The following is a 71565-nucleotide window of genomic DNA, read 5'->3' on the forward strand; positions in this document are numbered from 1 at the left end:
TTGTGAGATCAATAAACTTATCTTATCTCTGTTTGCCAAATTCCCTTTGCTAAAAAAAAAACTGAATTACAATAGAGTAATTACAGCATGAATGGTTCAAGGATTGAAATGCAGTTTAAGCAGCAACATCTAAGGAAAACATGGGTCAAAATGTGTAATATTGAGGGTAAGTATGAAGCACGTACGAGTGTGATTCCCAGCCATGTGACCCTCCCCACCAGGGTGCAAGCATTTACTGTCAAGCTGATGAGAGTATTTTATGACATGTGGACTTTGCTCATTCAAATGAAATCCCCCCAAAACACAGTGAACGTCTAAAAAGGCTAAAAATAGAAGTGGTACGGTGCTATTCAGTTCCCCGTACAGCTGTACTGTAAAGATGCCCATAATTGGACCTCCCATTGCGGTCATAATGGGAAGAGAAGTGATCAAATGGACCACATGACTTCCTGCTAACCGGCATCAGTAGGAGTGGGCCTGTATGCAAGCAAGACACTGAGGGGGAGGAGAGAGCAGGAAGCAGGGCTAGCCGGCAACGGAGGAGGAAACTCGCCATATATGGGCTCCAGAAACACAGGATGCAGCACCGGGATCTCCCCTGGGCACGTCAATAATGTAGAAAAAATGAGTAAACCACCACCACCACCTCCTACAGAAACAAACAGCCACACGCCCCGACTCTCCGAATGTGTTTGAGTAAGAATGTTCTGGTAAACGCACCTGAAACTGCCTTGTGCAAGAAGCCTATTATGAAGACAAGCGGAGGGGAATAGAGTTGCAAGAAATTTGGCAGGGCACTAGCGGTCAGTGGCGTTGTACAATGTGGATATCAGTGACAGGCAGACAAAGCCGCGAGGAGAGGCTGTGACTGTAAACAGGGAGAGCTGCACAAGGGTTTGCTAAAGCTGTGGATGTAATGGCATGCAATGTCTACAGTGACAGGTGTGTGCCATGAGTCAATGCACATGTATATACAGCATTAACAGAAACGTGTACATGCCGCAGTCAGGCTTGCTGCCATTGTCCAAAGATAAGTCAATGAATGGATGCTTTGGTTCTTAGAGTGATTAAATGAGAAAGCAAGGAGATGTCTGCTACTCTCAACACGTCTGTCGGGCCCATCGTGCAGCATCCCACCCAAGACCCAAAGAAGCAGAAGCCATCTAAACAAAATAGATTTGAATTTGTGATGCAACTTAGCTTGGATTGTATTTATTCCCCGCTGCAGTCAGAAATTAATGCACAGAAACACATGGGATAAAGGTTTTCATACTTCGGAGGGTGAAAGCAGAAATGCAATATGATAAAAATCAACAAGTACAATGGAATATATTGCAAACTAAATCGTTGTTGTGAGTAGGCAGAGCAATATCTTTTGCAAAGTGCCTTGTCTGGGTGTTACACTGGTAAAAACCTGCTAACCCTGTTGTTTAGGCAAACAGAAATCTATCACAGAACCACGTTTGATCAACAATCTTTTTCTTGTAAAGCAGCCTTTGAAACACTTTTTCAAATGAGATTAATTCATGCACAAACTATAGCACATTTACACGCCTGACTGTGATGTGAATGATACGGGGAGTGACTGATAGTTTCCTGAAGTGGGAAGCGTTTTTATGATGTGAGGGAAATAATGATGCTTCTCCGTGTATTACTCTGCATAAATTTCGTGAACTTTTGTAAGTGTAACATCATCCTGGACTGTGGGTGGAAATCTGCATTTTTATTTTGTATATTTGTATATTTTTTTTCAGTTTATCTGATTCCTACTTACTTTGGTTTTAATTTTGCAGTTTGTTTTTCAATCTTCTCACAAACAGGATATACAGTGGGGGAAAAAAAGTATTTGGTCAGTTCCCCGTAGACTTTCTATTGGATTTTGGCCCCTGTATTAAATTGTAAATACATCTCATCAAAATTGAAGCTGTTCAACTATTAAAATGTTAAGTCTAAGATGCATTATGATTGTATGCAGCATGGGGATAACTTCTTAAAGGAACAAGCCACCATTTTTACACACTCAGATATGTTCTTACCTGAGCTTAGACGAGTTGATGAGGACCTGTCTGGTCTTTATGAGTGCCCTCAGTCAAAACGACCAAAGATGTTGTTAGTATTTGGCCTCTCCCACTGTATTCCTATAGCTCCAAAGGGGAGTGAAGTTAGAAGCGACCAAGCTCTTGCCCGGGCACAAAGACCAGGTACGTATCAACTCGGCTAAGCTCAGGTAAGAACATATCTCAGTGTGGAAAACGGTGGCCTGTTCCTTTAAACAACATCTATAACTGAGGAAAGCTGTCACTCCTTTCACCTTTCATTCACTGTAATCGAGCATGAACAGCCTGTGATTATCGAACCGTGACCCTGCACGAGCTGTGGGGATCTTTAACGAGCAGCAGTTTGACTCGGTGCCAGATCTCACACTTCAGCCGCCCGCGCCCCATTAAACATTTAAACAAAGACTTTCTATTCAACACCTGGGACATTCTGCACTGGTATTACTGACATGTGGATTTGTTTCCGCCTTTGTCCAGCAACGTGTCTCCAAAGCACAGGACAATGCTGCTAATTATAAGTGAGAGGGGAAATTACTTCGAGCATGTGACGTCAAACACAGAAAGGCGCCAAAAATACCGCAGGCCTCGTGGTCAGACACAGATCCGTGCCTTGCGTGATTTCCACTTCAATAATAAATGGTGCATGACAAAGATTTGGGAATATGATCATTGTGTGACACGTAACAAAAAGCACCTGCAGAGGCTGAGGGGGATGAGGAAATAGACTGGAGGATGGGGCCATCTACTGGTGGAAGTTAGAACTGTCACTGACGTAAATCATACTCTCATACTCTAGTAGATCGGGAGCCAGACCCGCTCCTCAGGCACCTTTTTGCTACCTTTTCCAAACTAGTATCTTTCAATAGAGTTTATCTTGGGTCATTACCAGTGGGGACCCCCCATTGCAACTCGGCCCCATTCGGCTGTGGGACCCCAAAAACCCCTTTAACGGGACAGGCTTCAGACGGAAATTTGTGATTCTATCCAAAGTAGTGCTGTGGTCACATACAGAGTCACAGATTAATGAAATTCAGAACAAAGAAAGCTGACATGATGAGGAAGAAAGTAATATGACTTGTTTTGGGCTGTAGCTTTTTCTTTTTCCATATATTAAACAATATATCTACAACAATGCTAAATAAATGTCAGAAAAGCGCTTCACAAATGAGTGCATTATTGTCTTTTGTGTTTATCTTTACCTTTTCAAATGTAAATAGAAAACTGCCCCAACTCATTAGCTTCACATTAAGCCCAAGATGAGCTCAGTACCTCTAACGGATCACCCGCTATAAGAGAAAATGTGTTCCATGTTCCCTCTCAGAGCTGTGGAATTCTCATGCATTTGTCCATATAGGCCTGTGAGAACATTCCATGGAAAAGTTACAGCTTTTAGGACGACAGCTCAACTTCACCTTTTTGGATTTGCTTCAAACTTGGCACAGTTGATATTGATATACTAAATATTCTGTGAATACAATTTGAGCTGCATATCTTTTTTAATGTATGAGTTTTAGGGGATTTCAAAAGGGGGTAGGGTTAAAATCAGGCCTTAATATAGAATAATAATGATTTATCCTTTATCCTATAGAAAAAAACTTCGTACAATCATACTTTGATTTGCCTCATTGGCAAAAGAGACCTGCTACACTTCAGAGTGGCTATTCTAACACAGGCTAAAATTACTAGGCATTGTATGAAGTGTTCATAAAATTAACATTAACAGCAAAGCACAACCATGAAGCTACAACCTCAGTCTCGATTCGTGAGCGATGTCTCGTACAAACAAGTAGCAAAGGCGATCCTAATTCCTTTCAGATGGTCACCAAAGCCAAACATAGTTAACATTACTATAGATTTAAATAGGTTAGGTTTTCACCCACTGTATTTTCTGTGTTGAGCTGGTCATTAGAAGCATGTTTTGTGCTGATGGCAACAGTATAGTCCAAAATGTTACGCAGTGTACCTTTAAGTAAAAGTAAAAGTATCTGATTAAATGTTAACTTCAGTAAAAGTAATACATTGTAAAATGCTTCAGTAAACCAGGTCCACAAAATGAGTAAACCACTAAATTAGGTCAAAAACAGGAACTAAACTAAACCGCAGATTAAACTAGGTCTAAACCAGATCTAAACAAGGTCTAAAGGAGTAAACCAGTTCATCGTAGAGGTCACTTTGGGTTAAAAGTATTTTATTTTCAATTTAAAAATGTAGTGGAATAGAATGTACAGATACAGGCTCTAGAATTTGGTGAAGTTAAAATAAAAAGTATTCATCATAAAGTAAAGTAAAAGTACCTATAATTTGCACTTTTTACTTGTACTTTTTACTTTGTAACTTTCCACTGGTCATAAGTGAACATTATCACAGGCATTCATAAACTCAAATACTCTGCATTATATGTTTGTTTTTTAATCTTTGTAGCTATATATTGCATATTCAAAATGTAAACGTGTGCTTATAACCACATTTTGTATATGCATGAGCCTATTCAGCTTCACTATTTTGTTCTTTCTTTTCTAATTTTTGTTTCTTACAATGCAATTTCCCTTGTGGATGAATAAACTCCGTCCAAGTCTAAGTCTAAGCAACAATGGTTGAGTCCAGGGGCTTTGGGCCAGTGGTTCCAGAGATTTAAGACCTCAACCTCCTGCCTGGAGTGTGCGAATTCAAAAAGTCACTTAAAGTGCAACTCAACGGGCGTGGCAGAGCCTTTCCCCACCCACAAACTAAAGTCAAAAATTGCTGAGAAAGGGGTGGTCTCGGAGGCTTTGGGGGAGACGAGGGGGGTGAGTGTGTAGGCGGGGTCTGCTCTGTTGACAGTCTCAGACCAAGCCCCTCGATCTGACAGACTGACAGACTGCTGTTACCGCTGTTACCGCTGCCACCACTGTGTGCAAGGTTTATTTTTTCGTAGGAGAGTTGGTGCAGTCTCATGACTTGTGATTGCTTGATGTAGCAACTAGTGATGCGCGGGTCAGGGTTTTTTTCAACCCGCGGGTCCCGCATTTGGGGCAGGTTCTAACCCGACCCAGCCCGCCCCGCAACGTTGTTCTATTTTTACAACCCGCCCCGCCCCGCACCCGCAACCATTAAATATTACTCGTTACAAATATGATCCGTATGAACAGCACCGGCGTGTCATCGCGCGCGCTCTCTCTCTCTCCCTCTGAAGAGCGCTGGGCAAGAGGGAGAGAGGAAGAGAGCACAGGTCAGCCTAACGCGAAGTCACACACAGTCACACATACGGTGGAAAATAGGAGACATGAGCTCCACAAAAGCGTTCTCTGGATCACAAGCTGCAAAACGCTGCTTGTTTTATGAAAATCCGACGTGTATTTACGCCAAAAACCTGCTGTAAAGACGACGGTGGAACCCGCAACCCGCGCATCACTAGTAGCAACTATCCTACGAAAAAAATAAAAAAGATCGCCGCTGGTAGATACTCGCTCGCTGTCAGTGACTGCGAACAGAGAGAGAGCATCGCACAGTAGCTTTTCTAAGGGATTTATTCCTCTACACCACCTCAGCCGAAGTGTGAGCATCGCAGGGGCGCCATCTACTGGTTTGACTGCGCGACGCGTGTCCTGGTTGCTCCGTGACGGAGGCGGAGGCGTGTGTGGGCGGGGCCACAGAGGCATAGAGGCAGAACCACGGGCAGAACTGATGACGTTTTGTGGACGCCGTGGACACACTCTCCTCCAACCACAAAATATCAAATGTAGTTGCTGCGTGAAACCAGTAGGGGGCGCGAACCATGCGGTTTTAGACACTAAAGTGAGATTTTGAACAAGTTTGCCCCAAATGTCAACATATTGACTGGGACATGTAGCTAACTCTATTCAACAACTATTTAGACCGTTTATCAGCAAAAAAAAGTGGATTTGGTGTTTAGTTACTCTTTAAATAATTAGGTGCCAGATCATGAAGAGCATAATTTAAGCACACATTAGCAAACTATTTGGATGGCACAGTTGTGTTTGAGTCCCAGGCCGGTGCAATCTTTCTCTAAAACATGAAAAATGAAATCAAAACCTCTGAGAAGACACTCTGAATCTCAGTGACTTCAAATAATAATACAACCGTGTCTGTTTTGTTGCTGTATTTGAGAATATTTGGCCTCCAATCAGGGGCGGACTGGCCATATGTCTATTCTGGAAGAGCACAGAGGGGCCACTGGCTCTAGGGCCGCCGGTCCCGCCTCAACTGAGCTTTACCCAAATCTAAAAGCTAAAAAGAAAAGCATCAAAATAGCGAGAAAAAGAGGATGAAAACAAAACAAAAATGTGCTGGAAAAGCAACAAAAAAGTGACAGAAAATGTAATGAAAAGGCAACAAAAAACACAAAAACGTGAGGAAAAACACAACAAAAAATACAATAATGAAAAAATAAAATAAAAAATATGACAAAAATGACGTGACAAAAAGTTTCCATCACTTTTGTAGGTCTTAGCTTTCAAATGAGGCGTTACATTGTTGCTCTCCAGTCGAGAAGCTTTTAGATTTGGGTAAAGCACAGTATTAAAAAAATATGAATCCAAAAGGAATTCCGTGGAGTATGGTGTACCACAAGGTTCAATTTTGGGACCATTATTATTTATTATTTATATTAATGATTTTGCTTCTGTTTCTATGACCACCTTTCCCGTTCTTTTTGCTGATGATAAAAATTAAAAAATTAAAAATAATAAAAAGCCGAACTGGGGAAAATGCACTCGGTTAAGGCGGGTGGTTAGAGGTTAAAATAAGTATTTGTGGAAGTGCACAATTACGCTAATTTGGGCCAGGCTGGTCAGAGTCCAGGGCTGTTTTTCAGACCCCGTCCGCCCCTTCTTCCAATCCTAAACAACAGGTCCCAACTTTCTTACCCTCCGATATCAGGAAATCTCAAGTTCCTATTGGCTGAAGTCCCTATGATTTACTCTGTCAACACTGAATTAAAACATCCAAACAATAACATCATCAAAACAAACATATTTCTCCTATCGTTAATGGGGGTTTTGAGGTGCAGTAACTCCATCCCTCCAGCAGATGGAGACTCTCAGCCTGAGTAATCTCTTGCATGACTTTTTATGTTGTTCCTGTGTTGAATAATGAATTGGTTGTGGAAGCTGTCAGTGGAACCTGATCCATGTCTCAATTATAGTGACAGCTGTTCTCACACACACTATGACAACAGAAGCCGAGGCGAGCGTTTGGTTACAGGAAGAACAGTTTACAATCATTAATGCACTGTCAATATTTCGGCTATTGCTGCAGTAAAACCAGCTCGATGGACTTTTAACCTCAGTTTGTTTATATTTCCTTCAGCGGCAGTAAAGCAAAGGTGTGTGCGGTGGAGTTGTTGTTGATACAGGGCAGTAACAAAGACTTAATAAGAAATAAAAAATAAAACTAGTCAAATGAAAGCCTCTAGATGATCATTGAAAAGTGACCTCATACACTCTATTGAGCCCATAGTTTGAAACTGAGGTGGAAGATTTGTCTTTTAAAATGAAAAGGTCTCTCCCTGTCTCCCTGAGCTGTTCCAATGCTAATACTGGATTGGATTTCATGCAGATTCCACAGATTTTCAAGCATCTGAACCAGAACCAATCCAATACCATACTGTGTTTTTGTAAAAGGACCCAGTGCAGATGCAAGCCTGGCTGACACTCTTCAGCCTAAATGCTGCTTAATCTGTAAAGATTATAATAATCATAATACCATTTGCTGCCTTCCTTTAGTCCTTAAGAGTGGAAGCAGAACATGGGCAGAATTCAGCAGCGAGCATCTTTTTACAAGCTTTGCTATTGTTTTCATTCACTCCTCCGGGGTTTCGAACTGATACAGGGCGACTATTCTGAGCCCAAGTATCGGATCGGATTGAAAAATATGTATACATCGGAACAACACCAGTTCAAGTTTTTACTATTATGATTGCTACAAATAATGATCAGGTTCAACATTTGAACATTTTCTGCTTGGGTCAATTCAAAAATGGCAAAATGTCCATAATGTGACACTTGCCCTTCATATCCTAAAACCTATAATATCAACATAACCTGGTGGACTGAATAAGCACGGTCTGAACACTGTTTTTGTGATATTGAGCTTTACAAAATTGATTGATTATTTATTACATGTTCCCCTCTGGGACTCACACTGCTAAAAGTATTTAACTAGATCAGTATAAACATCTCAATATGAGCACAATAATCCAAATCTTAGTTGTTTTGACTAGTTAAGTAGTTCTTGGGCATTTGTCCTAGATTATTTCACTTGTTCTGAGATGTTTCTGACTCGTTTCGATACATTTCGTCCTTATTTCAGGTAATTTTCTTTGCCAATGGGGTAAAAAAATTGGTCTTCGAGATTTACCCTAGAACTGGTCTGAAATGTCCTCAAACAAGCAAAGTAAACTCGGTCCGATCAGGAAAAGTGTCTAAATGAGTGAAAACAAGATACATTTCCTCAGTTCAAGTCATTTAAGCCAATGCTTGATATTTACTTTTTGTAGTGCAGGACTCCCCTACATGAGATGCCGAATAACTGTGGGACTTTCCTGGTTAAATAAACATCTGCTTTGTCCGTGTCTGGTGAGAAATAGCAGAACAACGTCTGCTATGTTCAATAAGTTGGCGACTGAGAGCTTTTCAAATAAAGGTAATACATGAAACAGTAGTCGGGATGCAACTTGCGAGAGAAATCACAACTAGGGCTGGGTTACCGTTAACAAAAATTCCGATACCTGAACGAACTAATATTAAAATATTTAGCATATACTGTATAATATATGTAGGTGCAAAACATTTAAAATCTGGTTTAATTATGTTAGTTTGACATTTGGCTTAAGTTCACTAGAATATGCTGTTTTCAATCAAAAATACATTAAACTCAATGTCATAAATATAAAAAATATTGTCTCAAAATCATCTTGCGACCCCCACTTCAGTGTCCAGTGACATTTATAATATGTATTATAATCATATTTGATCTTGTTGCTTGTAATAATACCAGGAGTAGTTCGAAATCCGCGCAGTAATCTTCACTTTACTGTGCGGATGCCAAATTACTCCTGGTATTATTACGCCTTACAATATAGTTCCCCCTTTTATCCGTTTAGAAAATCCACATTGTTTAATTTTGTGTAATTATACTTTGTAGTGGAAAACTTCACGTAACCATATTTAAATAGGGAAAACGTGGAAGAGCTTGGTAGCTTCTATCTTGACCTGTTTTAGAGCTATAGTGGAGAGAGGGAGAGGCTAAATGCTAACGCCGTCTGCGCTGTGTTTACGTGACTGAAGGCACGGGTGAAGATCAGACAGGTCCTAAAGAACTCGTCAAAGCTAAGGTAAGAACATATCTCAGTATGTAAAAACGGTGGCCTATTCCTTTAAAGAGACTATACAGAGTTTAAAAATGTTAAAAGTATGTATTTTCCTCCCCCTACATGTTCCAGCAATGTCCTAAGGCAGTGGTTCTCAACCTTTTGGAGCGACGACCCCCATTAAAACAGTTAAAGGGGTTTGTGACCCCCCGCCCGGGTGACACCGTGAGAAATCGGAACATTAGCCTACATAATTCTTCAAAAACTAAGAAAAAAACAAATGGCTAAAACAAAATTAATCAAATTACGAACATATAATGGCACTCTGGTAAAATAGTACACACATGTGACAATAAAATATTATAATATAAAAAAGCAAAAACAAGTATCTACATGATCTGGCGACCCCCCCAAATTTGTCCCGACCCCCAGGTTGAGAACCACTGTCCTAAGGTGTAGAATGAGCCCAGACCTGTTCACCACGACTGCCTCTAAAATCTGTCACTCAAAAAGGTGTTAATTCGGGTCCGAAGTGCCGTCATGCACGAGCTTAATATAGAAGGTGCAGTTACGCGTAAGACCTGAGGTGGCAGTAGTGAGTATAAAATGACGAACTTGCATCTAGCCCCTTTAGGATACAATATAATCTTTTTTCCTTTTATTTTTTAGATACCAGCGCCTAAACCTTTATTCCACACCACACTGGTTAAACTGCACCCATGCCTATTCACAACCAAACAATAAGAACAATCAGAATTTGAACCATCCCAGCCTTGTATAAAAGCTACAGTAAATGTAAATAACTGAAATACATTTGGATCCACACACTGCACCGCACACACAACACACTGCCCTCTAATCGTGGGTACTAAAGGTCCAGCGAGTTTGTTGTGAGTATTTTCTTTGGCCCTTTTGTGGTCTGGACAGTGACGCATTCAGCTCCCTGGAGGACGAGTGTGGAATTTGAGTCGATGGAGAGAGGGAGAGGGGTGACACTCATAAGATTAAGCAGCACAGGTCTGGGACAGTCTCCAGGCAACAGGGACCGGACCACATGACCCGAGACCCACTGAGACAATAACAGCGGCGCGGCCATCTGGACGTACACCGGGAAGTTTTAGGAGTAAATCAAGTACAATCTGGACTGGCCCCAGCTTTAAAGCAAGCGACATGGGGCCCACTTATATCACAAAGTAAAAGCCGAGGCCCGTGAGGAGGCGCTCGCGACCCTGCCATGGGCCCCGGCCTCATGGCTAAGGATCAGGGGATAACGGAGCATCAGCACAGGATTCTTCAACCTATCCTTTAATCATCTCTTCTGTAATTTTAGGCTTCACCTCTTGCCCCCCTCCTGAACTTAGGGATGGGACGATAATGAAATTTGGGGTCACGATTTTCTTGGTCAAAATAATTGCGATTAACAACAATATCACGATATTTGCCTATGGTTTAAAAAGTCACTAAAACTGCAGAAATGATGGGATTGGGCAATTATTAAATATTCCCCTTCATTGTCTGCTGTAAATGTCATACTGAGTGAGGCACGAAGTAAGGATGAAGCAGGTGTCCATCTGACTTGTGCATTACAAGCAGTCTCATAATGGCTCATAATGTCACATCTCACATTGAATGCTCAAAAAACAGTATAGATTTGTTTTACTATGTGCAACAGGATAAATAGTGATTTCCAGGTGACTGTTTCTGGTGAGAACTTTCACCAAGTCAACGATATCAAGTATCTTGGTATAATTCTTGATCAAAATCCTAAATTCAATTCTCACGCAAAATATTTGGTAAAAAAAATCAAAACTAATTTGAATTGCTTTTGTTTCATTCGTAGAGATATAACTCACCATACAGCCAAATTATATATGAATGCAATGATTTTTTCACACTTCTCATACTGCTACACCACTTGGTCCCAAGTCTCTTCAACTACATTGAAACCCTTATGGTCTCTATACAAAACAACTCTTAAGGTCTTTGACAAGAAACCCCGACACTGGCATCACTGTGAAATTATACAGAAGTATAAATTCTTAAATTTGGGGAATTTTATTAATTTTAACACTCTTAAACTATTTTTTAAGTGTCTGAATTCTGACTCACTCCCACTTTTAGAATTAGCCGTGCATATAAACTGTACCAACAGAGATACAACCAGAGGTGTAACCAATGGTAATTGTATTGTTCCAATGTTCAGATCGAGCTTTGGTCTGTCTGCCTTCTCAGCTGTCGGAGCCAGGCTCTGGAATAATTTACCAACAGACATAAAACTAAAAACAAACAATACCACATTTAAGATGAAATTAAAACACTACTTAAAATCCACTCAACATTGTTCTCATAAATAACAAAAATGATTAACATGTATGATTTCTTCTGTTGTCATGACTTGCGTGTCATGCATGTCATGTTTTAATACTGTTGTTGCTTTAATGGACACTGACAGGTGCTGTAAATTAGCACTTGTGCTAACGCACTAAAATCATTGCATCTGGTTTGCCCAATGTACATGTGATGTCCGTAATAAACGAATAAAGAAAGAAAGAAAGCATTTAAAGGCACACTGTGCAACATTTTGGACTATACTGTGCCATCAATACAAATTACAGTATGCAGCTAATGAGCAGCTCGACACAGAAAATGCTCTTTCTGCAGTGGGTAATCAAAGAATGGATTTGGATGAAGAACGAACCTACTGAAATCTTAAATACTGCTGACTTTAGTCACATCTCCATTAGGGCTGAAAGATATATCGTTATCGTATTTATATCAAGATATGAGCATTCAAAACATTAAAATAGAAAAAGCAAGATATAAACGATATAGATTTTCATCTTTTTCTGAATAATGCTTAGTTTTCACCGAACACGTTATATCGTATAAAATTAATATCGAGATATAAAGTTTTGTCCATATCGTTCAGCCCTAATCTCCATGGAGACGTACCCACTCCCGGTAAAGTTACTTGCCTCATTTTCTTCATCGCATTAACAATATTACTGTTTATTGTCCTGTCCCTGCCTGAACTGAGCACATTTTACCTAAATCTGAAGGTTTCTTTAAAAAAGTGTCAAAACAGCGACAAGAAGGAAATGGAAAAAGGGACAAAAATTTTACAAAAAAAGTGATGACAACACGGCGAGGAAAAAGATCAGTTTAGATGATTTTGTAGGTCTTAGCTTTCAAATAAGGATGGACTTGTCTGTATCAAAAGGCAATGTAATCTAGACCTTATAAGTCATTGTTATGTAAATGTATATTGAATTGAATATGTGGTAGGCACTTATAAGCTTATTCCTTCAGCCAACTCCATTTTGAGCATCCAAACTGCATGATTTTTTGGAAGATAAACTAAATGTAAAATTTCTCAAAAATAAAATAAAAAAACATCACTTTTTTTGTTGTTTTCTGTTGCCTTTTTTTGGCTTTTTTTTGGTTGCGTTTTCGTCACTTTTTGTAACTTTTTCATCGCTTTTTTGTAATTTTTCTGTCACTCTTCTGTGGCTTTATTGCTGTATTTTCATCACTTTCTTGGGACTTTATCCGTCACGCTTTAGTTGCATTTTCATCCTTGTTATCATTACATTTTTGTCACCATTTTGACACTTTTTCAAGAAGCCTTCACATTTGGGTAAAGCCAACCAGGAGAAAATGAGCCAGGTAAGAGGCTAATCCAAATTTTGTCTTTATCTGGTCCTACTGACATCTTTATGGTACTTGATGCGGAAAGTTCCTCCAAAACTACAAAACAAAAATAGCCAACTCTTTTTTTCATCCATCTTTAATGTGGTGTAATAATAATAACAACTGTGCAAAATGACTCAGGTATCATCAAGGCAGAGGGAACCCAGGGTGCTGAGGGGGCTGCAGCACCCCCTGGTGGATAGTTTGGGAACAGCAAGCAATATTAACCTCTTACCTTCCACCTGAACAGAGCACTTTCTCTCCAGTTTGGGTTTACCCAAATGTAAAAGCTTATTGGAAAAAGTGTAAAAAAAAAAAAAAAGTAAGCGACAAAAATGTGACAAAAAACAATAAAAAATGTGACAAAAAATTATAAAAAATGGACAAAAAATAAATGAAAAATGGACAAAAAAAATAATGCGAATGTGACAAAAAAAACAAAGAAATGTGACAAAAAACAATAAAAATGTGACAAAAATATAAATAAAAAATGTGACAAAAAAAACAATAAAAAATGTGACAAAAAATTATAAAAATGGACAAAAAATAAATGAAAATTGACAAAAAAATAATGCAAATGTGACAAAAAAAACAAAAAAAGTGAAAAAAAAACCATAAAAATGTGACAAAAATATAAATAAAAAAGTGACAAAAAATAAATAAAAATGTGACAAAAAACAACAAAAATGTGTCAAACTCTGGCAAATATGAGATGAAAAAGAATGTGAAAAAGTGACAACAACGAGGCAGCAATGTGAGGAAAGGGATCTGTTTTGTATGTCTTGACTATGAGGCGTTACTCTGGCCAATATGCTGTAAGCACCAGGTGAGAACTTGTTAGATTTGGGTAAAGCCGAACTGGAGAAACTGCGCTCGGTTAAGGCGGAGGGTAAGAGGTTAAAAAATAGCTATATAAGTTGAGACCATTTACCATAAGTCAACCCTCCAGTTTCAAACACAGCAGCAAAATGCCCCTTTCTCACTGGGAGACTTTACGACACCTGCCCCGTGTTTACAGCAGTCTGGAGCTCAGGCAAACACCCACATTAGTCCACAGTAAATCCAAGTTTTCTCCACAAAATATGAAAAGAGTTACATGTCATTGCACAAACATGGCGCGCACAAGTAGGATGTTTTTGAGCACTCACCTGTCGTTTTGTGGAAATGAAAGGTTTTGCAGCAGTTCACGGTGACGCACGTCCACGCCGAGGCTCGTGCAGGAGCAGGAGGCACCGACAAGTGTCCAGAGGAAAGACAGGACTTTTCAGTTTTCTGCCGATGCTGTGGCGACTGCAGGCTGTTCAACTTTACAGGAGGGTTTGGTTACTGTTCGGTTTGAGCGCCCTCTGGTGGTTTGATCAGTGCTACTACAACAGCATAGATGGGTTATAGTTATCAGAGCGCCACCTTTAGGCCGGTTTGTAGACAGAGGAGTTTATATGCGTTTATCTCCAGGCACCCGAGACCTTTTCACCTCTTAACTCCCGCCTGAACCGAGAGCATTTTCTCCAGTTCAGCAGTTTTGTCAAATTTTCGTGGCTTTTTTATCACTTTTTCAATTATTTTTTTTGTCCATTTTTTTTGTCACTTTTTCGTCCAATTATTCGCATTTTTTCGTCAAATTCTAATCACTTTTTTGTCAAATTTTTGTCCATTTTTTGTCACTTTTTTGTCAAATTTATCGATTATTTTTTTTGTCCATTTTTTCTCCATTTTTGGTCAAATTTTTCTAACTTTTTTGTCAAATTTTTTTCTATTTTTTGTCACTTTTTCGGCAGTTTTTTCTCACTTTTTTCCACATTTTCATCCTTGTTTTCGTCTCAGTTTTGTTGCTAATTTATATGCGTTTATCTCCAGGCGCCCAAGACCTTTTAACCTCTTAACTCCCGCCTGAACCGAGAGCATTTTCTCCAGTTCAGCTTTACCCAAATCCTGTAACACCTCATTTGAAAGCTAAGACCTACAAAGCTAAATTGATCTTTTTCCTCATATTATCAGATTTTTTTTCCTCACTTTTTTTGTTGGGCCGTCATCTCATTTTTGTCAAATGTTTGTGTCTTTTTTGTCACTTTTTCGTAAATATTTCGATTTTTTTTTGTCTTTTTTTGTCTTTTTTTGTCACTTTTTCGTCAAATTCTTATCACTTTTTCGTCCATTTTTTCTCCATTTTTCGTCAAATTTTTCTCACTTTTTTGTCAATTTTTTGTTGCTTTTTTGTCAGTTTTTTGTCACTTTTTTCACATTTTCATCCTTGTTTTCATCTCAGTTTTGTTGCTATTTTCACACCTTTTTTCCAGAAGCTTTTAGATTGGGGTGAAGCTGGAGAAAAAGTGCTCGGTTCAGATGGGAGTTAAGGGGTCAACCTCTTAACCCCGTCTGAGCACAGTTTCTGCAGCCTGGCTTTACCCGAATGTAAAAGCTTCTTGAAGAAAGTGTCACAATAGCGACAAAAAGGAGATAAAAACGAGGATGAGAATGCAACAAAAGAGCGACAAAAATATGAGAAACAAAAAATAAAAAAAAGTGACAAAAATACGACAAAAAAGCAACAAAGGAGCAACGGAAATGAGATGAAAATGCAACAAAAAAACAACCATGACAAACATGAAAAAGTGACAAAAACGTAACAAAAAAGTGAGAATAACGTGTGACAAAAAGCAATGAAGGGAAAAAAAAGTCAAAAGGTGACAACAATGTGACGAAAAAGATTTGTTTTGATGAGTTTTGTCAGTCTTGGCTTTCAAATGAGGCGTGACACTGGCCTATAGGCTGTACGCTGCAGTCGTGAAGCTTTTAGATTTGGGTAAAGCCAAACTGGAGAAAATACACTTGGTTAAGTCAGGGGGGTAAGAGGTTAAATATTTGTCGTTTTGAACTTTTATGCATAGACTACACTTTCATTTTCAAGATTAAGGGCAGATATGTTCTTACCTGAGCTTAGACGAGTTGATGCGTACCTGTCTGGTCTTTGTGCCTGTAGAAGAGCGTGGTAGCTTCCAACTCCACCCCCGTTTGGAGCTATAGGAATATGCTGGGAGAGGCCAAATGCTGACATCAGACTTAGGGCAACTCGTCTAAGCTCAGATAAGAACATATCTCAGAGTATGGAAAAACGGTGGCCTGGTCCTTTGATGGAAGAAAAGCTGGAAAACAACCCAATTTCACTGTCACACACACTTCGCTTATACTATTCAATCAAAGCTCAACATTAACCAGTTACCTGCCATCCACCACCTGTGAGTTGTGTTTTACTCACACAATCAATCAATCAACCTTTTGCCACTTTTTGCGTTGTCTCGGCACCTCGTTTTCCAGACACTTCCGCTCGAGCGCGAAGCCCATTCATTTTACCGGAGAACGAGGGAAAATATTCTCCGCTCAAATCTGATGTTTAGTCGATTGATTTGTGTAAAATGTCCGATGTTCATTTGCACCAACATGTCGTCACTGCAGCGTTTCTCTGCAGTCTGAAAACGGCTTTGTTTTCGTGTAGTGACTGATTTTATGTGGACTTCTCCAGCCCCATGTTAACACATAGGAGAAAAGAGGCGGGCACAATTCATGGCGGCGCCCACGCGAACTTCCGGAATAAGGTGAATAAAATTCCTCTCTCAAAATGGCTGTAGTGAATGTCTTGAAATAGGCCTCTGTCTCTTTAAGAACCTCTGACCCTTTCCGACACGCCCCCTCCACACGCTGTCTGTGGCATCAGTGGGGAGGGGGTTCTGCTGAGGAGCAGTGGTTGGTTACTCGGAGGCGTCTCCAGGAGGTGGGGGCGTTCCTAGGAGGACTCAGGCAAACCTATCCCTAAAATGAGTTTTTACAGATTACTCAAAAATACATGAATGCGCCAAGGCAACACTTCAGCCATGTTTTTAATGAGGGAATGACAAAATAACATGATGTAAAGCTTGAAAAAGTCGATTTTGCACTATACCCCCCCTTGAAGAAAAAAACCCTACATTACACATGTGCAATTAGCAGTCAAAAACGGCTTTAAACAATGTCAGGTCAGTGATGGCTCGTAACAACAGGCAGAGACTTCCAGAGCCTCGGACCAGCCACTGCAAAGGAACGATCACCCCACTGCTCTGGACCGCAGCCTCTACTGGGCTGATGTGCAACGAGCAGTTCACATAAATAAGGTGCAAATCCATGAATTGATTTAAAAACAAACATTAAGAGTTCAAAATAAACCCTGGCATGTAACTGGGAGCCAGTGTAAGGAGTGCAGCACTGGAGTGATGCGACTGCGCCGGCGAGTGCTTGTGAGTAGCCTAGAAAGCCTTTTAAAAACTACAAGGTCTTAGCTTTCAAATGAGGCATTGCACTGGCCCAGGGGTGGCCAACCCGCGGCTCTCGAGCCGCATGCGGCTCTTGGCCAATCAGAGTGCGGCTCTTTGCATGATTGGATATGTTTAATACAATGCGGCTCTTTGCAAAATAATTGGTAAATATTTCCCATAAACTGTAACAGTCTTTGACCAAAAATCCAATCATCGTCCTACAGACCCTGTTTCCATCTCTATACACATGAATGAGAGTCTGTATCTCTCTCCTTTTCGAGGCGGCGTGTGAAAGGTGCCCGTGCAGCCTCAGTCAAAGCGGGATGTAGGTTAAACAACAGGCAGGCAGATCGTGGCACTAGGATTAGCTTCTGTGCTTTTCAGATTTCTGATCAGCCTACTCTTTATTTGATGCAATTTGGCATCATATCCACAGAAAAAGATCAAAATTAGGAAATGGAAAAAAGCGGAGCTCTTATGTAGCAAATGATGCGAAGCGCGACATCGTAACGCGGAAATACGCAAAGTCATTAACTTTTCTTTCACACGTGCTATAACTGTAACAGAAGCAACTTAAAACAGACTCTCAGATCCTCCAGAGGCTCCTGGTTAAAGTTCATGAACTTTGTGCGGCCGACAGTGCGTTCTCTGCACAGTCCAGTCAGGACCGAGCTGCAGGCACTGAGCGCACAGGCCACGGGCGAATCAGACAAGGGGGCTCAGTGGGCAGGGCCCCACATACAAACACACCCCAGCATTAAAAAAAATTAAATAATAATAATAATCTAATTCTGTCTCAGTCAGAACAGGAAACACAAAATGTCATTTAATATACATGTATTTCAATCTTGTTGAGGAGTAAAACCATTCAATCTAATACAATTATTTAAAAAGAAAAGAAAAAGGCATAAAGTTATAGTTTATTGTGATTAAATAAAACGGTCACATTCTATTTAATCACAATAAAGTACCGCCCCGGGATCTCGCTAATGGTCGGTGCCTTTGTGGCTCTTCACAGGATCAAGGTTGAAAATTTCGGCTCTTGGTCTCTGACTGGTTGGCCACCCCTGCACTGGCCTATAGGCTGTAAAGAAAAACGTGGCACAAAAAAGCAACGAGAAAGGAATGAAAACATGACCCCGAATAAAGTGGCAAAAACGTGAGAAAAACGTGGCTTTCAAATGAGGCCTATACGCTGTGAGCTCCAGTCAGGAAGCTTTTAGATTTGAGGAAAGCCGACCTGGTGAAAATGTTTTTTTCTTTTTTATTTCATGATTCTGGCTTTAAATTGTCATCAAAATTGTGCAACTTGACCAGACACTTTAAAAAGACCAACGAGGAGAATGTTTATGGCTCGATAACAGATAAACAGATGCAACACTTGCTTATAAAACAGGATTCCTTTATTGCTTAAAGAATACATTTCTGTTGCCGAGTCAAAGTTTATCACAACAAGAGTTACTCGTCTTTACACTGAGGACTGACCAGTCACAATGCAAATATCAGATACTGCGCCAAAAGAGGAAAAATCTATCCATTTTTATAAAGTCAGAAGTCCGACAATCCAAAATAACGATTAACACTGTCCCGAAATCCACGTTGCACCGTAACGAACACCAAACGGTGGCTCTTTACCCTTCTTTGGTTCTATCTGACAAAAAGTAATCCTGAATAGAGTAGAAGCAATACTGTGGGTGGTTTTAAGCAAAGGCTCAGCTTAGAAACATCGGAAAGAGGAAAAGGTTTTTTGACAAAAGAGCGATTTATTTCACTATTTAACAAAACTTCACAAGCCCTCAAACAATTCTCCGTATAAACAAACAAAACTGGAAAGCAAAGTCGAGAAATAATGACCACAAAAGAACGGTATCGGCTCTGAGCGTTATCTAGAGAGCAATTGTCCTACACCAAATACAACAGATCAAAAGCAATTGAATTTTTTTAGTTTTTTTTTTGTACATATCACCCATACTTTCACCCATTTCATTGTGTCCAATTCACAACCACAAATCACCACTCATGGCAAAATAATTAACAAAAGCGACGGGTCGAGAGGATGTTTTTCCAATGTCAAAAATGCCACGCTCTTTCTGAAGCGTTTATGCAAAATCCCCTTTTTGAATTCATATCACGAGTTTGTCCCATTTGCGACGTCGAGCGGCTCATTTTCGAAGCTTCGCTCTGGATGTGTCCAAATCACGGCCATAAATCTACAAATTACTCATTGCAAACTCAACAAAAGCAACAAGGAGGAAAAGAGGATGGCTGCCACGCTCTTTCTGCAGGGTCTGTTCAGAGTCCCCCGTTGTTGTTGTTGTTGTTATTTCACTTGGTCCCATGTGCAGAGTTCAGCAGCTCATGTTTTCAAGTCTCTGGACAGCACTGGGAGAGTTCGTCGTCCGGACCGGAGGCAGACATGTTTGAGGTGCCAGGTTTGGGTGATCACATGTCGTCTTCGTCGTCTTCGTCCTGGGAGGAGCCCGCCTGCTGAGCTGCGCTGGCGGAGGCTGCGGCCATCTGCGCCTGCGAGCAGTCACAACACCGCTCAGTTAGATCCATTATACTACAGGCCTTTCTTTGCATTCACACGGGTCATCAGATTATTCAAGAGTTAAATGCAAATAATAAAATATAAGCCTTTTTAAAGAATTTCAGCAATATGCACAGACTGTGACTCCATAAACGCACCTGTTGCGCCGCCTGCTGCATCTGAAGCCACTCCTGCTGAGCCAGCTCTGCCTGCTGCTGTCGGGCCTGGTCACAAGAGAAAGATAAGAAGAGATTAAAATTTATTTGTTATTTGTTATGGAAAGTACAAAAAACTTCCCCTGTTGCTGTGAGTACTCTTGACAATAAAACTGTATTTCTTAGTGTAATTTCTGTATCAGTAAAGACATCAGTAGCATTAGAAACAGGACAGTACAAACAGGTTCTACAAACAATGGCGTCACAGAAAAGTGCACCTTAGTCTTTCTGCTTCTGTGTTACTTTTTGCGGATGTTTTAGAAACGCTTTCACAACCAATAAGTTGTGCAATTTAACTGTTTTGTAAACAGCCGTTTCCAGCTCCAAGCGCATGATCATACCAGGCCATCTGACCCGCGCCATGAGTCATGACATAATCAAAACATAAAACACACGTAGTATTATTATTACAAATGACTCATCGTCAGATGGACTGGTCTTAAAAATTCACGCTTTTCAGACCTAAACCCAGATTTTCAGCTAATTTGACTTTTTGAAAGGAGCTATACCAGATTGTACAAAGAAACAGGGTCACTCAAATTTAAAATGGCTATTTTCTGGTCCAAACACATCTCAAACTTTCCTAATGCATTTACAACATCACAATTCATCACATGGACTGAGTTTAAACTTTCAGGGAGGAAAACTGTCACTTCACTGTAAAATATGCCTGTTTAAAAGGCTTTAAAGCCAGTGTTTTTTTTTAAATAAATGTCTGTGTTTACCATATACTAAAGGACAAAACAAATTTTATTCCAATACAGAAAATAAAAAAAATCAAGGCTCCTTTAAGGCCGTATATTTACAAAATCTAGTTTAAGACTTGACAGTAAAGTAAAAGGCAGTAAAGTCAGAGATGTCCGGCGAGGTCGTTAATGCAGATGAATAACTTGCTTATTACTTGAACCTCACCTTAGCAAAAAGCTCCTGCTGCTGCCTGAGGAGTTCCTCCTCTGGTATCCCTAGATTCTCCAGGCGAGAGCTGGCCTTCCTCCTCTTCAGAGCCACGGTTTTACACTCCTGCAGCACGTCTTTCACCTCAGTGATGTAGGAACCGAAACCAAGACTTTCGAGGGCTGTGGTTTCAAAGGGCGAGAAAAGAAAGTGCCAGTGTCATTGAAGCATATCAGCTTCCCTTTCATGTAACCATTGGTCCAATAGTTTTTCTCAACACTTCCATGAAAGCTCACATTTCAGCATGTTAACACATCTATTAATAAACTCCACTGAATCATGACAGAGTCTTACACACTACAGCTTAACTATGGCATGAGTCAAAGTGGGATTCTTCTACAATGCAAGAGGAAAACGGACTTTATTTTGGTTAAATCCCGTGTATAAGAAAAGAAGACACCAGATAGCATCTCACGCCATCATTTGATTGCTGTACACTCATGACTGTTTGCTTCACCATTTCATTAAGCTGTACAAAAGGTATTTACAAATCAAAACATGCAACAGCATGTTTACCATTGATGACGTGCTCTGGAGATATGGTCTTCTTGTCAGACTTGTTGCATATTTCATTGGCCTCTGAGGAGATGAGGTGGATAAACTCCGTGCAGCAGTTGACCACCAGCTCCCGGGCATCGTTGGCCACTCGCACATTTGGAAGCACTTCTTTGATCATTTTGTTGATAGCGGCTCTTGGGATAGTCAGATCATCATCATTGCCCGAGGAAGAAGCCATCGTTACGGGAGTAAAAGTCCCCAAAAAAGAAATGCAGTTGTTTTTCTGCAAGCGTTAGCACTTGGTTTTGTGACGATGGACAAGGTGTATGCAAAGTAATAAACAAATCAGCCAATGCGTCGCTTCCTTCCTTGTGCAGCTGAGGGACGCTAGTTAGCTTAGCAACGAAGGCGTCTAACATTAAGTTTCTAGTTTTAGTAACGCGGTTTTTTCCTGAGATGAGCAAAATGAACAAAACGTCAACAATATTTCAAAAGGAAGAGGGTTATCAAACCAGGCTAAGGCGAGAAGTGGATCCAGCCCGAAGCTAAAGTGAAAGCGGAGCCAGAAAGCATGGCTAAAGTCCGCCGCCTAACAATGAGCGGCTTCTGCCATTTCTGTTTTCATCAAAACACTTCACGCCCAGGACGAGGAGACGGAAAAGATTGATTTCACCGTGGCAGAAAAGTCACGGACCCACGGGCCAAACAAAAAGGTTGATCATGTCGGGTTTTAATGAGCAGATTTTAACTCATTAATAAAATAGTTGCAGATCAGGCAGCGTTAGCTTTAGCCATTAGCCTAGATTTGGCAGGAAGTTGCGTCAACTAAAACCGGAAACTGGGCCGGTTATCAAATAACCGCTGTCGCCCCCTAGTGTTTCTATGTGGGAATTTAATTTCTAATATTCTTTTAGCCTTTCATTGTAAATGTGCATTAATACTCAAGAAAAAAAAAAATACAAATTAATAATTATAACAAAATTAAATAGGCCTCAGAATTTGCATTACTGATTTTTGTCAAATGGCTGTTATATAGACTAATTAAATAACATTGTAACAAAAATATTTGGCGAGCTGCATGCTTCAAGTTAACAATTCATGTTTTAAAACCAAAATTAATTTCACCGTGCATGATTTTGTACTAATCTAATCTGCATTAACATAGTGAATTTCTCCATTGTGAGATCAATAAAGATCTTATTTGACTGAATTACAAACTCCTTAAAGAATAGAAGAAGACAGATGATAATAGAGCTCCACAGTCCCACCCACTCCCTGTCACGTGTCGGGGTCCGACATAAAAAATTCCATGCTAACTCATGGACATAAAATATACAAGGTAAAATCGACGATTTGTCTAAAACGTTGTAAACTGCAAAATTATAAAAGTAATTTTGTCGTATTTTCAAGTATTGTTTGTTTCTTTCTTGTAAAACACCCGCGCAATTGTCGGTAGCTAGCACATAGTTGTTTAGCGTCGTGCCTTTAAACTCTTAATAGTTAACTTTTTAGAAAAGTCAATGCAAAAAATACATGGGATTTTTTTTTTATGTCGAACACGTGACCAGGAGTGGTTGGAACTGTGGAGCTACAAATGTTTCAACATAACCCAGTGGAGAGACGGGATACTTTGGTGTTTGCAAAATAAATTGTAGTGTAAACAGATACCAAAATAATATTGTATGTTGTTGTTGTGTTGTTTTCCATTTGCTAATTGCAACCATCCGCAACTTCAACTTGACTGTGGTTAACTGCAGCCCAACCCCGAGTATTAAGGCTTGGCCGTGGTTTCCAGGCTGCTTAAATATTATGTAATATAATCCTAAAGGATAAAGGGTGTGGTTTACCAAGTGTTTACTCATGTGCAAAAGGAGTAGCACGAGCAAAAGTGGAGCGGGAGCAAAGTCAATGTGCATATTTAGTCACGCAGCGTTCTCTCATTTACAGATCAGACTTGTGTACTTTATATTGTAAAGTCAGTCACGAAAAAGCATTATTTTACAGTTTGCACCTAAATAACCCCTTTAGACAATTATGGCAGGAGTGGCTGGACTCAAACACACATAGTACAATTTATTTTTCATTATGTAGTTATATCATTTTTTTTGTTTAGTAGTTTATTTGACCAGACTATGATACCAAAAATGTGTCACACAGTCACTTCTCACATGTAGCATATACATTTACATACTTTACTAAATGTTATTGTAAATATTTTATAACAAACAGCTCGTCTTGAGTGTACAAACAATGCTGCAGGCGGCCGACATTTAACTGGCCTTATCCTTGTCTAGTGTGAAGCTCTTGCGGCTCCTCCAGCGCAGCATCTTCAGGAAGTTGAGGCTCGCGTTGAAAACCTTGTCATGTTCGAACACCATTTTGTAGAAGGTGTCGATGGGCAGGTCTCCGTTGGGGTCGGCGTATTTCAGAGTGGTCATGGGCGTGTACAGCGTGTTCGTCTGGTGACGGAACGGAGGGTTGTCCATCGTGATGATCTTATGAGTGTGCTGAACGACAGAGTAGACAGTTATATTTACAACCTACAGCGCAAGGAGCAAACACTAAGTTGGTTTTCTGTTTCTTTTTAAGTGATAGTAAAGCAGCTAATTGGATTAAATCAAATTACTTTGTAAAAGGCTCAAGGAAATCTCAAATCTGCCATATCAGATCATTGTAAGAGGGAAAACCACATCAATGCCAGGGTCATCTGTGCTGAAAGTAACAAGTACCACCGCTGGATCAGAGAAGCCATCGAGATGAGAAAACGTCAATGGGCGAGGAACATGCTTCTCTATGGTCCTTACGGTGGGGAGCTGACATTGCTGTAATAGTGGCGACTCCAAGAGACTCTTGGGAGCATTGATTCTAATGGGACTTCAAACGTCCCAAGAACAGCTGAAAAGCCTGCTGCTGAGCTGGGGGAATCTGTACATGGGACAGCTATAAGTCGTACTCTACACAAATCTGGCCTTCATGGACGAGTGAAAGAATTCAGCCATTATTGAAAGGAGGCCATAAGAAATCCTGTTTGAAGTTTGCTAGGAGTCATATGGAGGACACAGCTACATGTGGAAGAAGGAGCTTTGGTCAGATGAGACAAAAATTGAACTTATTGGCCCAGATGCAAAACGTTTTGTATGGAGCAAACCGAACACTGCTCATCGTCCTGAGTTCACCATCCCCAGTGTCAAATATGATGGGGGGGAGCATCATGCTGTGGGGCTGCTTTTCCTCAGCGGGGACTGGGGAGATTGTAAGAAGAGTTGGGAAGATGGGTGGAGCCAAATACAGGGACATTTTGGAGGAAAACCTGCTGGAGTCACAAGAGAACTGAGGCTGGGGCGGAGATTCACCTTCCAGCAGGACAATGACCCTAAACACAAAGATAAATCTACAATGGAATGGTTCAATAAAAACATATTAATGTGTTTGAATGGCCCAGTCAAAGTCCCAAGAACAGCTGAAAAGCCTGGCTCCAAAGAGTTTTTCTTTTTCTAAAAATCGCTTTGACCCATGTGACCACGCTGGGGTAGGATAGGAAATTTGGAAGCATTTTCAGTGCATTGACTGGCCCAGCGCCTGTCAATCAAGCTCTGGAGCTCTGTGGAGGCTCGACCCGCCCTGTGAGCACAGGGCTTCCCGCCTTTTTGCCCTTTTAAGGAACAGGCTGCGTAGGAGGAGATAGAGCGGCCATTAAGGTTCACATACGACTCGGGAACCTTTTTCAATGAATGGGGCTGAATGGGACCCACTCATCTTTATTGTATTATATCTATTCACCTTATTCCGGAGGCTCGCGTGGGCGCCGCCATGAATTGTGCCCGCCCCTTTTCTCCTATGTGTTAACATGGGACTGGAGAAGTCCGCATAAAATCAATCACTACACGAAAACAAAGCCGTTTTTCGGCCGCGCTGAGAAACGCTGCAGTGTTGACTTGTTGGTGCAAATGAACATCGGACATTTCACACAAATCAATCGACTAAACATCAGATTTGAGCGGAGAATATTTTCCCTCGTTCTCCGTTAAAATTAATGGGCTTCGCGCTCAAGCGGAAGTGTCTGGAAAACAAGGTGCCGAGACAACGCAAAAAGTGGCAAAAGTGGGCGGGGCGGAATAAGGTGAATAAGAAACGTGCACCAACAGCTATGAACTGGAGACGAAGGAGCGTACACCTTAACCAACACCTGGGATACCGTCCTGGAGAAGGCACCAGTCAGTAGGGGGCGTAAGCTCTCCCTACTCACTGGAAAATCCATGTAAGCTGCTTCACAGATCACAGGAAATGATCGAAACTTGCAAAACAGGTAAACAAACCTTCTGTCTTACTAAAAGAACAAAACAGTGATAGTCTAAATCAAATTACCTTTTCAATTAAATATGACTTTAAAATATCAGTCTGTTAAACATTCAAAGATAAGTAAAATAAACTTAATTTTATTTTGTTACCAATTTGAGTAATTCTTTTAAGTTGGCTCAACAAAAACACTTTTTGTCAGTGTAGTTGCCTGTGTGAACGTCACACACTGGTCTTAGTTCGTCACATTGGGCCCCTAAATAGAAGCAGGGAGTATTATGTTGCAGCTTACTGTGAGATCTTGTTGGATGATGGGTTTCCCAAATGTGCAAGAAGACCTTAATGCAGTGAGTCGCCTATACCACAAAGTAATAGAAATTCATTTACAGGCTAACATAGGGCTACTACCTCTGTCAGGCTTCCACACAATCACACAGCCTCTGAAGGGGGCCATATGGGGAAAGTGTCTTGCCAAGAGACACATCAACAGCAAATATTCAGAAGCATTTGATCCTGGCAAACTTAAGGATCGTGGGCACCAATTCACATAAATATTGAAATCTAGTTAAGAGTAGGAAAACACATAGAAAGAATCAAGGGACCTCACCTCTGCGATGTCCTCTGGCGATTGTCCGAGCGTCTCGAAGATCTGATTGTAGTTCTTCAGGTAAATATTAGTGAACATGTCGGCGGTCACTTTGTCGGCTTTGCTCAAATCCACTTTCATGCCCTCCTCATAGACTTTACGCTCGAACTCTGTGATGACCGGACCAGGCTCGATCAGGCTGATGCTGCAAGTAATACAACAAAGCAGTATTAGTATTAGTATTAGATAGATAGATAGATAGATAGATAGATAGATAGATAGATAGATAGATAGATAGATAGATAGATAGATAGATAGATAGATAGATAGATACAGTAGATAGATAGATAGATAGATAGATAGATAGATAGATAGATAGATAGATAGATAGATAGATAGTAGGATAAATAGATAGATAGATAGATAGATAGATAGATAGATAGATAGATAGATACATAGATAGATAGATAGATAGATAGATAGATAGTAGGATAAATAGATAGATAGATAGATAGATAGATAGATAGATAGATAGATAGATAGATAGATAGATAGATAGATAGATAGATAGATAGATAGATAGATAGATAGATAGATAGATAGATAGATAGATAGATAGATAGATAGATTTAATTCTGTTTATATCCATCACTATATTTCTATCTGCGTACTGATCCGAATACAGAGAACTTGTTAAACTCTCATTTGGGCAATAGTTGCTCTGAGTCTGGGCGTGCCGCTGCTGCCACATATTTTGCTGTGTTGAGACAGTAGAGATGGTAAATTACGCAACACGATATGTTCTTTTTGGCCGTGCACCCAGGTGAACCGTCTCTCTGAACACTTCTCCCTTTGTGTAAAAGATATCTCTGACTTACTTGAGATTGAACCTCAGGGCTTGAACGGCTAAACTTTCACAGAAGCCCTCCACGGCGAACTTGGACGCAGCGTAGACGTCGTTGAAAAGGATCCCTGAAAATGCATGTTTATTTAATCATTATCAATACACAGCAATTATGGTAAGATCATATTAAGTATCATAGGACTATAGCTGTGAAACTCAATATATAACACTGTAGACAGATCCATCAGACAGTAAAAAGAAAATACAGTAAGTATACAGGATGGATAGCTGATTTGAAATGACTACAAAGCTAAATATACTTTCTGGGTTATGAAAGAGCCCATTTTCTAATAACCTTTTACCTGAACCGAGTCCAGGTCAGCATTACCCAAATCTAAAAGATTCTCGACTAGAGCTTACAACCTATAGGCCGGTGCAACATTTAATTTGAAAGCTAAGACCAACAACTGATCTAAACAGATCTTTTTCCTCGCATTGTCGTCATGTTCTCATCAAGGTTTTTTTTAAAACTCTTTTTCATTGCATTTTTGTCACTTTTTTTATCGTATCTTTGTCACTTTTTTATTGCATTTGTGTCACTTTTTTATCGCACTTTTGTCAGTTTCTCAATGTATTTTGTCACTTTTTCATTGTATTTTTGTCACTTTTTTGTCTGATTGTTGTCACTTTTTTATCACATTTTTGTCACTTTTTTATCACATTTTTGTCACTTTTTTATTGTATTATTGTCACTTTTTCAATGTATTTTTGTCACTTTTTTATTGTATTTTTGTCACTTTTTTATTGTATTATTGTCACTTTTTCAATGTATTTTTCTCACTTTTTTATCGCATCTTTGTCACTTTTTCATTGCATTTTTGTCACTTTTTTATCGCACTTTTGTATGTTTTTCAATGTATTTTGTCACTTTTTTGTCTGATTTTTGTCACTTTTTTATCACATTTTGTCACTTTTTGTTCAACATTTTTGTCACGTTTTTGTCGCATTTTCGCCCCTGCTTTCGACGCTATTTAGACGTTGTTTTTTTTAATTCAAGAAGCTTTCAGATTTGGGTAAAGCCAAACATTTAAGAAAATGTGCTCAGTTGAGGTGGGAGTTAAGAGGTTAAAAGATAATGTGAAATGGGCCCATGTGAAACCTTCTTGCCCTGGGCCCCAGCAAGTCTGTCGACGGCCCTGCAGCTACAAAACTCCTCTTGAAAACTTGCAGCTCTGCGCTTGTATGAAATTGTCGAGAACAAGTCGAGATACTGATATAGTTACAGTGATGTAGATTTGACCCGTTCTCACCCTGGATGCCCATGACGCTGCTGATGACCACGATGTGCCCCTTCTTCCTCTTCTTCATGTCGGGCAGCACCTCCTGCAGCAGACGCACCAGTCCAAAGAAGTTTGTGTCCATCACCGTCTTCATCTCCTCAATGGTCTGGCACTCGATGGGCCCGATCAGCCCCATACCTGCGTTACTTACTGGGACAAAAGCATTTCAGTAAGTCCACAGCCTTGTCCTTTGAAGTCCCCCCACTGCCTATAAACTACAAGTGTTCACATTTTGTTCCCACAGACTTCATCCATTTGACAGTGAATCGATAATGGTTAATGATTAGTGTGTGTGGATCACAGAGCACTGACTGAGGATGTCGACCCTCCTCTCGGGGAGACTTTCCACACAGGCCTTGATGGATTTCTCGTCGCAAACGTCGAGCTGTTTGATCTCCAGAGTTCGACCCAGAGTCTTTCCCGCCGCCTCCACCAGAGCCTCCCCTTTGGACAGGTTCCTCATGGTGGCGTACACTGAAGAACAGATCGAAAACATTCATATTTGAGTGCGACTTTGCTTTCATTCTTTACTCACTTTGCTCTAGATGAAGTTTGCACAACAGGCTGTTTCCATCACGCATTTATTCACATTTCTCCATTTATATATAGCCATTTTCTCATAAGGCCCTTTTCTGGCGACATCTTGCATAAGTGTAATTCTGCAGTCCTGTACTTAATATTTTGAAGGTTTATTCAGAGGGATTTTTTCAGTATAGCAGCAAGATCTATTGAGATTTGAACCCCCAAAAAACAAAGTGAAAGTTGAATTTAAATATATTTTTTCAGTGATAAGCTTTTTCAAATTTAAACTAAATTTCCTCTTACCAGTTCTTTGCAACCAATATGTGAACAAAATGAAACCATATCTGTCTTTATCCATTATTTGGATTATTTAGGTTTCATCTCAGAATATATTGGCAATTAGCCAATTGTTGTTTTTGTTTGTTTTTTTTGTTTTTTTACACAAAATGCCTTATTTTCAATTTGAAAACATTATTTATTTATTTTTATTTATTTATTTGAAAAGGAGGGACAATACATATTAATGAACATTTTTACAAATGTAAATATGCCAGATTATAGCCTTAGGCTAATTTCCATCTGCAGACCCCCTGGCAGGTTGATGTTACACGAGTTAGTAAAAACATACAGAGACACTATATACAGACAATATACAGACTATATACAGACTATGTACAGACTATGTACAGACAGGAATGAGAACAGTGATCACATCATGTTAAAACAAATAACAATAACAAGAGTGGACAACAGATGAGAATATAGAAAATAGTAAATGCATCGACTGTATTGCACAAACCTCAATAATGCACATGCCCTCACAGACCTGATATTGCACTGACCCATATTGCACCATTCTGTATTGCACTGACACATATTGCACCATTCTGTATTGCACTGACCCGCATTACACTGACCCCTATTGCCAACCCATGTTATGGGACTCTTATTGCACAACCCGTATTACACTGATAATTGTATCTCTTTTTTTATAATGCACTATCTTGATTAACTAAACATGATCACATGTTTGTGTGCCCCTCAGCCAAATGAAAGAAAACTTGTAATACATATTCCCGTCATATTTATGTCAGTAATCTTTGGCCAAAGCTTCACCTGCAGAGTCTCGTCTTAAAGGAACAGGTCACCGTTTTTCCATACTGAGATGGACACCTGAGCTTAGACGAGTTAATGCGTCTGTCTGGTCTTTGTGCGTTCCCGTGGAAGAGCTTGGTCGCTTTTAACTTCAGCCCGTTTGGAGCTATAGGAATACTGAGAGAGGCCAAATGCTAACAACATCTTTGGTCGTTTTGCTTGACTGAGCACACGCACAAAGACCAGACAAGTACGTATCAACTCGTCTAAGCTCAGGGAGGAACATATTGGAAAAACGGCCTGTTCCTTTAAGGAACAATGTACAGAGACATTAAGCTCAGAAAGACAGAGATGTACTGCACTGGATTATGACTAAATAACTAAAATAACTTTTAATCCATAGTCTCTGGTTACAGATCCCTGAAAACATCACGTATACTGTGTATCCCCCCTACATTCAGAGCCATGTAAAGTCACTGTAATAATAACAACATGATTTGACGCTGTTGTTCACCCCCTGCCTCTATGTGGCGCTGTGTCCCTTGTTTTGCCTCCCTGGGTCTCCCACCCTTATATAAGGCGTAGTCCGCTGTAACCAGCCGCTGCCTAATGGGGACAATTCTGGACTGTGTCGTGTTATGTCATGTTGTGTCACATGTGGATAGTGGTTTGTGGAGCCAAATAAATTAGTTTATTTATGTGGAACACGCGCTTTCATTTAGGCAGCCGCAGTGTCAGTTTGTCAGTATAACATCGTCAACATTATATAAACACTTCACCATTTACTGCGTTTCATTACGCATCAGTCCATTTCCTATACCCGGGTTTATAGGTTTCTCATTGAGTTAGAACACATGATAACAACTGTGATGTGTTGCCAAGGCCTATTACGCATTATCCCAGTTCACTTTAATCTTATTACTGTATCTCCCTGTGTCACACTGTGCTCTGTTATGTTTTGCTCTATTAAATATAGGGTTATATTCTCAAGGCTTTGTACTTTTTGGATTCTCTGCTTTGCATAAGGCAGATATGACAAAAAAGCTGTATTTATTCACAAAATCATATCACATGCTGTCTTTTGTGTTCTATGCCATGACTAGAAAGGGGGAGAATATATCAATGTATAGTTTTAATAGCAATAGCATCATGACTTATAGTTCCTTTCATTTTGTTATTGAGATTTAGCAAAGTTATGCTATATTCCTGAGGTAATAGATACAAGGATTGAGCATCTTTGTTGTTCTAGCTATTCAAGCTATATAAGTCACAATATAATGTATAGTAATGATATGGTGTTCTTATTTACCCATGAACCTCTTCTTCTCGTCCTTGGCGATGCGCACGGCCAGAGCCAGACCGATCCCCGAGGAGCAGCCGGTGATGAGGACCACCTTCTGATTCATGTTTGTCTGATAATGACAGTCCCCAGAGTGTGTAATGTGTGCTTTGTCTTCAGTCCAGTTCGATGCCGAGGTCCATCTCAGCGCGGACACATGACCGGCCTCTAATCCGCGGCTCTTTGAATCAGCAGAAACAGCAGATTAACGGAGTGGACGACACGTGGGACCACTGGGGAATTAAACACAATAGACACTTGAGATTATTGGAAGTTTTGTTCTTGTTCACCTGCTGCACCGAGGGCTGGGAACTGTTAAAAGAGACCAGCATGGCATCGAAAAAAGTTTAGTTACTAGTGTTGAAAAATAAAAGATTGAAAGCAGGTAAAGAAAAAAATACATCTTTAGAGACCAACAGTTTTGATGCTGTTGGGTCCAGGGACAGCATTAAAGGGGCTAGATGCAAGTTTGCCATTTTATGCTCACTACTGCCACCTCAGGTCATACGTGTAACTGCACCTACTATATTAAGCTCGTGCATGACGGCAATTCGGACCCGAAGTAACACCATTTTGAGTGACAGTGCAGGATTTTAGAGGCAGTTGTGGTGAACAGGCTTGAGCTCATTCTACACATTAGGACATTGTTGGGGGATGCATAACTTTAACATTTTTAAATCCGTAAAGTCCCTTTAAAGGAGGTTACTTGGTTGTTTCAGATTAAATAAATGCTACAAATGTACAATACATAGTCTTTTATGGAATTATTGTTTTGTTTCATAGTTCGATACGACAAATATTTTAGAATGGGCATCGAGAAAAGGTATCGTTATTGTAAATGGTAAAATGGTCTCAACTTATATAGCACTTTTCCACCTACATTAGGCACTCAAAGCACTTTACAGCAAGGATCCACTCCCACATTCATACTGTCATTCATACACCAATGCACACAGACACTGGGGGCAATGTGGGTGAAGTGTCTTGCCCAAGGACACAACAACAGTGTGCACTTTCAGGAGGTGGGATTCGAACCCCCGACCTTCGAATCACGAGACGACCCGCTCTACCATCTGCGCCCCAAAGTACCATTAAAGCACCGGTATCGGAAATAAAATAACTCTACTCAGCCCTACCTGCATCTATCTACCTTTCGGCGCCCGTGGTCAGAAAGACTAACTTTGATCTGTATTCTTTTTTTTTTGTTTTGTTTATTTGGTGGGGACTGTGCAAGAAAACATTGCCACCGACTCGGTCAGTGGTTCCCAACGTGTTTGTCTCTTTTACCCCTTGAGTTGTTCATTTATACTCCGAGTACCCCCTACCATCTTCCAATATCATTACAAAGTGACTGAGATAATAATAAAACTAAGATTATTCAGTGTATAATGTGTTGTGTTTAAAATAAAGATACTACTCTCAAAATCAAACCTTTTACTGAAAAACAAAATTAAAACTAACTTTCCTTTGAAATTAATATTGAAATCGTTCTCATTTTTTAAAATCTGAAATGATTCCAAGTCTTTGTTTACTTTATTGTCCCTGTAGGGAAACTTGACGTCTGCATTTAACCCGTCCTTCGATCCCACTGGGGCAACCCGCGCCTGTGGACCCATCTCCATGATGTGGAGCGAGGCTGGTGCTCAGAATCAGCTGGCTGGAGGATTCACCTATTGTGCATGTTTTAGTGGCAGGGGAAACCGGAGTGTGCGGAGGAAACCTATGAAGACACGGGGAGAACATGCAAACTCCGCACAGAAAGGCCCCGTCCTGGTGGGAATCGAACCCGGGAGCTTCTAGCTGTGAAGCGGAGGGGCTACCGTGCAGCCCTCGTCCTCGTACCCCTGGTTGGGAACCGCTGGGCTCGGTGACTGACGTTAACAGGGTTTAATTCAAGTTGAATACTTTTTCCTACTTCGACATCTGCGCTGTAATATCGTCAAAGCCCCTTTTTATCCGCTAAAAATAAACATGTTTAATTTTGTGTAACTAGACTTGGATCATGTAAAGGCTCACGTAACTTTTTTTAAATAGGGGAAACGTGGAACAGCTTGGTCGCTTCTGACTCACCCGTTTGGGGCTATACCTTTACTGGGAGATTGGGTGACTGAGCGCACGCACTAAGACCAGACAGGTACAAATCAACTCGTCTAAGGTAAGAACATATCACAATATGTAAAAACGTTGGCCTATAAAACTTCTAGCCACAGCCTAATGTTCTGCCCCCTTCCCTGGTAAGGCTTTTCAAGATGTTAAGAGTAAAGAGAGGAAACAGGTTAAAGAACAACACAACTATAATAGAACATTCTCACTTCCCAAGTCCACCTATACAGTTCATTGTTGGTTCTTCGAGAAAAGTCTCCAGTGGTAAAGAGTTCCTTAAATGATGTTCCTTTCAGTGAGAACAGACTGACCTGGAGCCGTTTCACCTTTTCACTTTGCTGTGCCTGACACTGTACCCATTGATCCGGCCATTTCCTTCAGGTCTCAGCCAAAAATAAAGGTTATGCAAATCAAAAACAAAAATACAAAGGCAGGTGTGAAGGTTTATTTCAATGTAGAACCGGTTTTGTGATTATTTCAGAGATGTAACAGCAATGCACTACAGGTCATATAATGAGGCACACCTGGCACATTTGGTAAACTTGTTAGTTTACCAAAGTAAGTAAGTATGATAAAGTGCAATATGGCTATTTTCCTATATTGTTTTCCCACAACTTCATGGTCGTCTTATACTAGGCTATACTTTGACTTTATTAATTCAGGAATAACAGGATTTGCTACAAGGCTTCTTTATTGAAAACTATTGTTAAAATCTGCATGAATTCATTCAGTACATTTTTGGTTTGTTTGTTCGTTTGTGATCTTTATAGAAATGCATATTGTAATAGCACTGCATGAGGTGAAGTTTCTTGTTTAACGGCCACCAAATTTTTTCATCAGGTCGTCCATTTTGCTGCTCCACATGTCGGGGTCCCAGGCCTGGAACCAGCCTGTGAACGAGGGCGGCTCGTTTCCCTGTTTGAAGGTGACGATGGGGATCCCACGGCGGCCGGATGGGTCTGTGTCGATGTACTCTTGAGCTGGAAGATTAAAAACAAACACATGAATTATGTGCGTTACTAATAGGAGGTGTCTGAGATCGGTGCCTTCAGAGCTTTTACTGCTTTTACTTTTGTCTGCAAACTCCAGCAATATTTTCGACAAAGACATACATACTGTGCATATGAACGGCGGACAATAAACTCACTAAATTCTGTCAGATATACAGGTGCTCGTCAGAATATAATGAAAAAGTGCATTTACTTCTGTTATTCAACCTAAACTATTAAATATATGATATAGACTCATTACATGCAAAGTGAGGTGTAGCCTTTATTGGTTATCATTGATTATTATGGCTCAGCTTGTAAAAAACCCAATTAAAAATCTCATAAAATTTGAGTATTTAAAAATGGACTGTAAGAAAATCCTCAAAATAACAGAGGCTTGACATTTGTCACTTTGCATGTAATGAGTCTATATCAGATTAGTTTCAGTTGCTCTTGTTCCATGATTTTCTGACGAGCACCTGTATCCCCTCCCATAGTTATATCTGTGAAGGAATGGACCACAGCACACTTAAACAGGTCTTTAGATCTGTTTGTTGTTTTTGTCAAAAACATCTGTGGGGCCAGAACATCTCTGCCTGAGGGCAAGATTTGGCCCCTGGGCCTTATGTTGCCATTGTAACAGAAGATATGACTCATCACTTCATCAAATCACACATATCATACTTAAAGGGCAGAGCCGTGGGAAGATATTTTAGCTAGGGGGTGCTGAGGGACAAAATTTACCCCCAAAATACTTTTTCTGTGCATAAATCCTATTTATTAACCTCTTAACCCCCGCCTGAACCGAGAGCAATTTTTCTCGCTTTTTTGTCAAATTTTGGTCCATTTTTGTCATTTTTTTGTAAATTTTTTGTCACTTTTTTATCAATGTTTTCTCACTTTTCTCACATTTTCATCCTTGTTTTCGTCTCAGTTTTGTTGCCATTTTCACATCTTTTTTCCAGAAGCTTTTGGATTGGGGTAAAGCTGGAGAAAATGTGCTCGGTTCAGGTGGGAGTTAAGGAGTTAATATTGCCTGCAGCTCACAAACTCTCCACCAGGGGATGCTGCAGCGCCCTCAGCACCCTGGGTTCCCACGGCCTTGTTAAAGGGGCTTGATGCAAGTTAGCCATTTTATACTCACTACTGCCACCTCAGGTCATACATGAAACTGCACCTTCTATATTAAAGGGACATTTTAGGATTTTTTACATAGGGCCTCATAAAATGGCCAACTTGCATCTAGCCCCTTTAAGCATCGGATTCTTCTTTTTATGATTTTTTTTAACAATTTTTAAGTGAGCACATTGTTAATGCTCCTGGATTTGTTCAATGTGTCAGAACAAATTAACGTTGAAAAATATTAAGACATTTTTTTGTGGTTCTTGGGCCAATTATTCAGTTAGAAAGCAGAGTTAAGCCCTCATTAGTTCTGCAACATTCTGGAGCTTCTGAGATTTCCAATACAAATATAAGACAAATATAGTGAGCATTAGCGCATTGTACAAAACCAAATACGTGGGAAAAAAATAGAGCTTGAAAGAAAAAAAGAAACCAAGACTAAATCTTTTCTTAAGTGAGTTTAAACCAGGATTGACTGAACTGAACACGAAAGCCCCTTTTATTCAATAATGTGGACATAAATTGCAATAACAGCACCTAAATCTAAAGGATAATTACGATCAAAGACACTTACCAATCTTCTCCACGCCCTTCTTCTCTTCCTCATTGGCATCGCGTCCAACCCACACGTAAACCTGAAGACACAGACTTTAACTCCAGAGCAAAAATCAAAATGATCGCATTTAGTTTATAAATATATGGAACTGACCGCGTCGTGTGTGTCCAGAATCATGATTTCATCAGTCGCCAAATCGAGCTGTGTCAGTTCTCCCACCAGTTCCTCTGCCTGAATATGACAAACATGCAGAAGTCTGTGAGGGCGTTGATAGACTATGGCAACAAACAAGGGATTAAGCAACATCCAAAAACAATAACAAAGTTGCTCTACAGTGTTGTTGTATTATTCTCTTCACTTTATACCCAATTCTAATCCTGTGCACTTCACTCAAGATCAACAGTTCTCACATGTTTTCCTCCAAACACCACCGCTTCTAAACCGGTTTTACGATTCAATTATTTATTTTTGATTCAGTTAAAGGGATATTTCCGATTTTTTACATAGGGCCTCACGCACGGTAGCACAGCGGTTAGTGCTCTCGCTTCACAGCTAGAAGGTCCGGGTTCGATTCCCACCAAGGACGGGGCCTTTCTGTGTGGAGTTTGCATGTTCTCCCTGTGTCTGCGTAGGTTTCCTCCGGGTACTCCGGTTTCCCCTACCACTAAAAACATGTACAATAGGCCAGGATGTATGAGAGTATGTTTGAGAGTGCGCATGGGGGACGACGGATGAAAATTAGCCTAAGGCTACAATCCGGTGTGGCTTGTTCATTAACTTGCACTGTCCCTACCAAATAAACCATAAATAAATAAATAAATTTCCTGAGTGTTGCTGATTTCTGGAGATATTATTTTTTGAGAGTTTCGTGGTGCTAGGCTAGTGCAAGGCTAGCACATTTCTATGGTATCAGCTAGCCTGCATTAAAAACAGTCTGACCCGCTCCACAGAGCACCTGAGGCAAATCATTTAGAACACCAGACTAACCATATAAATGTCTGTGTTCATAGAATACATTTTGGAATATAACTGACCTTGCATCACATGAATGATCGCATTTCGAGGGACTATTTTCTAGCAGATCACTCCGCCGCTGCGTAGCTTATACAACCACGAAGCTGATGCTGCTCAAATATAAGTTTATTTAAATGCAAAATGGTTAAAATTATTCTATCAGACATTTTTATTGTTAGTCTGGGGTTATAAGTGATTTGCCTCAGGTGCTCTGTGGAGCGGGTCATACTGTTTTTAATGCAGGCTAGCTGATATCGTATAAATGCGCTAGCCTTGCACTAGCCTAGCGCCACGAAACTCTTCAAATATTAGAACTGCATGAATTACAAAAAAAATATCTCAAGAAATCAGCAACACTCTGGATAACGAGAAAATGAGGCCCTATGTCAAAAAACCTGAAATATCCCTGGTTGGCGCTACAGTATCCTTCCAAACAAAAGCAAAACACCTGTTACTACAGTAAAAACAAATATTAAAAGACACTCACGACGAGTCTCCCAGTTTTGTTCGAACACTCGAACAGGCGTGGCGGCTTCAAGTCGTTCCTCAGCATCTTTGACGTCTGGTATTCCGTCTTCCCTCCCAGTGCAGCCCAGAAAGAATCTGAAACGAGTGTGTTTAGAGTACTGTCATACTGTATTCATTTTAAGAAACAAAATACATACAAAATATAAAACGAAACGAGAACTACTGTGCAGTTCTCTAAAATGCTTGTGTGTGTGGGGGGGTTATTTTGTAGGTTTTTCTTCAACTTTTGTATTTTACCGTTTTTGTTTTCTCTAGTGATATTTTTTTTTTTCACTTTTGTTTCAGCTCACATGCATTTTCTTAACATGCGCAACATCGTCCTACATTTTACCTTTTATTTTAGTCCTGTTCGATTCAACCTTATTCCACTCTGCCTACTTTAACCACAGATCAGCGCGTCCATTGTATTGACTCTTCGAGCGCAAAGTCTATTCATTAAAGCAGAACTAAACAACTCATGCCCCTAGAGGCCATAAGCACCACTGCAGGTGTCGTGGCATGTCCTGTTTTTTTACTCATTAATTATCCATGAGAGTAAATAATACACTGACAGAAAAGACACAGTGTGGGATATTATACATTGTGCCAAGACCCAATTGCACAATGGAGATACTTTTTTCCACTCAAACTTGGCTGCAAATACTGTTTAAGTGGCGCTAGCCCGCAGCTAGCTTTGCCTGTTAGCTTCTTCTTCATGATTCCATTAGTGTGTATTGGTGCCCCTACCCGGAGGCAGTGAAGTTGCAATTGTGGCTTTCTGGCCAGAGACACCAGGGGGAGATGAAAAACCCTCCGATCATCCCATTAACACTTGTTTTACCCCCAGAAGGACTACGCAAAGGGTTTATTAAGGTAAACAAGATACTTAGTACTGCTTTAAGCGGAGGAAAAATGTTTTGCCGATGTTTAGTAGATTGATTTGTGTAAAATGTTCAATGTTCATTTGCCCCACTTCTCCTGTCCTACGTAGACAAATACAAGTGAAGGGGTGAGGACACAATTAATGGCGGCACCCACGCAAACTTCCGGAACAAGGTGAATATAATAGACCCTTTAACTGCTGACATCAGTGACATCAGCTGGAGACAGGAAGTGATCAAGGGAAATAAGATTAAGCTAAAACTAATGATTATAAGTGTCCTGTTGTGACTTAAGGTGCAAGACCAAGAGGAATGACATTTGAGACGATAAAATAAGGTTTATCTGATGTTTCCAAAAACAGCTAGACATTTGTTTACCGTTGCTATGACAGCTACAATGGAAACGGATGGGATTCACTTCCTGCCTCCAGATAAGCACGGAATGTTTACAAACTGGCTTCAGAAAACCCTTCAAATTGCGATTGGGCTGCACAGTCAGTTTTTCTCTGAATATCGTGAACTGATGTGCGCTGACAAACACTATAAAAAAGTGGTGCAAATGCCACAGATGGAGAAATGGCATCGTTCATGTGTAAACTCAGCGTTAGTTTATTTTTGTGGTTAGCGGTTCTCAGATTGTTAAAGCATATGTATTTGTTTGTGTAGACATAGCTCAGCAATGATCTGGGATTGCAACTTCCATTCCCTTAAAGGCTGTGTTCGACTGTTAAGAAATGTGTTAATCTCAGTCGGGTGGAAGACCTCAGTGCTGTTGCGATATATCACTGCAATTCATCATGAAATACAGATGTTGTGCACTCCCAATTCTCTGCATGCCCTTTACAAGTGGTTGAATTGAAAATAAAGCTATACTGACAAACTAACTTCATTTCCTCACCTGGCTCACTCTTTTCCTCGACCTCCATTACATTTCCTCCTCCAAGCATATCGGCCAATATCTTAGCAGATTCCTTCTCCTCCTCTGCCGCTCCCACGCCGCTCCATATGACCAGTCCATCGGGGGTTTTCAACACAAACGTGTCATTGGTGTTCAGAGAGGAGGCGATGGGCTCAACCTGCAGTAAAACAAGATGAGTCAAGTGGACATGCTAAAATTAAGTACAACTTCTGGATTTAGTTTGGGTTAAGCCTTAGTTTAGTCCTACTTTCAACATATCGGCTTCTGGTTTCGCGCTGTCCTGGTTTGGTCCAAGTGGTGTTAATTTTAGCAGATTTTGTTTTCATTTCAATCACCCTTTAACCTCTTAACCATCACCTGAACCAAGTTTAGCAAAATCTAAAAGCTGCTTAAAATAAACCCATCAAAATAGCGATAAAGAGACGAAAACACGACAAAAATGCTTCAAAAATGTGACATATATGCAACAACAACGCGACAATAGAGTTATGTTCAGTTTTGAAGGTCTTAGCTTTCAAATGAGGCATCACATTGGCCTTGAGGTAGAAAACTCTCCAGTCAAGAAGCTTTAAGATTTGGGTGATGCCGAACTGGAGAAAATGCACTCGGTTGAGGCGGGCGGTAAGAGGTTAAAAGCCTTCAAATATTGTTAAAAGAACTACAAACAAGATGGCTGACCTCCACAGCTCTGGTGGCCTGAGTGGAGCTGAGGCGGATGTGGAAGAGCTGTACGTCTCCTGCAACAGTCTGGCCCCCGCAGCGGGACGACCCGCCCAGGTACACGACCATGAGCTTCCCTTTGAACATGCTAACCAGGTGAGAGGGCTCCTCTCCCTGTGTCACACGCACCTTTGAAGAAAGAAAAAACTTTAGGACCAAAATAATATCTTTTGAACACTTTAGACAAAACACTGTTAGAGTTTTCATGATGTAAGCTTCAATTACTGTAAAAATGTACAACAGGAAGGACTATTTTAACCTGAGCACACAAACATCTGGACCCCGGTGGTACAGAAAGATGTAAAACACTTGAAATTAAGCTAAGAACTTTCACTCTTTAAAAAGGGACTATATGGAGTTTAAAAATGTTAAAATTAAGTATTTCCTCCCCCTGAATGTTCCAGCCATGTCCTACTGTGTAGAATGAACCCAGACCTGTTCACCAAAACTGCCTCTAAAATCCTCACTCAAAAAGTTGTTGATTCGGGTCAGAAGTGCCTTAACTTAATATAGAACCTGCAGTTACACGTATGACCTGAGGTGGCAGTAGTGAGTGTAAAATGGCCAACTTGCATCTATTCCCTTTAAACAAAAAAAAGAAAAGAAACAATTGACACAACAGTAAATAAAATGCACTTTACTTGAGCTGCAGCTCCTCCCATAGACTCGTCGAGTTGAACAGTCAGATAGGAAGAAAGCGTCTGCTCCGACACTGAGCACTTATTCCCCTGCCTAAACAGCAAGCACAAGTTTGACTCTAAACTGAGTGTATTGTGTCACCTTTAATCATTGGCAAACAGCGCTACATCTTCTACATCACTACAGCGCTACATCACTGGCAAAGAAAAACACATTCTATCAAGACATTTTTACGATGGATCAGAATTATTTCCCTTGATTCCCTGGATAGGCCCCGATATCCGAACCATTGCATCAGCAAAAAATCCAAAATCAGCACCATCGTCTAAAAGTCTAAGCCTAAAATGTTTACTCTGAGTACATTAAAAAGAGGCCTGAGGGTGTTGCCAATTACTTGTAAATCTCATTATTCCCAAGGACATCCCCCTGAGGTAAGTCTGTACTGACCAGTTGTAGATGATGTACATGGGTCGCCGTCCACAAGTATAGCGGTACAGCACCAGGTAGCAGTCTCCTCCATAAAACTGCCCATAAGTCGAGGGGTCCACAGGAACTTTCTCTGATGAGGACTGGTCAACACGCCAGATCTGCACACATTATAAAAACATGCTCTTTTACTCTTTGCAACAGCACATTTATACTACCGGTCAAAAGTTTGGAGAGGCTTTTTTTATAGGAATCGTTTTTCTTTTATTTCAAGACCAGTTACACTGTAGATTCTGACTGAATGCATTCATTTATGAATGAACATATATGGAATTATGTGTTTAACAAAAATAAAGTTACATGGATATAGATTCTTTTGCTTTGAACAATTTCTCAATAAGCTTCCCAATGTTGCCATTAGAAATGGTTTTCACTTTTCAGACTGTTAAACTATTTCAGGTGACGACCTTATTATATGAAGCTCATGGGGAAAATCCCAAGAATAAAAGGGCAGCAATTTATATATAAATATAAAACATTGAGTTATTTCACCCTTTTTTGTTTCCTACATAATCCCATGGGTTCATTTATAGTTTAATGTCTCCAAACCTTTGACCAATAGTATATGTTTTGGAGCATCCCCGATTTCAAATTCACCTGAAGAGAAACTGAGATACAGGCATGCCAAAAGCATATTAATAGTCTAGAAAAAACAGATTTATTTTTAATGTAATGAAAGCTGAATGAAAGTGACAGAAACCCCCTACAAGAGTGGCACTGGAGGTGTGAGTTTGCATCCACAATGCTGTACCTCTACTTCTCCGGATCCGTCGTCGACCATGCCGTGTTGTGCAGCCATAGTCTTGTCCTCGTGGAGGATGGAGGCATCGAAGGGAACTTTCGGCACTTTGGCGATCGTCCCGCGGGTGTGGGTCTCCCCGAAGCCCACCGTCTCATCCTTGTCCATCCAGTTGCAGAAGAATTCCTTGAAAAGAGTGTCCTCTGCTCCAGCCGGCATGATCACTTTCTGTGTGAGCATCGACAGGGTTCCACATCGCTCTTTTGTATTTAATCAATGAACAATTTACATCAGAATAATTTTTAACCTTGGTCCTGCAGGGGTAGTCGTGTTCTTCGATGAATTTATCAGCGGCCATTTTCGCTGCTTTACGCTCAGCACAGCTGGCCTTTGACCCTGAAAATTAGGACAGCAGATGAGCTGATGAATATGCAGTTAATGCTGTTTAGATACCATGGTGGCACGTCGCACATGTGCAGCTTCTCTCGCAAAACCTAGGATACATTTAGCTGTGAAGCCCTTGTCTTTTTTATGTGATTCGCAAAGATTTAGCCCATTGCAGTGTTTCTGTAATGTTTTCGTTTGGCTTGTGCACTGAAGAGCACCTACAGTCAGGAACGGCTGGTATCAATGGGCTCGGCGGGCTTATGCGGCCTTCATGTGGTCTCGTAATTATGGCACTTGCTGAGTAGAAAATGTCAAAAGTAGAAAGTTGTGAAAAAGGAGCTCTTTCTAACCTACTCTGGACACCTGTTCTTTTTTCTTACCTAACGATAATGTTATGGCGAAAATGCGAGATTGCAAGAGGACAGGACTTTATTCAACCTTCCTACAGAAGAGGCCACTCGCCAGGAGTTGGAATTTCTCTCCGGGATTCAGCGACTATCAGACAAAAGACTGTTTATCTCTGACCGTCACTTCACTGATGGATGCTCGGTGAACCTTGGCCAGAACCAAAGTGGATTAACTTTTATGGATGGAGCGGCGGCTCCATCCCTGGTATTACATAAATACCAATACTTTACTTTGGAATGGCTAAAGTAGCATGATACAGATCCTTTTACTTTAGCAGGACATAAATGACTCTTATGCTCTCATCATTGTGCTGAGGGTAAATGCATTGTTAGGCATCTGCTGTTTGACTGCCATCTATAGGTGTCTCCAAGTCAGGTGACTAGAAATGCAAGCGCACGCCATTTTGAAGGGAACCCAAAATGGCGAATGCAACAGAAAACGATTGCGATTCCACATAATTATGCAGTGTTTTGTCACTTACATCTGCTATAACTCACTTACAAGGAAATGCGGCACTTCGATACGCAAACAAACTGTCATTGTTGGATATTACAGACCCACATGCCTTCGGCCGAGTTATTTACTGACGCGAAGTTCTCGGTCAACATACCTTCACTCGAGTTTGGCGATATTTACATAGTACATAGTTTCTTGATTGATTTTCCGTCTTCATACACAGGAAAATCATTAAAAGACTATAAAAGCCCTCAGTGGGTGCTCAGGCTCTGGGGTGTTCACCAGAGCAATGAGACACTGAATCACTTGACAAGTTCTGGTGGCTGGTTTCCAGTTCTCAGGGCTTATAATAGACAGGCAAACCTGGCCCTTGTCATCAATGTTTGGATGGTAGATTCGTGTCTTGAAAGTGATTTTGGGTGGTTTAAAGGGGTATTCAGCTGGGAAGACTATTTCAATCCGAAAGGCTCCTTTGTCATATGGTGGATTATCAGGAACAATAAGCCCTTGCCAGTACAAAATGTTTGTCTCGTCCACGATTATGTTCCGGAAATTTTTTATTCCTGTATTTTGAATGTCTTCGAGTTCCTTGTTAAGTCGCCTTGTAGTAGCCATTGTGAAAACGAGTTTGCCGTCTTCTTCCTGTTCTTCACAGTTCTCTCTTCTTCCTTGAGGACTGACTTGGCAGAGGAATACACTAAAGACCGGGCAAAGTTTATGAAGAACGCTGAAGAATTCACAAGAAAATACAGTGAAAAGCGACCTGTGGACTGAGAACACATTTGACTCTTCGTGCCTGACATACATGAAGTTTCTACAGTCCATTGTTTTGGCACATGCCACACTGGCTATGACTGTAGAGGCAAGCTATTGCCTCTAGATGTTGGCTGTTATTGACTTTCTATATAAATGTTGATAATGAAAAAAAAAAAAAAAAAAAAAAAAAAAGACTATAAAAGCCTTTCAGCATACAGATATTTTGAGTCAGGATGGGTATCGAATACACTCATGTGTCTGCTGTCAGGAGTAAGGTAAGTTACTTGACACTTCGCTAAACCAGCAGGATAATAATACTGTAAAACACACCTAGCTTGTTGTATAGATCGCTCTTTCACAGATTAACGAACAGTAAATCTCACATTGACAGTAAATTCTTCTAAGCTACAGCAGTTTTCAATAGGCTAATAATTTGATGAGATATCCGATTGAAAAGTACAATGGGACCCCATTAAAAGAGTAAAGACATGAGAAATTCTGACACCACTAATTTGCACGAAACTGCGCAACAAGTTTCAGGCATTTCAGCGGTTTTGAAATGTAGATTTTAAATGAAACGTTGGTATGAGTTTATCTGGAGTTCATTAGCATGTATCCCGCTAAGATGGAGTGACGCCATGTGGAAGGCACCTATAGAATAAACTTTGGCCTTGTACTTTGCTAGTTCTGTGGGTGTTTGCTGATATGTGGTTACATGCTTCTTTTTAGTCTGACAAGTGGTGGTAAATGTGTTAAATGTGCAGTCCCACCGAGAGTATACATCACCAGCCGCCACTAGCTACAGTTGTGTGTTATTGCTTGACCCTGCTGCGCCATTACACTGGCCAACGTGGAAAACTATCTGGTCAACAACTGCCAGCTGTGTAAGATTGTCGTGTATTTGTGAATCATATATAAAAGCAATGTTTCTCAGATTTACCTATCCAGACAAAGATCTTGTGATTCCCTTTATTGTCCACGATGTAGCACTCGTTTGAGTTGAGCATCTCCTGTTGGAATGGGTTTTTCTCTGCCACGAGAGTCGCCTTCATGGAACCAGCAGCGTCAGAAATCTGAAAAACAACTTATGATGAATACACATGAAAAGTAAACAAAAACATGATGGCTCTTGTCTTGCAAGTGCTTTATAAGTTATTGTGATTTCAGCAGAATCTGTGTTCTTGGCTGGATAAAACGTCCGCCCTCAAGGGACATGAAGGACCAGCCTAAACAACCTTGTTGAGATGAGCCATATCTTTTAAGGAAATTCTTACAATGGTAATGAATAGTCAAGGCCGGATTTATGCAGGGGCTTACAGGGGCTAAGAACAGGAGCCCAGCAGGTTGAAGGGCCCCTGGGCATAAAGAGAAAAGGAGAGAGTTCCCTCCCTCTCTCAGAGGCAAGGCTTCAGAGGACTTTGTACCCGAGACTAAACCAGGTCTAAACAAGGTCTGAGCCATTTTCATTGCGTTGACACTGGGAATCCACCTATGGTCTGTTAAAGTGCATAAGAATGCACCAAATTGCACCATTAAAATAAAATCTCTGTGGGAGGACCCCCAGATTCCCCTTTTCAATGTGTCCCCCCACCAGTCTGGCAGTAGCAACATTCATTTATCTTTTCATTGTAGAGAGAGAGATCCGACAGACAGACATACAGTATATGGGGGCCCGTGAAAACTTTAGCCCCAGGGCCCATTTTACTTAAATCCGGCCCTGCGAGTAGTGAGTTAGACATCAGTCTGTTTTGGCATTACCATGTAGAGAGACGCTTCACACTTGTCCTTCCTCGACACATGAGGCTTGGTGTCAGAGCTTCCTGCAGGGAGCTCATCAGGCTTAGGCCCAAGCAGCTGTCATAAAAAAGAACAAAAAAAACTTTTAAACAGAGGAAGAAAATATTATCTTGAATGTGTAGTAATGCTATTTACATCAATAACTTCCTGCGGCTCCTCTCCCTCGTTGATCCTGTGCACCTCGGCTCGGCCTTTGCGCTCGCTGGCGCAGATGTCATCGGCCACAACTGTTGACTTCAGCTTTTCGAAGGGGTTGCTCTTACAGCCCGACCAGTGGTAGATGTCCTGGTTTGAAAAAAGATAAGAATTGCAAAATCATATTATTTAAGAAGGAAAATTAAAGAGTTTTTTTTAAAGACGATGTTTGCCCGTACCTTCCCCAGGTCAATGAGGAAACAGTCTCCAGAGTTGAAGCTTTCCCATTTAAGCTCGACCTCAATGACTCGGACAAGACGGCGGCCTTTTGTGTGGTACAAACGCTTCACGTCTTCGATGTCATTGATGTCGACGTCATTAAAGCCTGAAGCCACTCCCCCTTTCTGTGGACAGAACAAATAAATAGTGCCACAGCTTCATGTTCTTGTATCCAAAAATACATTAGAGAAAATGCAAAATATGAATACAGTTTTTACAATGTGTCATAAGTAAACCAACGGCAGCATCTTTAAAAACTTTGACTATCATCTGCTTTTATAAATTTGACTTTCATTTAACCGGGGAAATCCCACTGAGACCCAGACTGTCTTTTTGAGAGAATAATGTGCGCTGAGAATAATGTGTTTTTCTTTTACTTTAATGCAAGCCCCCACTGAAACTTAAAGGAATAGGCCACCGTTTCTACATACTGAGTTCTGACCTTAGACAACTTCATTTGTACCTGTCTGGTCTTCATGCGTGCCCTCAGTCACGTAAACACAGCACAGACGCAGTTAGCATTTATCTTCTCCTCCTCTCCTCTATAGCTCCAAACGAGGTGAAGATAGAAGCTACCAAGCTCTTCCACGTTTTCCCTATTTAAATATGGTTACGTGAAGTGTTACACGATAAAGTATAGTTACACAAAATTAAACAATATCGTTCCTCTTTTTATCGGCTTGTGGATTTTGTAAGCCGATAAAAAGAGGAACGATATTGTTAGGCGTAATGATACCAGGAGTAGTTTGATATCCGCGCATTAATATCCTCACTTTATTGTGTAACACTTCACGCAACCATATTTAAATAGAGAAAAGGAGCAGAGGCTAAATGCTAACGGCGTCTGTGCTGTGTTTACTGGACTTAGGGCACGTGTGAAGACCAGACAGGTACAAATGAACTCGTCTAAGCTCAGGTAAGAACATATCTCAGTATGTAAAAACGGTGGCCTATACCTTTAAGACAAAACAAATCTATCTACAAAAGAATGAAACAGGGACATCGCTAATGCTCAGTGAATGTAGAGATGAGGTCTTATAGAGGCTGACCATGTATGTGATGGAACCTCCAAAGTAGCTTAGGAAGGTCTTGGACTCGTCGTCCTGGTACTCCGTGTACTGACGAGGCGCTCCGCCCAGATAGTCATCCATATGCACCATTAAAATGGCCACAGCCCCGCTCTCATCCTGAGTCGCCTCGCTGCCTGTGGGACAACAACCGCCTGTATGAGATTCGTTTTGTAATATGAATGTGATACATGCTGTGCATTAGACGCACGAGGGGAAAGGGAAGCAGATCATCACATACCAACCCAGGAGTGCACTTTTGGGCAGGACGTAGGCGAGTTGCACATAACGAGGTAAGCGTCTCCGGTGAAGAATTTCCCATAGGTGTTCTTAGGGACGGGAGCCAGTTTCATGTTCTTCACCCTCCATACATGCAGACCGGGCTCTTTCGCCTCTTCAAACGCCTTGGCATCCATGATTCTGTGGGACTGTGGAGGAGAGAGGAGCATTTGGCACAAGCGCCACAAGGACAGTGCAAGGAAATGTGAAGAAAGAAGTGAAATATATGATTACAATTACATATAGGCTAGACTATTATCATATGCCAAAACATTTTCCCTATTCACCTGCAGTGTCTTGCCTTATGTAACCAACTTTATGCATCTCAACCCAAGTAGTGCCTTACATTTCACTTCTTCTTGAGTCCTTTTAATTGGACTCTCCTTCGCTTAGACATAGCACCCTTTATGTACTATGGGCTGCTGAACCTGAAGTGCAGGAGTGTTGTTTTGCAAGTTACATCATCATAGTTTGCTGCTGGGAGTGTCCTGAAACCAGGAGAAGGAGGTGCGGCGTAAATGTGGTTTAAAAAAAAAATAAAAAATGGCTGAGCCGCTTTGACTGGCAAGACACAAACAAAAGGTGGTGCGCAATAAGTCAGGTACAGTAAAAGAGGATATACTAAAGTCTGGCCCCATGCAAATCTCAATAAATGGATGCACTAAATATATTATCAGAAGGAAGCATCTTTGACTGTAGGAAGCAGTCATGTTGTAAAATGTTTTAAGACAACAAAGCAAAAGGAACTAAGGAACTAACTAACTTTGTTCACTGTATTCCAAATCAAAAACGTCCAGTTACATAAATGCCATGAGGCTGAATTAGACCCAGTTTCTCAGAGCCTTGCCCAGGTAATTAAACACAACCATCATCATTTGTCCCATTACAGCCACACCCACAACAATAAATATTTTGGTTCATCCAAGCAGCAAGTAGAACAGGTATGTCTTCAGGCTCAGGTGCAGCCGGGTAGCTTTCCACTTAGACAAAACATAATAAAAAGATCAGTAATCATACCACCGGATTGTTACTTTGTTCATCGTGAAGCACTTTACATCAGTTCTATTGACTAGTCACATTTCAAAGCTTTTGTCTCAAAGTTCTGTCCTCTGTGGTGTTTACGGAGCAAAGAGGATGTGAGAGGAAAGGAAATCAAGGCACTTTCCTTGGCACACCGCGTAGAATTTTACTTTTACTTTACTTAAATTGTAATACTAGCATTTATTTTCTGAAACATCATTTCATCATTGGAAAAATACCTCATAAATGTACAAACAAACATGCATTTTTGTTGCGAGCGGCTCAGCTCTCCTAAGACATGACTAACTTTACTGGGAGTGGGTACGTCTCCAGCTCGTCTCCATGGAGATGTGACTAAAGGCAGTAGAATTTGAGATTAAAATAAGGTAGGTCCTCATTAAAAACCCATTCTTTGGTTATTCCCTGCAGTAATGGTATTTTTCTGTATCGAGCTGGTCAACAGGAGCATGCTTTGCACTAATGCCAACAGTATAGTCCAAAATGTTATGGAGTGACCCTTTAAGTATCGCAACATGCTCTATCCAAGTCCCTCCACAATGGTTTTTATCTTAAACATTGAAACTGGTTATCCACAAATTAAACTTAAATTAATCTTAAAACTGCCCCTGATAAGATTTTCTTTACATTTCCTGCAAAGAACAGTAGGTAGATTCTATTAACATTCATTTATCAGACAAAGAAACCTTTAGGAGGGTAGGTACTATCATGCATGGGCGTAACTTCCTTAAAAGGTCTGGTGAGGACATGTCCCCACCAACTTTTCACGCCTTTTTCTATCTGAGCATTTACAGAGAGACATGCGGACAGGTCTTCTCATTGTGCTATCTTTCACAAAAGAAGCGTCCCCACCAATATTGACACCAAAACCCACGCCCTTGCTATCAAGTGTCCTTTTGTTCCCCTTCTTTTCCATGTGTGGCCAGCTCAAATGTCCCCGCAGACCTTCCTTACCTGTAGAGGACTGTAGAATGATGCGAAGAGAGAGGAGGCCGGCTGTTGCTGCTGCTCTTCCACTTTCCGCACAGACCTGCCCCGGGACGTCTCAGCTTTAAAACCTGCAACAACGCTCACGTGAGCTCTCAGGAGGCCTGCCCCGTCCCGTCCCCCGACACGCCCCTCAAAATCCTACACAGTTAGTCACTCAAGGCACACACTTCCTGGATCAAGTCAACCCGGAGTCCTCGTATGGAAGTATTCAGCAGCTGTGGGACATTATGTACCAAAGCTTTCATTTTAAACATGGCATGAAATCTCCCTGCTCATGAAATCTCCCTGCTAAGTGTTACCTACGGACTCATCTCTGTGGAGGAATCTGATTCACTTGGACTTGCATTTGTTCACCAAAAAGTGGGCAATAAGAAAAAGGTGGTGCACAATTACAGAAGAAACTTTATTTATATAGCACCTTTCGGAGATCAAATCACAAAGTAAAAGAATCCACAGAGTCAGCCATACAGTGCGACAGAGGAAGGTCATTCCACAGAGTTTTGGCTTCAAAGGACAAGTCTCCTTTTAAAGCGGGTCACTGGGACAGTGAGGAGGTTCTGGCCCGAGGACCTAAGGGTGCGACGAGAGGAGTAGGGGCACAGTCGGTCAGACACATGTTTGGGAGCCTGACCATGCAAGGCTCTACGAGTCAAAACTAAAATTTCAATTTCAATTTGAAATTTAAAGGGGAACCAGTGCAGAGATGATAAATGTGTGAACGTCAGCTAGATCCTGTTGAAAGCTGCACTGCAGATCTGTTAAAACAAATCAAAAGGGAGCTACAATAATCTTGACGAGAGGAGATGAAAGCATGAATCACCAATTCAAGATCAGAGTTTGCCTTAACTTAGAGAACCAAGGCACCTGGTTCAATATAGATAATATAATACATGGTTGAGCCATTTTGAGCAACTAATAGCAGAAATAAACTTTAGTTTTTTGGTTTCTTTTTGAAAGACACTAGGTAGAAACAAACAAAGCTGTTGAAATACCTTACGCGTTTCGACGGACAAGGAACTTCTTCCGTCTTCGTCAGAGGCGTCTCCCGACGTGCATGATGTGTCTCTTATTGGGATGTTGTTCTTCCCAGACTGACAGGTTTATTGCTTATGTCAGTGTGGCCACGCCTTCCGCCGAGCACTTCTCCACTCTGACGAAGACGGAAGTGGTTCCTTGTCCGTCGAAACGCGTAAGGTATTTGAACAGCTTAGTTTGTTTCTACCTAGTGTCTTTCAAAAAGAAACCAAAAAACTAAAGTTTATTACTCAAGAAGACATAATGAATGTAATAAAAGAAAAAACAAAAAGTAAAAGCAGAAATGGTTTGGAGTAAAGGAAGCACTCGAATTTCTCGACTTTCTGCTGCTGTAAATTACATGGATATTTGCCATCACAGGGTTTGGTGTAAACACAACAAAACAGATCTTGTTGCATCGTCTTCACTCAGATTTTTATGGAAGCAGAATCTAAATAAGTGCAATTCATTTTGGGGGTGGTCTCCCCTGCTTCACTTTGTCACTGCTCAATCCTGTATGCGGGCATGAAACGTGCATATAATTTATTTGCTTGAACAATTTGGGATGTGCTGGAGGAATTGTGAGCTAGAAATGAGTTTGGGGCAAAATTAAACATTACATTTTTGGAACAGGAAAAATCAGGTACTGCAGCTTTAAGGCGAGACACTGCAGGTGAATAGGGAAAAAACATTTTTTTTTTAAAAGATATCAATTTGAAACTTTTGCTGGAGATTACTGGCATAAATGAGAAAAAATAAGGGGTTTTATGCCTAAAAATGCCCAAAATGTCCCATTTTTTCGGCAACAAAATTTGAATAACATATTGAGCCAGGTTTATATTTATGGTTTAATTTCAGTGACAGATAAGTTACAAAGGGGGAGGGGATTTTGGATATCTTGGTTAGTTTTAAAATAAGTTGTAAAAATTTAAATTTCACTTTAAAACGCAATAAATCAGGCTGGGATTCAGATACTTAAAAAAAAAACCTCTAAAAAAAACTTCAAAATATTGTTCAGTCCAAGGTTGGAACATTTGAAATCTACAGGAGCTACTTGTGTGGAGATATTGTTGCACCAATGTGAGGAAAATGCATTTAGAGAAAATGCCTCTTGAAATTATGATTTCCCAAATAAATCTATGGAGAAACGTTGAATCAGTGAAATATTTAAACATGTTATTGTGAAGATTAGGGTTTTTTTCTGTTGGTGAAAACTTAAATGAGACCAATTTGGCCCAAAATTTAGTTCTGTCTGTAGTGTCTCCCCTTAACTACGTGAATCAATACCATATGGTGCTATTTACCACTCACACATTTCCCGAATCACAGTGTTTTGGTAACCAACTGTGAACTCGACCACATTGTCCTGCCAAATGCATTGTTTAGTCAGAATTAACTTAAAGTGAAGCTTAAAAACAGGCTCCAATCAAGTAAATATCTGAATATCTATTTTCTGAAATGGAAACAACAACGACGCCCCTAAGTTTCTCACTAAATATAAGTTGGTGTTTGTGTGTTTAAAAAGTAAAGGCTTTTACCTGTCCTGATGGTGCACTGCAGTGTAGGCACTTCACACAACCCCCATTTGAACAGCTTCTACGGTGGCTCTGCAGGGACATACAAGAGCAGTGATCAGAATCAGGTTACAAAGTAAAGCAGAACAAAGTCACAACTGCATAGATTAAAACTACTTATATGACTGACTAAATAGGTCATCTAAGGGAAGTATAAAGACTGCACATGTACTTCTGGTGTGAACTGACAAATGTCAAATCAGTGAAGAAAGCTGCTATTTTTTTTTTATACATTTTTTTTACAACAACAACAACATACATACATACTTGCACACCCATAAACATATATACATACACATATATATATACACACATGCATCCACAACACATAAGCACATATATGTACATACACATGCAAATAGATACACAAATATATATGCCCATTTGCACGCACATGCACGTACACATGTATACACATATACACACATACACTACATATCCATTCAACTCCAGTTCATTTATGTTTAATAAGTTCATACCTATAAAGTGACTTAGTTTTAATTCTGATTTACTAATTTAACAGTTTGCTGGAAACAGTGTTAATTTCGTCGACTAAAATATTTAGTCTTAATTTTAGTCAAAGTGTTATTTTTGACGACTAAAATTGGACTAAAACTAAATTAAAAGTTTTTCATGAGACTAAAACTATGACTTAAATGTCCAGATATTTTAGTCGACTAAAATAAGACTAAATAAAAATGAAAGGGAGAGACTAAAATCATCCAAACTTCTATTGAGCGTCTGAAAGAGTCTCAGATCATGTAAATTCTCTGCCAAAGGATCAGCTCTGAGCTTTGTTCATGTGGAGCAGCTCCATGAAGCAAAGGAACAAGATTACATATGATTATAATGAATATCAATGCAAAGCCGAATAATTCGTCTTAAATTTAGTCGACTAAATTTACTTGCAATTTTAGTCGACTAAAACTAGACTAAAATTGAAGATATTTTTTTGACTAAAACTAGACTAAAATCAAATTCTATTTTCGTTAAAAGACTAAAACTAAATAAAAATATGTTGGCTGGAAAAATAAATCGCCTGCAGTTTGCAGCAACACCTACATCACACATAATATGGCGCCTTAATTTAAGTTCTTAATTGCATTGTTTTAAAACAGGAATCGTTTAGTTTTAGTCCAGAGTCACAATCAATTTCTTTTCGGTCTTATTCCCGTCTTATTCCACAGAAGTTTCAAATAAGCTCAGTTCAATCTGTTCTGCTTTATGCTATGTCGTCCAGCCCTGCTTGTACAGACACACAGATATACCACTCAATTTTGCACACATATACTTAAAGAATTAAAGTACTGTAATCTCAAATAAATAAGAAGAAGAAGGGTGGGAGCTGCTGTTTTGATTAGATTTGACATTACATCTGCCCTTTCGAATAGCACTTGTGAACTGTGCTGCTGTAATGAATACTTGATGGGCAGCTGCCTCTGAGCAAGGACAGTCTTCCATGAGCACATAAACACATCTTTCACAACCACAGTTCAGTGCACTTAAAGTCGCACATCTTTGTCTCCAGTACGTTTTTAGTTTGGCACTGTGTTGCATCACCATGGTAAATACACGCTGTATTTACCATGGTATGTACTCACGACTTGCCCCTGTGGTTTTTGGGATCGCTCTTGGCACCAAAAGGAGGTCCTGAATTCTTCCTGCCACCTCCTGTAAGCTCTGCCCCGTCACTCCCACGACTCGGCTGCATCAGCACATTCTGTCCCATTGTGACGCGGGTTAATTCGGAGCAGAGGCGGGCTGTGAGGACAAAGTAGTCAATGTTACTTCCAGAATTCTACTGACGACATGAAAGCAACTGTACAATTATTCATAAGAGTAAAAAAGAAAAAGAAAATAAAGGTAAGATTACTAAAATGAGGTTTACAATGACAATATCAGACAGACAAACTCCATGTGCAAATTCTGCTTCACTCTATGAACACTAGGTGGTGCTGTGCAGATGTTCTGTTTAAATGCACTGACTCACAACAAGGATGAAGGTTTGCACCCGTCATGTTGTAGACAGGGTGACTTTGGGTGCAATTTCATGTTTTTGAAGATACAAAGTTATTTTTTAGTGATGGGCTAAATGAGCCGAGGTATCAAGCACAGAAAGCAACACGTCGGCCGAGCTGCGTCACGAGTGTTTTAAAGCAGAACTAAGTAACTCGTGCCCCAAAGCGCCACTGCAGGTGTCGTAGCAGACAGAGGGAGAGAGGGATATTGTACATCCAATTACACAATGGAGATCATTTTTTTCACTCAAACTTGGCTGTTAGCTTAAGTCCTAGCCCACAGTTAGCTTTGCCCATTTGCCTGTTAGCTTCTTCTTCATGATTCTATTAGTGTGTATTGGGTCGGAGCAGCCAGAGACACCAGGGGGAGATGAAAGACCCTCCAGTCATCCCATTAACACTTGTATTACCCCGGAGGGACTACGAAAAGGAATTATTGAGGTAAACAAGTTACTTAGTACTGCTTTAAGACAGGTCATGTGGCCTACACTTCACTACATCATGCACTGTTGTACGCAACGTGCAGCAGCAAACAGCAGGGGGCGCCAGTTGAACAAGAGCAGCACTTGGCTCATTTTGTCATTTAGGATTTATGTACCACGCGCTGATCCCATGGGTGCTCTCAGGCGCGAGCGTCCGCCCGGGCCACTCAAATCTTTGGGCACAAGGCGAATCTGCCCTGATTACAAAATTATTCAATAGAAAACGTGTAAAGCACAAGAGCCATCTCTTTTCCTCTCTTTCACGAGATACTGAAGTGCAATGCAAAAACATACATATAGCCTATATTATTAAATGAATTGACATGCGCTCGCATAGCTCTATGTGAGGAGAGCACCTGGTTTGTCTATGGTCTATGGTGGTTTAGTCGTTTAACTCTAATGCGTCAGAGATCCGTGAGCAGCACGGTTAGCGGTTAGCACTCGTGCTTCACAGCTAGAAGGTCCTATAGGGGGCTTCCCACCAGGGACGGGGCCTTTCTGTGTGGAGTTTGCATGTTCTCCCTGTGTCTGCGTAGGTTTCCTCCGGGTACTCCATCACTTTCCCCTACCACTAAAAACATGTTCAATAGGCCAGGATGAATGAGAGTGTGTTTGAGAGTGCGCATGGGGGACGATGGATGGAAATTAGCCCAAGGCTACAATCCGGTGCGGCTTGTTTACATGCATGAGACCCATGTATGTTCATTAACATGCACTGTCCCGACCAAATAAACCAATAAATAAAATCAATAAACCCGACAACCACTGGTGAACTACAACAATAATATGCCTAGTGCCCTATTATTGTCACAAGGACTATTCTTCATTAAATCTTAGTCAGTGACTTCATTTTGAGATAATGAGTTGTATCAGTGGCGACATCTCATTCATTTGTTTCTATTCTCATTATCATCTGACTAAATGATCACTCTCAGCTGTTGAAGCTCATTCATGGCAATTTGGTTCACATTTCTCAACGAGAATAAATGAGCTCAGTCAGTGTTGAGTGAGTTTTTTTCAGGCTCACTGTTGCAAAGCCTTTTCACCACCAGATGGCGCCTGTACAATGAACCAGCACAGTGTGATACAGTGTGACACATTATGAAAGTGGGTGGCACACACTTCGAGGTATCATCTGCCCATCAATATTTTTTAGTGCGCAAAAAAATTCTCGGACGCATTTGCTGTATACTTTGAAGACGTAAGTACTTTCTACATAAAACACTTCAGTACTTTCGCATACGTGATGATTTGACAGAGCAACTTTAAAGGGTTTTGGTACTTTAAACACCACTGTCTATTGTGTCCAAAAGTATAAAAAACCCAGATGATCTTTCATAGTATATAACTTTAAGTAACTTGCCCTGCCTGACCTGACTTGAGAGGAGCTTCCGTCTTCCACACATTGCATAACACGATTGTTGTTTTAAATTGCGGGTTCAAGGCGTTTCTTATTTGCGCGTTGGGTCTTGTTGAAACAGTCCAAGCTCGCTGTCTTCACTGTCGTTTTAGCAAAGACATATGTGGAATAGAGTGGACAAATAAACCCACAGGTTGAATTTCCTGTGGCAGCACCGGACCACACAACAACAATCATGATCAGGACGCAATAATGCTCAAAAAACAGATTAGTTATATATTACTATAATAGAGTTAAGTCAGATATAAAGTATAGCCTCATTGCCTGGATTGATGAAAGAAAAGGCTGACCGCAGAGGAAACAGAGCATAAAGTCTAACTCAAAAAGTCAACAAGAAGCTTAACTTTTTACAATAAATTAAATGTACTGGAGCAGCTCCTGTCAAGGGCCCATTGTGTGTGTAATAATAGACCATCTGTATGACAAGGATAAACAAATCGTGTTGTAATGAAGATTCCTGTGGTTCACATGTAGGAGGTAAAGACAGAGCGCTGTACGCCTTGGAGCTTGTGATTTTGATACACACATGAATGAGCCTGTTTATCTATCAGTAATTGCATCAGATTCTCTCAGTCTTGGTGAGGAGTAGCCTCTGGTGGTGTTAATGCAGTAATTGCAGTTCAGAGCAATATGCATTTGATTCATTCTATGTATTGTATGTATGTATTATAGCACTTTTACATACACTTTTATTTGTTTGCTCCTGCAGTAGTGGATTGTGCACTGAATGTTTTTGGTTATCTTCCTGTTGGGTGTGGGGTAAAGACTACTGTTCACATTTTAATGCAATTTTTGAGAAAACTAAAAGCAGACTGTAGACTAGACTTTTGCACAGGTGATGGTGATGTTATGCACAGTAGTGAACCCTCTACATAAAGCTTTACCTCAGACCGTACTGGACTGGAATATTTTCTGCTCCTGTGGGTGGCGGTGGGTTTGGGAGTGCTGGTGTTTTGATCGCATTGCTCTTTAATACTGGCACTCGACCGGGCAGGACAATCGATTTATCCAGGGCTGGACAGTGTTTAACTCACAGTGGGAGAAATAGTTTGTAGTTTGTCCCGTGAGCGCTTAATAAGATGCAATGTTAATGTAGGGAACAGGAGAGTGAGGAGGAAGCAGCAAGTGCTTATTGTAGTCAGCGCTGTTTGAGGCTCACCCATAGACTGTATATATAAATGGACGGCTTCTCCTCACTCCTCCCCGTTTACCATGATGACCACGCTCCCCCTCCCCAGCTCTGACGAAGCATGTTCCTAAAAAGGGCAAAAGGGCGGGATCTTCACTGAAGACTCGGCCCTTGCGTGACGTGTAGCTCGCGCAGCTCCAATGCTAACAGTCCAACCCTCATTAAGTACGAGATTTCTAAAATTCTTCTTATGAAAACCAGCCTGGTCCCCTTAATTGTAGCTAACCCAGCGTTATCACAGGAGGAATATCTAGATCTAGATAGTTCCAAAAAAATTGGGACCAGGCTTTAAAGTTGTTTTTAACGTGTCTAAAGTCCAATGCTTTTCAATGGGGGACCAGCAGCGATATGGAGGTACTACAGCAATGGCGGAGCAATGGTGGAGCAATGGTGGAGCAATGGTGGAGCAATGGTGGAGCAATGGCGGCCTCTGGTGTCGTGGGCATAAAGCAGAGCAGCCAGTGGCCATTGGGCTCACAGTGTCACTGCAGACCCCTTTTTTCTAAGCGATGCCCTCAGGCTACTGTGTTTACGCAAGATTCCAACTTCGTCTTGAGCAACACTGTTGTTGCATCAGGAAAATTGGGCCCTGTGTGTTTCATAAACAGATGTTCAGATTGTGGTGCTATTTAACACACACAATTAATTATAATTGAATGTAATTATCCAACAGCTGCTTGTTTCTGCCACACACTGTTTAAATATGTATTTATTTCAGCTACACACAGCTAACTCTCCATAGGAATAAAACACAGACAAGAAATAGTCGTTCAGAGCCGTGCCATATTGTGGTAGGGGGCGCTGAGGGACAAGGTTTCTTCCAAATTTCTACAAAATCACTTTCCCTGTGTTTACTTTCTGTATTTATTAATATTGCCTGCAATGTGCAAAATATCCACCAGAGAGTAACCCTCAGCACCCTGGGTTCCCAAAGCCTTGCAGTCGTTCGGGCCGGGCGATATATCGATATTTAAGATATATGGATATGTTTTTAAATGAGATATGGAATTAGACCATGTCGTATATGTCGGGATATTTCAAATTCAGATAAGCTATTAAGTTACCAAAAAGAAACAGGTAATCTCAAGCCGATTTTCAAATGTCTATCTTAAACTTTAATATATTTTTTTTATTTAAATGTGCACCTTATGGAGCTTTGTTATACAGTGTTTATGTTTACATTTTATTGTAAGTTTTCAATAAAACTACTCATATTTGGCTTTCACTTTGACTTAAAGGGTCTAGATGCAAGTTTGCCATTTTATACTCACTACTGCCATCTCAGGTCATAGGTGTAACTGCACCTTCTATATTAAGCTTGTGCATGACGGCACTTCGGCCCCGAATTAACACCTTTTTGAGTGACAGTGCAGGATTTAAGAGGCAGTTGTGGTGAACAGATCTGAGCTCATTCTACAAATTAGGACAGGGGTGTCCAAAGTGCGGCCCGGGGGCCAAATGCGGCCCTCAGACCAATTTATGGTGGCCCTCGGCCTCTTGCTGTATCAGTACACATCACCAGAGATGGACCTTTTTATTTGAAATGTAATAATTCTATACAATTCTAACCTAACAACTAACATTTCGTTGTGAGACAGAGCTGGCATGAAGGTTTTAAGCTAAAAAAAGAGGTATGGGGCACAATTTAAACCTCTGCTAGTCGAAGGTTTTGCGGCACTAACTACCAATCTACGGCCCTTCACCCCGTGTACACTTCAATATGCGGCCCCCCAAGAAAAAAGTTTGGACACCCCTGCATTAGGACATGGCTGGAACATGTAGGGGGAGGAAAATACTTCGTTTTAACATTTTTTAAACACCGTATTCACCTTATTCCGGAGGCTCGCGTGGGCGCCGCCATGAATTGTGCCCGCCCCTTTTCTCCTATGTGTTAACATGGGGCTGGAGAAGTCCACATAAAATCAGTCACTACACGAAAACAAAGCCGTTTTCAGGCCACACAGAGAAACGCTGCAGTGTCGACATGTTGGTGCAAATGAACATTGGCCATTTTACACAAATCAATCGACTAAACATCAGATTTGAGTGGAGAATATTTTCCCTCGTTTTCCGTTAAAATGAACGCGCTCGACTGGAAGTGTCTGGACAAATCTCACTTTGCGAAAAAAATAATAATGGGGAATATATCGTACATCAATATTCAACCAAAATATATCGGGTTATGACTTTTAGTCCATCTCGCCCCGGCCCTAGCAGTCGTTAGCGTCATGTTGCTAATATCGTGCACAGAAGAACCTAATGCTGCTGCTATAGCTCTATCGACCTCTGAGACACAGTGAAAACAGATGGATGCATTGTCGACAATATCTGGGTGCGTATTTTCACTAAAAACCAAGAGGGTAAATGTATTTACCATAAGATAATTAAGATAATTCAAACAAAAACGTTTGCTTACCTACTGTATAATCATCAAGTTTTAAAATACTTTTGTAAAAGTACGTTGACCCGCCTCTCGAAGCCTTTGCCTGACCCAGCCCTCCCTGTCGGTCCAACCCTCCACCAGATGCACGACTTTACTACTGCTTTACAGGATTACGCTGAGAGCAACTCATAACCAGGTGTTTTAGCTTATTAAATTCGTTCAATATGTTTCATAAAAGGCGATATTATCAGGGTGTACAGTAGGATACCTGATTTATTTCTTTTCATGAAGACTTTAGGTTCAGGTAAAACCGCATAGGAGAAAATGCCCTTGGTTAAAGTGGGGGTGAAGAGGTCAAACAGTTGTGGCTTCATGAGGCCGATTGTGTGAGCGGTCGAATCGGACATAGAAAATGGAAAGGCCCGTCTTCGTCCAATATTATGATAGTTTTTATTTATTTCAGATGTTTTAGATGCCGTGAATAAAACCCCAATAAAACCCAGAGAAATCAAACGGTAGCACAACAGCAAAAAAAGAAAAGAGAAGGAAATGGTGCCAAAGAAAAGACACTCAGATTTCTGCCAGATGAAACTGAAGCAAGCGTTATCTGGCAAACCACACATTTGCACGCCATCGTTGCAGCTTTCTCTTAGTATCCAGTTCAAGGCAATATATTTCATTCTACAGCCATTTGGTAGATATTTTCACGATGCCATGTTCACACCAACCAGTTCAATCGACGCAGTTATGTTAATATTTCAAAAAAAAAAGAAAAAAAAAAGAAAAAGGCCGACACTTACCAACATGTACCCTTTGTAGTAAACAGAGGAATTGTGAAAAATGTTAATATTTAAAAGCAACTTGGACACATTGGGAACCATGGAGGCAAAAATTGTGCAAAATCTCACACATTTTACCAAAGCCATATATTTTGTATTTTTGTCACAGTTACAGAGTATAACAAGTTGATCAGTGTCATGCTTTCCAAGAAGATTGGAATCAAATGTCATGCTTTATAATTACATTTAAGCCCAAACAGAAACCCTGTTGTCACAATAATTGACTATGAAATCCTTAAATCACTTTCATAAACTCAAAGCAGCAAAAGATTTCCCAAAGCAGTCAGATGGACTTGTTTGTTTTTGCTTAAGATTGTACTCAGCTTTATTTAGTTTAACCATATTAGTGATGTTTATAGCTTCACTTCCTTATTGGACACTGAAATCCGTGGAGTAATCTTCACTTTACTGTGCGGATGCCAAACTACTCCTGGTATTATTACGCCTTACAATATAGTTCCCCCTTTTATCCGCTTAGAAAATCCACATTGTTTAATTTTGTGTAATTATACTTTGTAGTGTAACACTTCACGTAACCATATTTAAATAGGGAAAATGTGGAAGAGCTTGGTAGCTTCTATCTTGACCTGGGATAGAAGAGGCTAAATGCTAACGCCGTCTGCGCTGTGTTTACGTGATAGAAGGCACGGGTGAATATCAGACAGGTCCTAAAGAACTCATCAAAGCTAAGGTAAGAACATATCTCAGTATGTAAAAACGGTGGCCTATTCCTTTAAAACCTGTCATATGCACTTGAAGAGCAATGTTGAAAAACTGTGACTTTAAAAACCTCTTATCCCCGGCCTTAAAGGAACAGGCCACAGTTCTTCCATACTGTGATATGTTCTTACCTGAGCTTAGACGAGTTGATGCGTACCTGTCTGGTCTTTGTGCACGTGGAAGAGCTTGGTCGCTTCTAACTTCACCCCAGTTTGGAGCTATAGGAATACGCTGGGGGAGGCCAAATGCTAACAACATCTTTGGTCGTTTTGTGTGACTGAGGGCACGCACAAAGACCAGACAGGTACACATCAACTCGTCCAAGCTCAGGTAAGAACATATCTGAGTATGGAAAAATGGTGGCCTGTTCCTTTAACCCAGCACATTTCCTCCAATTCATCGTTACCCAAATCTAAAAGCTTCTGGACTGGAGCTTACAGCCTCATTTGAAAGCTAAGACCTACAAAACTGATGGCACATTTTTGTCATAACGTGTTCACATATTTCTTACATTTTGCCCGGTTTGTTATCTTTTTCACTTTTTTTCACTTCACTTTTTTTGTTTTTTATAAAGCTTTTTTGTTGTGTCTTCATTGCTCCTTTTCCCTGACATTTTTGCTGTTTTTTTGCTCATGTTATTGTCACTTTTTTCGTAATTTTTGTGTTGTGTTTTCATTAGGTTTTTGTCACATTGTGTCACTTTTTATTGCATTATTGTTGCTTTTCTGCAACGTTTTTTGGTTGATCTTTTTTGCCGTTTTTGTTGCTTTTTCATCACTTTTTAGTCGTGTTTTTGTTATTGTATCATTGTTGCTTTTTTGACACTTTATTCAAGAGTTTAAAAATGTCAAAATTATGTATTTTCCTCCCCCCATGTTCCAATAATGTCCTAATGTGTAGAATGAGCCCAGACCTGTTCACCACAACTGCCGTCATGCACGAGCTTAATATAGAAGGTGCAGTTACACGTATGACCTGAGGTGGCAGTAGTGATGATAAAATGGCTAACTTGCATCTATCCCCTTTAAGGCAGGGGGTAAGAAATAGCTGACACATTTATGAAGCACAGATTACATGAAAGCAGATAAATTCTCATTTAAAAGCTGACTTGTGTGTGTGTAATCTTATCTTACAGCTCAACCACGGTAAACAATGGGATACGATTGGCTGAAGGAAGAATTTACCAACAGGGAAAAGTGTGTGGATTCCTCAGTAAAACGCTTCAGTCTTATATAGTAATGTAACGTAGGAAAGCAGTACAAAAACAAAGGCGGATGTGATTTCTCCTATCTCTGAATCAGTGACAACATTTCTTTTCTCACCCCTGCTTTTCCAGTGGCAGAACAGCCCGACGACTGTAGTAACGTTATTAATATTGCAGCTCTTTGTGAATGTATGGCCCTGTTGTGCTGCAGCATGTGACACACAGACGAGCGGACTGTGCTAAATTAAACTGGATCGGAGCCACAGGCCGCATTCAGATAGAGCTTCTTCAAATGACGGGCAGCTTATTGACCCCTGAGGGACAGAGACACAAGGCGCTGATCTGTAACGGTACAAATTAATTATCTAATCGAGAACAGCGTCGATGACAGCGGGGGATTCACAGCGATATTCTTAATGTCTGACCTTCCGAGTCAAGAGGAGCAGGCCGCGGGAAAATATCAAAACCAATCCTGAATCTCCCAGAGCTGGGTTTACTTTGTTGACCCCACAAAATACAAAATGCTGAAAACACTTTATTCATGTTTATTACATGGATTGCAGCAAACATTAGCCACAAAAGTAAAATCAGCAACAACAAATAAAGTGTGTGTGATAGTAATGGGATATTGGCTCTTATTAGTGTTGTTGAGAGTTTACTTCTCATTTCATACTTATCTTATTAGTATTTCAGGCAAAAGTCTCACCAAACAAACCTAATAGTATATAGTTTATCAGAGAAAACCTGCAAAAGAAGTTTACCAAGAAAAAAAAAAGAACACTTCTGTTATTGTATTAGTTGTGGCACCACACACTGGAGTATCTGTCCAAATAATAAGTGACCAAACAAAGCAGCTCGATCTTCTTTTGTTATCTTAGAGCTGTGGTTTGTGACCTACAGCCCAGGCTTTTCCGCGGGGCGAGGGCAGGCTTTGAGTTTTCAGGGCTAGACCCACATTAGCGCCCGCTGTTTCACCTGAGTCCAGCTGCCAGTTTCTCCATGGCGACTTTTCTCTCCTCTGCCTTCTGCTGAGAGCGCCGCAGCACGTTCCTCAGCTCCTGCAGATGATCCAGAGTCCCGACCAGCTCCCCCTTCACCGTCTTCATCTGACTCTCCAGCATCTGCGTGTGGTGCAGCGAGTTCCTCCTGTACCTCCGATTGGAGCGCACTTTCTCCTCCAGGTCCTCCACTGAACAGAGAGGCCACACACTCAGCACATTGTCATGTAAACTATAACACCCACAGGGAGTAATACTGACCCATGTTCTCCTGGAGGTCCTTGCTCTCGGACCCACTCTCGCCCTTCTTGTCCAAAAGGCTCTTGGTCTGTTGTAGCATCTTCTCCATCTTCGCCAGCTCTGTAGCCTTTGTGTCACTGTCCCGTCTCAGCTTCAGCAGCTCCTGCTCCCGCTGCGTCAGGTCGCTGTTATATCTACTCATGATGGATCCAGATGAACTAGAACAAATCTGTGACTGACTAAAGTGATCACTCAGAGAGTGACCTGCTCCTGAAAGCCCCTCGGCCAAAAGTAAACAGGTGTGAAGTCCCAGGACGCAGTTAAAAAGCCTGATGTGTTGAAAGTCTAGTCCTGCTGGTTCGTCTGTTTAAATGATGTAGCTGCTGCTGCTGTGTGGCCTTTTATAATCCTCATGTCTGTGAGCGCTTTGAAAACAGCACTTCCTCAGAGCTCACCCTCAGCAACGAGCAGTCACAAGACTCTCCATAAAGCCACAAGCAAAAAGAACATGTTCATAACACACTGTGTCCAAAGTCCTCACTGGTAACAGCCTGAAAACAGTGTGAGACACCATCTTTTACATTACTACTGGGTTAAATGTAAGATTTCTTTTTTTTACAAAAGGAGAAATAGGTTAAATTGACCCCATGATGTCTGATGTTATACATTTGTTATGCACTAATGTCAGCGATTAACCTACAAAGAACGTCCTGCTCAGTTCTCTGTAACTAAAGATAAATATAACACTGGAGGTTTAAAACAGGCTATTTTTAAATTATTATCGTTGGTTTCACACAATTTATAGCTTAAGATAAGATGTTATAAGATTCAACGCTATAAGATTTTGACTTTGGCTAAAGCAAGAATAAGCAAACATGGAAATAATTAGGTTAGATTAGCTTATCATAATAAACTTATTTGATTACATAGAACTTTCACAACAGTCATGAACACCAGGAAGCATTGCCTTCTTTCGGCACGTGGCCTCTGTGGGAGGCCTGACCATGCGCTAAAAACAAAAGTCAAATTGTTCATTCATAAAATAAATGTAAAGGCATCACATAGGCTTACCTTCTGTGGTCACTGCGCTCACGTGCGTGAAGTTCTGAGCGGATTCAGGGCTCGTTTTGTGATCCACTGTACTGGGGTTTATTGATGTCATGTTTAAAATACACCTGCAATGTTTGACAATTGCCACCAGGTGGAGACCAATACTCTCCAATGTGATTATTTGAAAACCTCTGTGACTCGACTGCAAAGAGGCTGAAGGGGTAGAAGATGGTTATCTATGTAAAAAACAAAAACACATCTTTGTCAATAAACTGTTTTACACCGGGGGGAAAAGTTTGGATTGGCTCACGTGCTCACCTGAATGATTAAATATACACGTCCACAAGAGGGAGCTAGAGTATTGGTATTCATCGCTTATTGATTGAACAAACATACACATCTGTATTTGAAAAACTTCATCGCACTGTGTGGGTTTCTTTATTTCTTCATTTAAGGATCCCCATTAGTCTTTACCAACGCAAAGACTACTCTTCCTGGGGTCCATTCTCATGCAAAAGACATTATACAGTCAAAGGGTAGTTTACACAACATACATTGACAATACAGAGTTCCTCATTTAATTCAATAATTGAGGTAAGAAAAAACAAAACAAGGTGTATTACAGTACTCAAAGCAACATTAAGTCAGGTTATTTATTTGTATTTGACCGATTACATATTTCTTTAGATTTATTGTAAAAGAAAGATGATTTTTTAGTCTCTTAATTTCCTGAGGCAGCATATTCCAGTGTGAGATGGCTCGGTATATAAATGTACTTTTTGGTGCATTAGATTTTGGCCGAGGCAAAGTAAAAATTAGTATTAGAGGCTTGTCTTGTGCTAGAGCCATGTCTGTTACAAGTGGGCTGCAGTTTGGAGAACAGGGTAAAGGGTTTGTGTAAGGTCCAGATTTTATGCAAAGACAACACAGAGCTACAGTCCAATCTGTCCTTGACTTTCATCCATGACAGTTTTTGATGCATAGTATTAGTATTTGTTCGAAAAGGACAACCCGGGGCAAGTCTAGCTGCCCGATTCTGAGCTATCTGGAGTCTGTCAAGGTGGGGTTTTTTTGCAGCACTGAACCACACAGCGGGACAATAGTCCAAGTGACATAAAATTGATGGATATATCCTCGTTGTAAACATATTACTCAAGGAGCAAATTGTGTTTTATTTTTGTTGATAAGGTGAAGGGGTCATTGATCTTTGTTGAATTATCTTGGTTGGCTACATTTAATTTGGTGTAGATGACATTAAATTACATTAGATTAGTGTCACTGACATTGTTTATTCTTCCTTGCTATTCACTCATAAGATCTTTAACCTAAATGTCTGTACGAGCTGACAATAAAGTTCTCCTTATTAACAAATACTTTCCTGCAAACAACCACATTACAGAGATATCAAAGCTCTGAGTCCAAAAACAAATTCTTTCAGTCTGTTGTGCTGAGAGGTTCTTTTCTTTTCTGGAAAATTCAAAAAGGAAATCCACAATTGTTGAACTCATACCAGATCATTGTCCCATTATTGATTCAGCCTGTGAGCCACCAAATCCCAAAATGACCTTCCCCTTTTCAAATAAACACGGACAATAGTCTCGAATAAATGCTAGAAAGCACTTGTGTCCTTTTAGCCGCGCTGTTTCCCCGCTTGTGCGCTCTCCCGGCGACACTTCCCTTCTCTCTCCGCTGTTTGTTTGTCCTCATGTGGAAATAGATGATTTATCGGCCCACTCACGGCGCTTCAAGGTAATGTGGGTTACATAATGACAGGAAGTACCTTATCCAGCGCCGCCGGCTTCTGGTACGGCAGACACTGGATGATCCTTTCCGATGCATACGTTAAATATAGAGTGAGATGTTCCGCTCTCACAAAGGTTGATGCCATTGTGTCCCTGAGCAAGGCACTTCCTGTATGAGGAGGTGTAGGTGATGTGAAGTTCAGCTACATCTCAGTCAGACATAGGGCAGGTCAATCCAGAGAGCATTTTCTCGAGTTCAGCTTTACCCAGATCAGGGAAAGCTAAGACCTGCAAAACTGATTTAAACTGATCTTTTTCCTCGTGTTTTTGTCCCATTGTAGTCACTTTTCTTTTGCTTGCTTTTTTGTCACTTTGTTGCCACTTTTATGTTGCTCTTTTGTCATGTTTCTGTTGCTCTTTTGTGGCGTTTTTGTCACATTTACTGTTATTCTTTGGTTGCTTTTGTCACGTTTTTGTTGTTGTGTTTTCATCCTCGTTTTCGTCTCATTTTTGTCGCTAGTTTTATTCAAGAAGCTTTTAGATTTGGGTAGAGCCAAACTGGAGAAAATGTGCTGGGTTCAGGAGGGGGGTTAAAGGAACAGGCCACCATGTTTCCATACTGAGATATGTTCTTACCTGAGCTTAGACGAGTTGATGTGAACCTGTCTGGTCTTTGTGTGTGCCCTCAGTCACGCAAAACGACCAAAGATGTTGTTAGCATTTGGCCTCTCCCAGTATATTCCTATGGCTCCAAACGGGGGTGAAGTTGGAAGCTACCACGCTCTTCCACGGGCACAAAGACCAGACAGGTGCGTAACAACTCGTCTAAGCTCAGGTAAGAACATATCACAGTATGGAAAAACGGTGTCCTGTTCCTTTAAGAGGTTAAGCCACATTTTGTATCAACACCACAATGTAATAGACTTTCTCAACTCATTATGTAATAAATTTGACAACTACCAATGCATTCATCAATACTCCAGTCATCCTTTATGAGACACTTACACAGTTTACTAACAATAGACAGATAAGTAATAGTATAGTGACAATGTGCACCATCCGTGAGTCTGTTTAGGTCAGGGACGAGTCAGAAATGGTTTACTATAATGGTTTGTTGTATGATTGAGTCGAACATTCTTACAAAATGTGGTTCTGGTCCACAAAGAAGTGTAAATTGCATTGCATTTTGAACCGTAACTACATAATGTGGCTCTACAGGGCAGCTTTGGCTTGGACCACCATGTTCAGACTCAAAGCGTTTACTAAAAAGAAATGGCCACAGCACAATGACAAGACTGAATTGTGAATATCCAGCTTCCATTCGTTCCATTACATCTTTTCCATTGTTCAAATCTGCTCTGTTGACACATCTCCAGAGCACCTGTCTTTGTTTCTAGCATCTCATTCGTAACTACATTATATGTTATATATGTGTGTATATATGCATGTGTTTATGAAGATATGATGTGCTTATGTATATATATTCATAATGTACATGAACACAGAAATAAGTATACATATATAGATTCATGTGTGTATGTGTAAACGTTGTACATTGAGTGCCAACCTTTGGACCCAAGGGGGGTGGAAGGTGCTGTATAAGTTGTGGCCATTTACCATAAAAAACACAGTTTGGGAACCACTGTACTCCTTCAATAATAGGTGGGGAGGTGAAATATGAGAGCTAGTGTGTGAGTGTGAGTGTGTGTGCGTTAAGGTTTTGTTTATTATTATTATTTCGTTTTTATTGTATTATTATTATTACTATTATCATTTTGTTTGATTTGATTGCATCTACTCTGCTGTTTTCTGTTCTATTTTTCTTGGACATTTTGAGGACCCCCATGAAAACGAGATGATTCATCTCTTGGGGCTGATCCTGATAAATAAATATCAAACCATGAACAATAACTTCATGTCATTCATTTGTTTCTTGTTAAATGCAGATGCCCTGTCTCCAACTTATAATGCTATTCAGAAAACACCATCTAATGTATCTGAAGGACCATTTTAAATGATGGAATGAGCACTCAAAAGGTTTGGGACCTTTTGAGCTCGCGAGTTGGGACTGGCACCAGGAAGTACGTCCATATCAGTGCAGCGCTCAGGCCTCTGCACTCTCTGTCGCTCAGGAAATATACTTCTGCTTGTGCACGAGTCTCTTCATGGTCTATAGCGCTAAAGAATGCTACATCTGTGACACGCTAGAGCCGTACGAACCATCCCGGGCTCTGAGAACCTCAGGGATTTGTCTCCTGCTGTTCCCAGAGTCAATACACAGAGAGGCTGCATTTCACTTTTATGCGGCTAAATCCTGAAAGACACTTCCAGAAGATGTGAGACAGGCCTCCTCTCTGACATGCACATGACTCTGACAGCATTTAATCTCCACTCTCAGCTTTTGATGTAATAATCATTATATTGATCTTTTATGGATTGATGTCACGTGCTTCTTGTAATTTTAGTAACAGTGAAGCGCTCTATAAATAAACGTTAATTTTCTAAATGAGCTTCATGAGGTCGTCACCTGAAAGGATTTTCAGTCTGTGAAGTCAACTCTGGCGACGACATCGCAAAGACAGTTTCCAAAGTGTGCAAATCAGCAATCAAAGCAAGAGGCGGCTATTTTGAAGAATCTATTCAACCTTTTTTTGTTTGAAGCATAATTCCAAATGTGTTCATTCATAAACAAATACCTTCAGTGAGAATGCACTGAGTAAATATTCTGGAATTAGAAAAAATGATGCATAAAAAAAAGCATTTCCAAACTTTTGACGGGTATAGTTTAGTTTAGTTTAATTTTATTTGAGCAACTACATTTTCCTGATTTACAAATACACATTAACCAGTCACAGATGCTCAAAAGGAGTCGGCTGAAGCAAGAAGGTTATGAGCGCCTGCCCCACATTCAACCTAGTAAACGTTTACCATTTACAGAAATACATGAGGACTGTATCCACAACCAAGAAGAAGTTTGCACATAAAAAGGAAATGAGATTACATGAGTGGAACGCATGGACTCCATAGCTTACATTTCCTATTGGATACTAAACAAGAAAATAAGAAAACTCATGTATTCGATTTTCCAAACCCAGGCACAAACAACTGTGTTTAAGATTTACATTTATGCTTTTGCATACATCAAAATGAGAGTTATGATCATACAAACAAATGCATTTGTTATTATTATTAATATTATGAATGTTATTACCATCATTACCATCATTACAGTTATTTGTTTTATTATTCTTGATGACATCCTAGATATTGCTATAGTAATATTATAATATTACAATATTATACTATTATACTGGCATATTTAATATTCAGAGATTAAATGGAATCTTGTTTACTAGACACAGAGATCCTGATAAAACATTTGCTGTCATTACTATTGCCACTACGATATTTTTATGTACAAGTGTTGGTTGTTTTATTTTATTTATTAATTTTTCCCCCTATATAGTGTGGTGCATTAAAAAAAGTTATAGTTGCAGGAAAAGGAAGTAAATAAACTATAACATGGTCAATATATTGAAAGTAACAGGCTCTCGGTGGATCTTGCTCTACTATTAAACTCTTAAAGGGACTATACAGAGTTTAAAAATGTTAAAATTATGTATTTTCCACCCCCCACATGTTCCAGCAATGTCCTAATGTGTAGAATGAGCTCAAACCTATTCACCACAACTGCCTCTGAAATGTGGCTTTTTTGTTGCATTTTCAATGCTTTCCGTCGCTCTTATGTGGTCTTTTTGTTATGTTTTCGTCACACATTTTTGTCACTTTTCATAGATTTTTTTTCTCACTTTTTTATTGCATTCTTGTTTTCGTCTCTTTCTGTTGTTATTTTGACGCTTTTTTCAAGAAACTTTCAGATTGGGGTAAAGTCACACTGGAGAAAATGTGCTCGGTTCAGGTAACCCACACCTGAACCTTTAACCAAATCTAAAAGCTTCTTGACCTGAGAGTTTACGGCCTATGTCTCATGCAAAGCGCTTTGTGACCATGTCTGTGAACGGCGCAAAATAAATAAAGAGCTATTTCTTCTTCTTTATATAGGCTCATTTGAAAGCTAAGGCCTGCAAAACAAACCTGTTCTGCCTCGTTTTTGTTGTGACGTTTTCAGCATTTTTTGTTTGCATATTAGAGGGTGGTGCCTAATTTTTGTCACGTTTTGGTTTTTTGAAATCGCAACAACAACGTGACAAAAACAGTGATTAATATGCAACGAAAACGCACCAGGAAACGTGACAAAAACGGCATGAAAACGTGACGGAAATGAGACGAAAATGTGACAAAAACGTGATGCAAAAACGCACCAATAAAACGTGACGAAAACGTGACAAAAACGCCATGAAAACGTGACGAAAATGCAACGAAAACGTAATGAAAACGTGATGCAAAAACGCCATGAAAACGTGACGAAAATGCGACGAAAACGTGACAAAAACACCATGAAAACGTGACGAAAATGCGACGAAAACGTGCCAAAAACGCCATGAAAACGTGACAAAAACACGCTGAAAACGTGACGAAAACGTGATGCAAAAACGCCATGAAAACGTGACGAAAATGCGACGAAAATGTGACAAAAACACGACGAAAACGTGATGCAAAAACGCACCAATACAACGTGACAAAAACGCTAAACACGGGTCAACAAAAGGCTGTAAACTCTCAGGTCATGAGGCTTTTAGATTTGGGTAAAGCTGATCTGGCGGAAAATGTACTCAGTTACGGCGAGGGTTAAGAGGTTAAGAGGCTTTGTGGCCATCTCTGGATACAATAAACTCTTACTCACCCCACATACACATCGTATCATTGTTTGCCATATTGTATCTGCTCACCCTCCTTTCACCCC

At 40.4% G+C, this 71565-nt stretch overlaps 4 protein-coding genes across 4 annotated transcripts; all 4 read right to left on the minus strand.

Annotated features, from left to right (window-relative positions):
• Window positions 1–18730: 18730 nt before the first annotated feature.
• Window positions 18731–22354, minus strand: dr1 (down-regulator of transcription 1). The gene is made up of 4 exons (XM_079575330.1): window positions 21558–22354; window positions 21000–21163; window positions 20031–20096; window positions 18731–19865 (listed from the first exon to the last, which is right to left on the minus strand). The coding sequence occupies exons 1-4, from the start codon at window positions 21775–21777 to the stop codon at window positions 19785–19787; spliced, it is 531 nt and encodes a 176-aa protein (XP_079431456.1). The 5' UTR covers window positions 21778–22354; the 3' UTR covers window positions 18731–19784.
• Window positions 22355–23809: 1455 nt separating this feature from the next.
• LOC306976872 (retinol dehydrogenase 8) lies at window positions 23810–31628 on the minus strand (the record flags this gene model as incomplete). The annotated part of the gene is made up of 6 exons (XM_079574990.1): window positions 23810–24046; window positions 26443–26626; window positions 27300–27393; window positions 28576–28755; window positions 28918–29079; window positions 31532–31628. The coding sequence occupies 6 exons, from the start codon at window positions 31626–31628 to the stop codon at window positions 23810–23812; spliced, it is 954 nt and encodes a 317-aa protein (XP_079431116.1).
• Window positions 31629–34087: 2459 nt separating this feature from the next.
• scinla (scinderin like a) lies at window positions 34088–49866 on the minus strand. The gene is made up of 17 exons (XM_079574901.1): window positions 49793–49866; window positions 47763–47949; window positions 47504–47658; window positions 46415–46579; window positions 46176–46325; window positions 46002–46097; window positions 45184–45316; window positions 42544–42632; window positions 42249–42464; window positions 41459–41598; window positions 41014–41104; window positions 40331–40501; window positions 39632–39809; window positions 37833–37948; window positions 36485–36562; window positions 36350–36410; window positions 34088–34644 (listed from the first exon to the last, which is right to left on the minus strand). The coding sequence occupies exons 2-17, from the start codon at window positions 47935–47937 to the stop codon at window positions 34478–34480; spliced, it is 2181 nt and encodes a 726-aa protein (XP_079431027.1). The 5' UTR covers window positions 47938–47949; window positions 49793–49866; the 3' UTR covers window positions 34088–34477.
• Window positions 49867–63396: 13530 nt separating this feature from the next.
• LOC306976971 (uncharacterized protein) lies at window positions 63397–64489 on the minus strand. The gene is made up of 2 exons (XM_079575119.1): window positions 63931–64489; window positions 63397–63860 (listed from the first exon to the last, which is right to left on the minus strand). The coding sequence occupies exons 1-2, from the start codon at window positions 64109–64111 to the stop codon at window positions 63643–63645; spliced, it is 399 nt and encodes a 132-aa protein (XP_079431245.1). The 5' UTR covers window positions 64112–64489; the 3' UTR covers window positions 63397–63642.
• Window positions 64490–71565: the final 7076 nt, after the last annotated feature.

Source organism: Gobius niger (genome assembly GCF_951799975.1).
Source record: "Gobius niger genome assembly, chromosome: 17".
In the NCBI taxonomy this organism is placed as follows: Eukaryota; Metazoa; Chordata; class Actinopteri; order Gobiiformes; family Gobiidae; genus Gobius; species Gobius niger.

What these genes read in the sequence shown, in the direction of transcription:
- dr1 (XM_079575330.1), bottom strand. Translation starts at nt 21,777, where the DNA reads ATGGCTTCTTCCTCGGGCAATGATGATGATCTGACTATCCCAAGAGCC. An exon ending in TCCAGAGCACGTCATCAATG is followed by an intron (nt 21,164 to 21,557) that starts GTAAACATGCTG and finishes TTGAAACCACAG; the next exon opens with CCCTCGAAAGTCTTGGTTTC. An exon ending in AGCAGGAGCTTTTTGCTAAG is followed by an intron (nt 20,097 to 20,999) that starts GTGAGGTTCAAG and finishes TCTTGTGACCAG; the next exon opens with GCCCGACAGCAGCAGGCAGA.
- scinla (XM_079574901.1), bottom strand. Translation starts at nt 47,937, where the DNA reads ATGGATGCCAAGGCGTTTGAAGAGGCGAAAGAGCCCGGTCTGCATGTA. An exon ending in CGAGGAAAAGAGTGAGCCAG is followed by an intron (nt 37,949 to 39,631) that starts GTGAGGAAATGA and finishes CACTCGTTTCAG; the next exon opens with ATTCTTTCTGGGCTGCACTG. An exon ending in ACAAAACTGGGAGACTCGTC is followed by an intron (nt 36,563 to 37,832) that starts GTGAGTGTCTTT and finishes TGTCATATTCAG; the next exon opens with GCAGAGGAACTGGTGGGAGA.
- LOC306976971 (XM_079575119.1), bottom strand. Translation starts at nt 64,111, where the DNA reads ATGAGTAGATATAACAGCGACCTGACGCAGCGGGAGCAGGAGCTGCTG. An exon ending in GGACCTCCAGGAGAACATGG is followed by an intron (nt 63,861 to 63,930) that starts GTCAGTATTACT and finishes CTCTCTGTTCAG; the next exon opens with TGGAGGACCTGGAGGAGAAA.